Here is a 72089-nt window from a genome sequence, read left to right as displayed (position 1 = left end):
TAACCAGTACCATTGAATCTTAGAACACTCCCACACGGTATGATAAAATGTACCTTCTGACCCTAGACAACGCAAACAGGTGGATGTTTCTGCCCTTCCTATGCGGTGCAGTCGCGCTCTGTCGTAATATGCTCTATGCAGGTATTTATATTGAATCAGCCTGAGACGCGACCTGATGGCTACTTTTCGAGGGTGCATCAATGCCATCTCCCAGTCCAGATCGTCCATCTCACCCAACTCCGATTCCCATTTTTGTTCGCAATTTCTGCAGTGTATCTGTCTTATTGTTTATTATTGTTCTGTATGTCCAGGAGACCGCTTTTTTCCGCTATTTCCCCCATCGAGAGTCGTCCCTCTAAGGGTGTGTATTCTGGGATGTCGTCCGTGTTTAGGCCCTGTGCCCGCCAGGCATGTGTCAACTGTAGGTACTTGTAGTGTTGGGCCGTGCTCATGTCGTATTCCGTCTGAAGGTGTGCGAATGTGGCGAATTCTTTGCGATATAGTGTGTCTTTAAGTTGTGAGATGCCCAACAGGTCCCATTTCCTGAAGCCTCGAAGATTTTTAATTTCAGGCAGGCGATTGCCCACCCATAATGGTGTCTCCCTAGTGACCCGCCCCCCATTTCACCCTCCATTTAAGTATCTCAACTACCCCCTTAAGTTAGAAGGGAAAAAGGATAATCGTTACAGGATTATCCTCCTGGGGAATTTGCTTCTCCTCTGAACTTTCTTCTGCTGCCCCTGCCTCTTCCATATCATCTTGGGGGAAACCATGTGCCTGTTTGTGGTCCAGCTTGCCAGCCATTGTTCCTCTTGCTGCCCTTTGAAGAGATCTTGCTGAAAAGGATGCTGTAGGTGCCAGTGGCGTAACACAATTTGAGGGCCTCCCTGCATACTACATAGAGGGAGCTCCACGCTTCGGACACAGTAAGAATCTCTCAGGCAAGGGGCCTGTGCTCAGTCTCCAAGGGGGCCCCCTTGAGCTTGTGCCTCGCCACTCCCCCCCCCCCACACACCATAGGGGCTGCGGGGCTATTGTTACGCCACTGGTAGGTGCTGCCCCTGCCTTTTTGGCCTCAGAGAAAACCTTGAAGTAAAAATGTTCTTTATATAAGTTTGAGCTTTGCATACATAACAACTTCCCCATTTCCTTAACTAAAAAGACTCCTGATAAATTGCCTTGGGCAATGACTCTCCCCTCAGATGTGGTGAGATCCCCTAATTCGGATCAGTTTTTATACCAATGGTCCTAAGTCATTCTATCAAAAGGGTGCAATGGACATTTTCCAGCATACATACCTCCTTGTGAGCCCATCTGGACACAATCTCAGCAGACATAGGTCAGCCAGAGGCTTTAGTCTCTGTCTGCTCCAGGGTTTTTGTGGGAGGACCCATCACTTGAAGTAGTGTATCCTGTCAAGCCCTCCAAAAATTATCAATACCTTTTGTAGATCCTTCATGTACTTTGCACAGAAAGTACACATTTTGGTGTCTGTGTTGGCCATCGAGGTCACTTTGCCTTCCAAAGAGGGTCTGGGGCATTCTGCCCTAAATCTCTCCCTGACCTTCTTCTCTGAAGTTTGCTTGCCTGATCTTTTTTGCAACACAGTCTGCTACTTTTTGGTCCCGTGTCCATTATGATGATCTTTAATGGTAAAGATTTTGTAATTCAAACATATGCGTTTGGACTGTGTCTTCGTGTGCCACTCTGGCAGCAGCAGGCCCTGCCCACCAGGGTCTATTACCCTTTGCCTCCTTATCTGATGAGACGTTTTCATCTGTTATGTGGGACCCTGTCATAGGGTTGATGCCTGGGGGGCCTTAGTCTCCAACAGGGGCGTAACACAGGGCCCCGCAGCCCACGCGGTGTGGGGGGGGGGCTTAGCTCCAAGGGGACCCCTCGGCACTGAACTCTGGCTGGGAGAGCTCCTGATTGAGCCCGGAGGGGGCACCCCCTAAGTATTGTGCAGGGAGGCCCCCTCACTTTTCCTTACGCCAGTGGTCTCCAACCTCTCTGGGTAACATTGCCTCCTGGGTACCTACCTTAACGTGAACACACTCATAATTTGTTGAATCTGTCTGCTCACCCTTTGCCACTAGAACTCTTCTCAGGTCACTGAAGCTCCAAATCCCCACAGTTTTTTTGCCCTTGCCCCTGTGGGCTACTCCCTTCTCCATTAGGTTTGGGAAGCTTCACTACCAGCATGAATTGAGGAGCTGGTCAGTCATGGGTCAGAGGGCCTCTGAAATTGCCAAGGAAAGAGTCCTTCTGCACGCCTTGGCAGACCATGCCCTGATGGGAATGACTCTTCTCCCTCACAGTACTGGGGGTACTTGTGGACCTCAATGCCTCCATGAATTAAGGGCGGTAGCACCAACTAAATAACTAACACATGCCCGTTCACTGGTGCCGTGCTGGGGGTTAACCTTACCGCAAAGTGGTGTTTTATAAAGGCGAGGAGGGTTACGAGTCAGGCAGCTGCCTCTGCGTGTCACTCTAAATCAGTAAATTCCCTGCATGCACTGGGCTTCCTCACCTCGATAGGGCTGAGCGCAAAAATATATGCGTTGGAGAAGGCTGCCAATTGGCAGAGCCCAGCGCCTCTTAGTGGCAGCCTACGGTCGGGTAAGTCACCCAAACCACTTGGGTCTCGTAGAGTAGGACCCACCACGCTAACGTGGGAAGAGCTAGAGTACACAAGAAGCCAGCAGCACCCAGCCGGTCCACCAGCACATCAGCTGAGGGTATTGGGTGTGCATCCGTCTTGGTCACCTCATTGAGAGCCCGGTGGTCCACATAAAAGTGCACATCTCTGGATCCTTGTGTGGACACCAACGCCACTGGACAGGCTCAATGACTATGGGAATGCTCCATCACTGCCAGGTCCATCATGTTAGCAGCTTCTGCTTTGATGCACTCTTGGACCCAGTGTGACATACTACAGACCTTCCTATTCACTGTCAAGCTATCCTCTGCATCTATGTCATGGGCACCGGCAGGTGTCAACCCTTGTGTCAGCAAGAAGGGGTGGGAACACCGGCCCAGTACTCCTCTACATTCTTCCTGCTGTCTAAGAGTCATCTTGGTGGCAAGTTGCACCCCTTCTACAGAACCATCCTTTTCACCATTTTTCAATATGTCTGGGAGTGGTTCACTTTCCTCCTCAATCTCCTCTGTCGTTTCCAGAATGTAACAGTACAGTCTTTCCAGAAGTATAGCTTCAGTGTGTTTGGTTTTCTTTGATTCTCCTGTGGGTTCTGTTTCCACCAAGGAGTTCACCTCATACCTTCTGCATTACCTTGTATGGCCAACACCAGGTATCCCTCAAACCTCTGAGACTAATGGACTTTAACACCAACACCTCCTTACCCTACAAGTACTCTGTAAGCCTTGCTTTTTGATCACACCACTCTTTCATCACCATTCTCATGCAGGAGGTTTTTCTTCACCTTACTCATGTGCACACCAAAACGTCTTGAGGTTATTCACATAGTTTACCACATCCTACTTGGGTGACTTGGAAGGCCATTTCATACCTTCTCTAGCTAAGGTAAGCACGTCATGCACTGGGTCCCAAGCAGAAGTTGGAAGGGTTCTGAAGCCAACTAATGTCTAAGGAAGTTCCATGTAGGCAAATGAGGGGCATGGCAATTCCACTTCCTCCTGAGGTTCTCTGATAGAGTTCTCACTTTGCTGTTAAGGGTTTTGTTAAACCCTTCTACCAGCCTATTGGTCTGTGAATGATGTGTTCTAGAGAAGGGGTTCATCATGTCAGCCTCTCATGTAAGAGGAGATAAAGTTTGCTCCCTGGTTAGAAATCAAAGTTTTGGGAAATCCAACCATTGAATAAATCCATAGAAGTGTCCTCGAAATAATCAAGATATACTTGCTGCCTCGTGCTGTGGAGGTATGGGGAGCATGGGAGTCAAACGGTCTAACAATGTCACCGCCCACCCACTTTAGTGTACTATATCTTACTGGCAGTGGCATTAATGGTGCATTGGTATTACCTCCTGATTTAACAATCAATGATTAAAGCAGAACAGGGCTTACAGTACCTCTCCATGTCTGAGTACATCCTTAGCCTATAAAACAAAGAGTCCAACCTATCTTGGGTCTTTCTAATGCCCTACTGACCTATTAAAAGCACTTCATGGCCAGTGGTAAGGGATTTCTGTGCACTTGGAAAATCATTGGCCTCTTGCAATCTCCTGGCTCAGAGTTCAAAGGCTCTTGGTACCATAATCAATTCTCCCAGGCAATATGTCTTCCAACCATCCCCTGCCACCTAACACACCCTGCAGATCTGGCAGTGACTCAAACACCTGGTCTGCTTTTGGTGCCTCGTCCTCCTCTCTGTCGGGCCTTTTTAGAGTCTCCCTTGAGCCTCGCACTATCTTTTTTCTGAGTCTTATGTCCATTCTGTGCTCTGATCAGCCTAGCTGATGTGTTCCAAGCCATGTACGTTTCTGGGCCTGGTACTAAACCACTGACGATCAAATCACTGCCCATTAGACGTTCAACGCGTTTTTTCTCTCTTACCTCTACATTGACTACTAACTTACCGTTTACTTCAGCCTCAACACAGAATCAGTGGTGGCAGAGTTTTTGTAGAAGCGTCACAATAATCGCTACAATAAGAGTAAGCAAGTAGCCTAGCTCACAGTCTAGGTTGACTGTTAAGGAAACCTTTTTAGGTTGCTTTGAAAGCCCTCACTCACCAACCTGGTTGGTGACATTATTCATCACTGGGCCCCACCAGGAGTGGCCGAATGCCACCGTAGTGTGCAGCAACGGCAAGTTACTGCGGAGCTGTTTTTTTTGTGTGAAGTGAAAGATAGAGTGAGTTTTAAAATGTCACAATTGAGTCAAAAAATGAATTTATTTGTTTTGCCAATTGGGGTCCGGCATAAGACGTCTATGCAGGTGCCAAGCGGGTGCCTAGCTTATAGGGCGGTGTGCCATTTTGCTACCACCCCCCTCCTGAGATCCATGGTGCTTTAAATTTAAGCGCCTTCTAATAAACTTGGTTCCACTCCAACACGATGGAATCTTGAGAAAGTGTTTTTCTTTTTAACACTAGCAACCCCAGGCTAGGGTGGGCCTTAGCGCGCCCATACCACCGGCGTTCAACACACATTTTTTAATTCACTGTTCCTGACGAATTCCTGATATACCATTTCACATAGGCTGAAACATGTTGACCTTACACTAGGATAATAGTGGACTTGTAATTTTGGTCCTTTTTCCTACACTTCTGTTTTTATTCCTTGTCCAATTGGCAAAACAAATAAATTATTTTTTTGACTCAATTGTGACATTTTAAAACTCTCTCTATTCTTCACTTCACACAAAAAAAACAGCTCCGCAGTAACCTGGCGTTGCAGCACACTAGGGTGGCATTCGGCCACTCCTGGTGGGGCCCAATGATGAAGCATGTCACCAACCAGGTTGGTGAGTGAGGGCTTTCAAATCAACCTAAAAATGTTTCCTTAACAGTCAACCTAGACTGTGAGCTAGGCTACTTGCTTACTCTTATTGTAGTCATTATTGTTGTGACGCTCCTTTGTTTTTCTATTGGATTTCGCCAGAGGGGAATTGGAGCGTTTTGTTTCTCTTCCTCGCTTGTTGTTACAAGTAGGCAGAGTTTTTGTGTCATAGTTGCAGAGCAGCATGCCTTCTTTACCTGTTCTGTTTATCTGAGATAGAGGCTTACCAGCCTCTTCCTTCAAAATGCCACCTACTTCCATCTTATGATAGTACACGCGTGTGTAGCCTAGGCATGTGGTAGTATGCGTTAACTCTGTACCTGTGTGAATGGGAGTTCCAAGGGTTCCTTCCTGGATTGCCACTGAAAGAATTCTGCACAAGATAGAGTTTGGAGACAGCACACTAGACTAGCTTTGTTTAATGCTGGCTTTCCTGAAGCTTGTTCACAGCATCAGACATGAAAGTGTGGGGAGGATGGAGACAGGGCCCCCTTTAGAAGTCCAGAGGTGACCTTTGCTGCCACGCCTGTTGTTCATTCATGTAGCACTCCTTCTCGATTAGGAAGTTGTGGGGAGTCTGGAGGCAGTGGCCTCCTCTGAAGTTTAGGGTTAGGTTTGGACAGGGCTTGTCTCTTTTGTTCTCTCACAGGTGATGCTCCGGAAAAGCTCAAGGGTGTCAGGTGTGGAGGCGTCTCTCCTGTTTGTGCTCTTATTGTGGCGTTCTCCCAGTGGAGACTCCCACAATACCCCCCACTGCTTGCTATCACCAGGCGACAAAGAGTGTTCCTGCTCTGAAAGAAAAGGATACAATAAGAGAAGGCTCCACCTTGGACTTACATGCGCAATGTCATAGAACACGTGATGTTATCAAAAGTGCTGACATGTATCGATTCTTGAAAACGTATGTAACAGAAAAGATAAAATGCAATATAGATATTTAAATAAATAAATAAATAAGAGAAGGCTCCACCTTGCATCAGTTCCAGGACAGAGCGGGTGGAATATACAAACCATATCTGAGAAAGGAGTTAATGGGAAAGGCTGCACCGGTGTCCTTGGCAGCTAGCTTCCCAGAGGTGAGGGGACATCACCTGAAGAAGTCTGCAAGAATCTGCTGCTGGAACAACCGAAACTGCATCGCAAGAGTGAGAAGAACTGGTCTGTGTGTCCAATGCAGGGTGAGAGCTCCAAGGCATGCTAGGGCATGAGCTCTGAAGTCAGACAATGCCTTCTTAGGTTTGGGGGAAGACACCATGCAAGAGAGCTAGGGAACATATAACATGGAGGAGATGGGGAACGAAGCACTGAAGACTACAGTCATGAAGGACAGCAGCTTCCAGCGCAGGGTCTCAAACACGCCGCACACTCACTAGAGTACCAGAAGTTGACTTACAGTTCAGAAAAGGCAGAGCCCTGTTAAGTGACTGTAGGAGGCTGTGAGGCAATCAATCAATCAATCAATCAATCACGGCATTTGTAAAGCACGCTACTCACCCGGGAGGGTCTCAAGGCGCAGGGGGAGAGGGGTATGCTACTGCTCGAACAGCCAGGTCTTGAGCTGCTTCCTGAAGGAGAGATGGTCTTGGGTTCGCCGAAGGTGGGTGGGGAGGGAGTTCCAAGTCTTGGTGCCAGGTAGGAGAAGGATCTTCCTCCGGCGGCAACACTAGTAGTTTTAACTCTCTTGATTGATGTTACAGTTTGTTCCCGGTATTCTGTTCTCATACGGTTTCCTCGGTCTCGCTTCTTCCACTTACTTGTACTGACCCCTGTATTTGTTTTTGGACTGATCTAGGTAATTTGTAGGGGTAGGTGGAATTTGCGTAGTTGTGCTACGCAAAGCTCCTCGAAATGGTAAAAAATCTCTGCGAGCATGCAAAAGTTAATCGAACACGCGGAATTGCTTATTCCGCTCGTTCACCAAGCTTTTTTCCTGTTCGCAAATGCTGTTTGCGTGCTCAGGGAGAAATATCTTTCGGACATGCATTTTGAAAGCGCGAAATGCAAAAAATTCCGTGAAGCTGCGAATCGCGGAATTTTTGGCAATTTCGCATTCTACGCGGAACGCGAAATTATCCAAATTCTGCAAATTCCACGAGCGGATCGGAATTTACCGCCCAGGCCTAGTAATTTGGCATGGTACTGTTTTTTTACTTCACTCCAGTTATTTGCAGCGATTTGACTTAGTCGACTAGGAACCTCCTTTGCCCTGGCTTTGGATTTCCCCTTTTAAACTGACAACCAAGGTCCAGCTTTCCAGTGGAGTGGATTTCTACTCGTCTACTGTTCTCGGGCAAGTTTCTGGGTTTGCTTGGGGGCTAGTTACAGCGCCGCGTCAGCTAACACGGTTAATCTGCCTCAAGTATTTTACATTACCTATTATAAGAACTTTTTTTGTTATCCGATACTCACTGTCTTCTGTTTTCTTTCTTGGCAGTGAGTCGTACTGTGCCAATGTGACGCTGTGCCATCCTGTACCTCAGAGAGTCCAGCCCAGGTCTTCCACCCACCATCCTGCTGAAAACAAGTGGCTCCTTACCTGACACCCCTTCTAAGAATCAAGTGTTCCCCAAGTCCTGGAGTGTGATACCTGAAGGTGGACCACCTAGAAGGGGAGGAGGCAGGTTAACCTTGCTTTGCTTCGGCCTGAGTTGCAAGGGTCATGACAAGCCCCCTTTTACACTCAAGTGTGTGCATTGCACTTTATGTTTGGGGGCAGGGAGGTCTGCCTAGGGTCTGAGAAGTACGTTGACTGCTCCCCTGTTCGCATGCGACATGTAGCACACAAAACAGTGGTTTCTTCAGAGTGCATTTAAACCGAAGTCAATACATTATGTAGGATATGGAATGTAAACCTTTAGGAAATAAAGAACCATGGGGTATATTATGAAGGGGGGCGATAGGCAATTTTCGCCGCTGTAGCGGACGTTTTCAGCCGCTAAGCGGCGATAATACTATCGCCCTATTAGCAAGCTGTCGCTAACAGCAGTTAGCGACTGCTTGTAGGCGATAGCGAGCAGTTTTGGGCCCGCTTTGCATGTCAGCAATATTTATCGCTAATGACATACAAAGTGGGCGTACCCAACCTGTTAACGACTGAAAGCAGTCGCTAACATCGCTATCGCCTATTAGCAACACAGGCGTAGCGATGAAAATATTTGGGCTGCGCAAATATCTCCAAAAACTAACACCTGCTGAGACCAGTTCTTAGCAATTATATCCAACAGGAGGTGGATATAATGGCTAAGACCCTGTTAGCGCTAATGCGTAAATATAGCTATATTCTCAGCGATATTCACGGATTTTGCCGCTATCGTCTGGAATTTTATCGCTTTTGAGATAAACGTTGCTAGTAGCACGTTATCTCAGTGATAAAATCCAGTGATGCGCAGCGATAAAAAAATTGCTGCTAACCCTACTTAGCGATAAATATCGCTATTTGTTGATAATATGCCCCCATATACCAACAAGCCATGTAAGTGACAACACAACCATGTACAGAAGTTTGCTGTCACTTATAGAAAAGAAAACACTACTCATATTTTTTAATACAGTTGTGTCCAGTCAAGTAAACAAGTTGCAACAATGAAATGCTAAAGTGAAAGCATTGTGCTGGTGATTGCTACATACCAGAAGTAGAAATAATTTGTAAACACAGAGGTTTGGGCTGTAACTATAAGAGACCTAACCTTGTGGTTTATCTGCAAAACATCTGCTTCTTTGAGTGAATGATAACAATAGGAAAACAGTCCAAAATAATTGAAAGCCTGTGACATATTTTGACCTTGATGAAACCACATATAAAGGTTTTATGGCTATGATATGCCCTGTAATTACAGATTTATACTCTTATACAGGAATTTTTTAACTACAGGGATGTGATAATGTTTGTACATACTGTCCTATTACTAAGATGTTTTAATTACAATGAGTTTTGTTAATCATGCAATAAAGAGATCCTTCATTCATTCACAGAAAAGGTGGCCAGGATACGGGGACCTAGGGGCACATGCATCAACCTATTTAGGAAGTGCAAACGGTGCGAATCGGTAAATTCGGCCGTTTGCACTTCCTAAATACGTTTTTGGGATGCATCAAACACTTTTTCAATAATCGAATTTTTTTGCATTTCTTAAAAATGCGAATGCATTTAAGGAATCGCATTTGTGCGATTCCTTAAATGCAATGCATCAATTAAAAAAAAAATGCGAATTTTGAAATTGGAAGTGCAAATTAACACGAGGTTGGCCCTCGTGTTCATTTGCGAAAATCTTTCAAAATGCAAAAAAATTCATTTTTTACACTGTCATGTTACAGACACACATGTCCTTAGGACATGTGTGTTTGAAACATGCACTTTCAAATACATTTCAGGGGTGCAGGGGGGGTCCTTTGGACCCCCCCTGCACCCTTGGAATGCATCAACAAATTGCGAATTCGTAAATGCCTTCCCATTGACTCCTATGGGCCTTTCGGCCCATAGGAATCAATGGGAATTGCGAAAAAGCAGTTAGGAATTCGGTATTTATTTGCGATTCGGTAAAAATTGCGATTTTTACCGAATCACAAATAAATACCCAAAAAAATCATGCATAGCATTTTGCAATTCTTAATTTGCGATTCGGTAATTTTCGCAAATTAAGAAATGCAAAATGTAAGAATGATGCATGTGCCCCAAAGCCCTTGTCCTGCAGCACCCTGTGTAGGAACACAAAGTGTGAATGACTATGAGATAAGATGTAAGGTAATCTATAGTGCCCCAATGAAAGGGAATACAGAACTGACTTCCCCAGTAGAAATGGGCTTGATTATCTCAGTATGGAACTCAGCTGAAATAGCATAAAGAGAAAACTTAGGGGCATATTTACGAGCCCCTTGCGCTGCCGGAGTGTCACATTTGTGGCGCTCCGGCGGCTCAAGTCACAGACTCACATCCATGAGGCTAAGCAAAGCCACTATGCATGGATTTGGAGGGCCTCACGCTTAAGGTGTAAGGCATGGGTACTCACAAACTTTCTCTCGGGGGCCAAATTTACCGTGTGGTTTATGTCTGAGGGCAGCACCGGTGGGGGCGGGGTCAGGGGGGGCGGGGCTAGAGCAACAAAAAAAAAACTGTGACCATGAGGTTGATCACAGGTCCCTGCAGCGGACGCCTTCGTCCACTGAGCCACCAGACCCGGCATACACACATCTCTCTCTCTCTCTCGTTCTGTCTCCCTCTCTCTGTCTCCCTCCCTCTCTCTCCCTCTGTTTCTCTCTCTCCATCTGTCTTACTCACTCTGACTGTCTCACTCCCTCTCTCCCTCTGTCTCACTCATTCCTTCTCTCCCTCTGTCTCACTCCCTCTCTCCCTCTGTCTCACTCATTCCTTCTCTCCCTCTGTCTCACTCCCTCTCACCCTCTGTCTCACTCACTCTGAATGTCTCACTCTGTCTCCCTCTCCATCTCTGTCTCCCTCTCCCTCACTCTGTTTCCCTCTCCCTCAGTTTCCCTCTCCCTCACCCTGTTTCCCTCTCCCTCAGTTTCCCTCTCCCTCACTCTGTTTCCCTCTCCCTCCCTCACTCTCCCTCCCTCACTCTCCCTTGCCCTCCCTCTCCCTCTCTCGCCCTCGCCCTCACTCTCCCTCGCCCTCACTCTCCCTCACCCTCTCTCTCCCTCGTCCTTGCTATCCCTCTCCCTCACTCTCCCTCGCCCTCACTCTCCCTCACTCTCAATCTCTCTCCCTCGCCCTCACTCTCCCTTGCCCTCACTTTCCCTCGCCCTCACTCTCCCTCGCCCTCACTCTCCCTCGCCCTCACTCTCCCTCACTCTCACTCTCCCTCGCCCTCACTCTCCCTCGCCCTCCTGCCCTCACTGTCCTGCCCTCACTCTCCTGCCCTCACTCTCCCTCGCCCTCACTCCCACTCTCCCTCACTCTCCCTCGCCCTCACTCTCCCTCACTCTCCTGCCCTCACTCTCCTGCCCTCACTCTCCCTCGCCCTCACTCTCTCTCGCCCTCACTCTCCTGCCCTCACTCTCCCTCGCCCTCACTCTCCCTCCCCCTCACCCTCACCCTCACTCTCCTACCCTCACTCTCCCTCACTCTCCCTCACTCTCCCTCACTCTCCTGCCCTCACTCTCCCTCGCCCTCACTCTCCCTCGCTCTCACTCTCCCTCGCCCTCACTCTCCTGCCCTCACTCTCCCGCCCTCACTCTCCCTCGCCCTCACTCTCCCTCGCCCTCACTCTCCATCGCCCTAACTCTCCATCGCCCTCACTCTCCCTCGCCCTCAGTCTCCTGCCCTCACTCTCCTGCCCTCACTCTCCTGCCCCCACTCTCCCTCGCCCTCACTCTCCCTCGCGCTCACTCTCCTGCCCTCACTCGCCCTCACTCTCCTGCCCTCACTCTCCCTCGCCCTCACTCTCCCTCACCCTCACTCTCCTGCCCTCACTCTCCTGCCCTCACTGTCCTGCCCTCACTCTCGTGCCCTCACTCTCCCTCACCCTCACTTTCCCTCGCCCTCACTCCCCCTCGCCCTCACTCTCCTGCCCTCACTCTCCTGCCCTCACTCTCCTGCCCCCACTCTCCCTCGCCCTCACTCTCCCTCGCCCTCACTCTCCTGCCCTCACTCGCCCTCACTCTCCTGCCCTCACTCTCCTGCCCTCACTCTCCCTCGCCCTCACTCTCCCTCACCCTCACTCTCCTGCCCTCACTCTCCTGCCCTCACTGTCCTGCCCTCACTCTCGTGCCCTCACTCTCCCTCGCCCTCACTCTCCCTCGCCCTCACTCTCCCTCCCTCACTCTCCTGCCCTAACTCTCCTGCCCTCACTCTCCTGCCCTCACTCTCCCTCGCCCTCACTCTCCTTCCCTCACTCTCCTGCCCTCACTCTCCCTCGCCCTCACTCTCCCTCGCCCTCACTCTCCTGCCCTCACTCTCCCTCGCCCTCACTCTCCCTCACCCTCGCCCTCACTCTCCTGCCCTCATTCTCCTGCCCTCACTCTCCCTCACTCTCCTTCCCTCACTCTCCCTCACCCTCACTCTCCCTACCTCTCCTTCCCTCACTCTCCCTCGCCCTCACTCTCCCTCACCCTCACTCTCCCTCACTCTCCTGCCCTCACTCTCCTGCCCTCACTCTCGCTCGCCCTCACACTCCCTCGCCCTCACTCTCTCTCGCCCTCACTCTCCCTCGCCCTCACTCTCCTGCCCTCACTCTCCCGCCCTCACTCTCCCTCGCCCTCACTCTCCCTCGCCCTAACTCTCCATCGCCCTCACTCTCCCTCGCCCTCACCCTCACTCCCCCTCACCCTCACTCTCCTGCCCTCACTCTCCTGCCCTCACTCTCCTGCCCTCACTCTCCTGCCCTCACTCTCCTGCCCTCACTCTCCCTCGCCCTCACTCTCCCTCGCCCTCACTCTCCTGCCCTCATGCTCCCTCGCCCTCACTCTCCTGCCCTCACTCTCCTGCCCTCACTCTCCCTCGCCCTCACTCTCCCTCACCCTCACTCTCCTGCCCTCACTCTCCTGCCCTCACTGTCCTGCCCTCACTCTCCTGCCCTCACTCTCCCTCGCCCTCACTCTCCCTCGCCCTCACTCTCCCTCTCTCACTCTCCTGCCCTCACTCTCCTGCCCTCACTCTCCCTCGCCCTCACTCTCCTGCCCTCACTCTCCTGCCCTCACTCTCCCTCGCCCTCACTCTCCTGCCCTCACTCTCCTGCCCTCACTCTCTTGCCCTCACTCTCCTGCCCTCCCTCACTCTCCCTCGCCCTCACTTTCCTGCCCTCACTCTCCTGCCCCCTCACTCTCCCTCGCCCTCACTCTCCCTCGCCCTCACTCTCCTGCCCTCACTCTCCCTCGCCCTCACTCTCCCTCACCCTTACTCTCCTGCCCTCACTCTCCTGCCCTCACTCTCCCTCGCCCTCACTCTCCCTCACTCTTCTTCCCTCACTCTCACTCACCCTCACTTACCCTCCCTCTCTCTCCCTCTCTCTCCATCTCCCTCCCTCTCCCTCTTCCTCCCTGTCTCTCCCTCCCTTTCCCTCCCTCCCTGTCTCCCTCCTCCACCTTGCCTATGTGTGCCCGGGCTGAGACAGCTTCAGGGCACACACACACATACAGCCTCACCGGAGCACTTCACAGGTCTTCAAAAGACCATATGTTAATGAGGCTTTGTCACCTCTTCGCCCCCTGCAGCCGCACTCTGACTACGACGGGAATCGCCCGGCCCCCACAGAGCAACAGTCTGATTCGCGCTGCCGCAGGGGTGTTTGCTGACACTCTGTAAAAAAAAAACATTTAAACACGGGTACATGTCTGCAAGGTCCGCGGGCCGTCAGGGAAGGCTTGCCGGGCCGCTGACGGCCCGCGGGCCGTACTATGAGTACCCGTGGTTTAGACATATGACTTAGGTCGACTAGGTCTCTATTGAATATGTTAGACTTATTTATGAATGCCAGCTAGCTCAGAGGTCACTAGAAACTTTCTCGAGTAAACAGGAAGGTGTTAACTTTCCTGAATAGACAAGAAGGGATTAGTTTCTGACAACCGCATAAACATGACAACTTTGCTCCCCCCAGAATAAGGAGTATATCTCCAGCGTCGTGGAAATAATAGATAACTATTTTACTCAGTCAATCGTGCATGCTTAGTTTCACCAGAAGCGCAGAGAAATAGAGAGACGGGCGTTTTCAATAAAAGTGGTTATTTATTGAACAGTCTTCTTTCTCATGCAAGAGAAGTGAGTTGCCACAATTGCAATACTTGTCATAAAGTAAAGTGCCTACAGTAAAAGGAGTATTATGAAATAATACTGTAAAAGCATGGTACGGTTTCTAAGCCCTACCGTGTTTAAAATAGATAAAATATATACATAGATAAAACCATGCCTAAACGTACTCAACTGGTGCTTCTAAGATACGCCTACCCCGGTGTACCTAACCTAAGCCTAGTACGTGGGAAGGAGTAAGTGAGCTGCAGTTTAAGTTAAGATAGTTTTTGCCAAGAATCTTAATCAAGAATTCTCTAAGGGTCTAATCAGCTCCGTACTTAGTTTATAGAATGAAGGAGGTCTTGTATCTCGTTCTCAGGACTCGATCTCCCAGCAACCCGCAAGGGTGACTGGAAACACTGGAGCTGGATTTCTCGGCAGGAGAAAAGACAGCGTCTCTCTCAGTGCGTCAATGGGAGGGTCGGCTTCCTTCAGCACTCGCATCAGCTGGGCGTCGGGCAAGTAGATAGCTGATCTGCTCCAAGCCACAGCGTGTTTGTTAGGGCAGCTGTTGGTATATTCATACCTGGAAGGTGCCGAGTTTGACGTAAGGGTGGACATAAGACGTCACTAAGAACTCGCAGTTCTTTTTAGGACTCCAGGAGTTCTAGGACGAATCAATACAGAAGCAGGGGGAATTCCCGGGCTGCTGGAGGCTTGGTTTGTTTAAGAACGCGTTGTGCTTTCTAGGAGTCTATGGGAGTAGCCTTGCCATATTTGGACTGTATTGACTATGACTAAATATGGATATGATTCTTATGCCTTTATAAGGATATGATTTGTTATAACCACATGAGGGCATAAATCGGGAATATTTAAATAGGGTCCTAGATACGTTCACAACACCCACTCCACGTATAATGTCCATCATTACTAAATACTGAGCAATATTAAACATATAACTATGCATGTGTTTTCCAGCCCACCCCAAAATACATAAAATGCATTTGAAATGGTGTGTACACGAAAAATGAGTAATATACTGTACGTTTTCAAGCAGTGGTATCATTCAGATAATATAGCTTTAGTACATTGTAATCTTCAGTGAATGAATCACGAAAATGTACATTTATGAAATGGCTCTTAATACAGAAGAGAAGGCCGAGACCATTTCATTACATATTTATACAAGACTGTACATGTGCTAGAGGCTAAGTCAAAATATTGTCTCTAGAGTTTCAAAATAGAAATCTTGTTCTCTAAGAATAGTTCTACTTTAAGCAGAGTATCATGTGCAAAAAAAAAAGTAAATATTTTGGGAACGGGGAAAAATAGTTTCGTTTTCAGGAAAAAATAGTTCCACATTTTGTAAAAGTTTTTTGTTTTTCAAAATTGAAGGCCGAATTCAGAGTTCAGGGAACGCTGCGTGCTCATGTTTTGTTTTAAAAGTTATTCTCGTTGTTAGGGGAGAACATCAACTCAGATAGGCTGGCAAATAATTCGTCTACAACAGTAGGTGAATGTTGGACCAAGTCCGAAAATGTAGAAATAGTGCATATATGAGAAGCTTTGCCATCATCGGTGTCTAGATCAGCAAGGGTCACAGAAGGTTGTACCTGTGTGCCGCTTTCATCTCGTACCTCACCGTCACCTAATCTTAATGGTGAGGTCTCAACGAATGCCGTCATCAGAATAGATAGCCGCTGGGGACAACACGTTGCATGAGCCGTTACAGAACCAAGCAAAGTATCGATATACATAGGTACTGCTGATGATAGTGTGGGACAGACGTCCAACACTCATTCTTCTCCGCATAGCAGGCATCGTAGAAGAGGTAAGATGCAATCTTGCCAGATTGGTCTGAATGAAAGAAACCATGTGGTATTCAGATCTCTTAGCCGAGCTAAGCCGAGTACTTTAGTTATCCTTTCTCGGTATCTCATCGCTAGGATCGTTTCTTCCATGGTTGCCTGAGTTTTGTTTGTGGCTGGATTTGCCATATCGGAACAGAAGGAGCAAAAATAAAATTCCTTCTACGAGTCTCAAGATGAGAGGCAGGCCGCCAAACACAGAGTGCACGAAATTCGTGAAGATGCTCAGGACTGCTTCAAAGGGTGCTAATAGTCCCGAAAAAATTGTCTTAAATACATGTGCGATGCCACTGGTATCAGACATGTTTAAAATTTGACCTAACATTTCTACGAAATGCACGGGGCAATTTGTCAATAATAATGCATGTATCTCTGCCGCTTTCCTTACAACTTGCAGATCATACGTTTCTTTAGACGAGGTTAAAGGCAAAGTTGTTTGTAAAAGAATAGACTTCATTCTGCTTAAAGTATCAATTTGAATAGAAGAGATATTCAGAGAAGGCCATATTGCTGCCTCCTTGTCTGGTTTGCTGTTTGGAAACAATACTTGCATACAGCAAATGACCCTGGAAGTAACGCTCACGAGATAGGCCGTTCCTGGCACCATGCCACAACAGCTGTGGTCACTTATTATAACGTAACTGCCGTTGGAAAGTTGTCTGAAAAAAGGCTCTATCTGTGTAGCCGGGGTGCCTTGCAGGTGGCATGAAAGGTTACTTGATGAACATTCGCAGGCTCCATGCAAGTTAATTCCTTGACACAGAAGTGTACCGCTTAGTGAATTTTTACAGTTGTTGCCACTAAGAAATACCTCTTTTTTTCCCCCCACTGTAACATCTATGTGTATAAGGTAGATTCCAGGTCGACTTGATGTAACCTTTACCCAACCTATCATACAGGCCTGCTGGTATATGCTTTTGGCAATATTGAAACTGAAAAGTCGTTATCGGAATTGTAATTGTACCATGTATTATCCATTCAATGACAGGTCGTTCTGACATTGTCAACGGTAATTTTTCTAGTTTTTCAATGCTCAGCACCGTATAGTCTACTCCTTTTTGTGCCAAAGAGATGTGTTTATCTGTAAGGTTAAAGATAGAAAATAATGACGTTGTGTTGATTAGACGCCATGACACGTAGCCTGAACGCGGATTTTGTAACGTCCAGCCTAACTGTACAATAGAACGTAATTGGCACTGGCCATGTTGTAACATTAGCATATCCTGTTCTATTATATCAATAGCAGATGATACAATGCTGTCCAGTGAATAAATTCTGGAGGACAGAGTCGTTAACCCATTGTCCACTACAGACAGTGATTTTTCCAAATGAATACGAGCAATTTCTTGTATTTTTTCAGCAGTTTTAATTTGCCTTACTTTCCAAGCTTCGTTGTAAGCAGCGTATATACCGGCGTATATGAAACGTTTTTGACGCTGTTTGCGAAGTCCCAATATGAAATCTCGCAAGTCAGCACTTTCTTTAAGTAAAGTAAAGTGTTGCTTAATTTCAGGCAGTGTGGATTTCTGTAGCCATTCGAGGCATAGTTTTCCTACACTGTATGTTGTAACTATTCCTGGATGTTGTCTCTGGGAATATCTTGGGTCTGGCCTGTTCTGTTTGAACCCCTGTCTTTGATACAGGAATCTATCTTGACAGTTATTAGTGTCTGTGGGCCAGATCAACCATTTTCTCCAATCAGGATTTGTTCTGTTTTGGTGTAAAATATGGGATACGTCTATCTCCACATCTGTAGGGCTATTACTATCAGGTATGGGGTTTGGAATAGACGGTTTATTTAAGTCCTTAATCTTGGCCAGGCCAAGACAGGTTGTTTGTTGAATGGTGTCATTCAGGAATATTATCTGTTCTGGGATCATGCAGGCTCTAAATAATGATTCTAGACCTTGTACCTGCCAATCTTTTGTACCCCAAATGGTTTTTGTTTCAATGTTGTTTTTCCAAAATTCAAAACCAAATTTAGACATTTTTTCATAAAATTTTTCAGAATAAATCAGTTTGGTATTTGTCAACATGTTTTTCATTCCTGGCTTATTTAAAATCTTAAAATAAAACGTTTCTGGATCAGTGTTATTAAACCCTGAGAAGTATGGGAATTTCTCATAAAATGTTTTCGAGCTGCCTTTTGGCGGTGTTGGACAATGTTCCCATTGATTATAAGTAAAAACATTTCTAGGATTAGCAGATTTATGCAAATAGTGATGCCCATAAAGATTAAAACAATACATTTCTTCATAATTTGATGATCCTTCTAAATAATCATGTTCTGTACATTTTGCTGACATTTCTAAATCTGACATCATATTATTAATATTTTCAAAGTCCCAATCATCAGAGAAAGTACTAGGTGATAAAAAGTCACTTAAAGAAACCTTGAACTGGTGTAGATATTTCAAGAGTTCAACCGGGCCATAGATGTCGTAATCAGTAGCGTCCCATGCTACACCACCAGGTATAGGAATGGCTGTGATGTTTACTGATGATAGTTCTCTTTTTTCGATGTGAGAAGATCTGTGAGGCTTTAGGACCAAGTTGATGTTCTGACTTGCTGTGTCCATTGTACTATATTTTCCATCAATGAATTTTCCCAAGCTTAAAACCAAATTGAGCCAGAGTAGGAGGAAAAGTACACCTAACACAATCCATAATTCAATCCATGGTGAAATCAGATATGTTTCTTTTAGTTGATGAAAGAGTTCAGTAATTTTTTCTTTGAAAGTTTTAGTTGCTGGCGTTTCTTCATGTTCACTTGGATCATCAGAAAAGTCATCGAAATTGATGAAGTAGCCGGATGCAGTTCTGTCAATTGTTGGAATAGCGTCCGGATTTTCATTAATCTCTGCAGTTGTAAAGTCAGAGGCTACATCATTGTAGATTGGTGTTTCTTGACGAACTGTTGCAATTTGGGTTTCAAGAGGCACAAGTTCCATGGCTTTGTTGCATAGTCCTTTTTTATTCATTGCAGGTTTATCAAATGTGATTAGTCTCTCAGTTTGAACCTCTTGAATTGTAGCAAGGTTTGGTCTTCTGCTACTTCTTGGGAGTCCACTGGGCCTACTACTTATTATTGGCCACATGATTGTGGTTTTACCAGGTCGATTGATACAACTCTGTTCTCCTTTTTAGCAGCAAGGGGCGGTAGTACTACTGATCTTGTTCCGCTGACAGCTAAGACAGGTACTGCTTTTCTGTAAGAAGGCCCAAATTCCTTCTTCACCGCGATCTTTTCTCTGACCAGATCCCCAATCTTTGGAATCCAGACAGGTCTTGCTGGGACAGGTGGTTTTTCTTCAGTGGCCGTTGGCTTTAGCTTTGTGTTACTTAGACTTCTTCTTGTTTCATTTAAGTCCTGTAAAACAGCCAAACGATCTTTGATATCAAAGGTTTTTTGTTCCACCACTGAAGTCTGACAATCGAGGTCACTGATGATCATTCTAGTACCAAACAAAAGTTCATACGGAGTGATTCCCCCCCGAGAATTTCTTGGCAGATTATTAAGACTACGTTTGACACTTGTTAGATGTTTGACCCATCCGTCACCCAAACCTAATACCCTCGCTGTTATAGATTGCTTTATGTCACGTTTTTTTCTCTCCACTACCGCATTTCCCTCAGGATGGAATGGACTAGAGTACCGCAATGCAATGCCCAAGCTAGCCATGGCCTCCTTGTAAGCTCGAGAGCTAAACGCATGACCCTGGTCAGAATGTAGCATGCCAATTGCGTATGTGCCGATAAAGACTCGCAAATCTTTTATAACAGTTCTGGCATCAGCCGAGCGCTGGGGCCACATCTAAATGAATCTCGTCTTAATGATTATGGGATTGCATTTTTCCGTCTGGATGTCTGCATATAGATAGCCTAAGGCTGTCTAATAGAGGTGTCTGGGCTGGTGTCTGGTCCGGTTCTCAACTGCGATCTCTGTTGCAGTCCTAACAATACATCGCAAAGTTATAAATTTGCACGCTCATCCCCGGCCACCAGTATTGTGATTTCAATTCTATTAGAGATTTCAAGATCTCTTGGTGCCTCAGACCCATTCCCATGTGTGCTTCTTGAATCAAGTAAGCCCTCCGGTTCGTGTTTGGAATTACTCTGTCCCCCACTCCAGGGATTCGAGCAAACGGAACGGAGTTCGCATCAATTATGTATGTATTTCCGAGTGGATAATTTAGAGGTAACGCCGCATAGCTGCCTTCCATTGAGGCTTTTACTGCTAGTAGCGTTTCACCGTCTATATGTTTTTTAGTACGCTTTTTTGTAGCTACGGAAGCCGGTTTGACAGCTGCCGCTGTAGCTCTGTTAGCCAATGAATTTCCTGCAACGTGAACGCCATCACGTTGTTGACAATGCGTATGTATCACGTGAGTCTTTCATAGTTCTTTTTGTAAAAGAAGTACTTGTTCCCAAAGTTTTTTATGCTTTATTGTGGCACCTGTCTCATCTTTGTAACCATTCTTAATGCAGGTCTGCATGTAATTATTGTAAAACTGGACGCAGTAATGGGAATCGCACACTATTAGTGTGGGAAATTCGCGATTGGCATTTTCAAGCACCATCTTTAAAGATCTTAATTCAGCTCGCTGAGCTGTACAGTTTCTGAGTGATTCAGTTTTAGTGACCATCGGTCTAAATTTACCTAAGCGCCAGCGACCTTTAACAATCGTGCATGCTGCATTGTAAACTTGTTTTTCCACAACGTAGTGTTGTGCAAATCTGTCCGTGTATATTACACAGGTGTACTGTTTGAGAGGCAGAATTGCGATTGACAGAGGACATTCATGTTCGTATTCTAGATCTTCTAATTTTTTCATTTTTGGATCAAATGCGTGTCTCACGTCTGTTGCAGCAAGAGAATTTTCCCATTTTATCCATTTTGGATCTAAAGCTTTAGCATTCGGAATGCTTGGTCTTGTTACTGCGTCAAGGGCTGATATTGCTGTTAAAACAGATATGCTCTTCCCTTGGGCTAGGGCTCTTTCTTTTGCTACAGCAGTTTGAACCGCAGTTAGAATTTTTCAGTAGAACTGAATTTCATTTCAGCTTGTGTGTACAAGTGTGATTTATAAGCTATTGGTACCGTTTCTTCCTCATTAGAGGTCAGGTACGTGAATCCGCATCTTCCTGGGATGACTCGGATTACAAGGTTGCGTTCATTTGCGCGTGTTTGCAGTTTTGTTTTAGTTAACATATCTGTTTGTATTGATCTTAATATTTTTGTGTGTTTCTGAGTCCAATTGATTGGTTTGAAATCAGGTTTTATTCATTCATAGAGAGGTTTAACCCTCTCTGCATAATTTAGAATGTAAGTTCTTCCGTAATTCAGGAAACCTAGAATTGATTGTAAGTTTTTCAGCGTCTTTGGAGCTTGGAGTACTGCACACTTCTCTAAGAAGTTGTCTGCCAGGCTTTTGCCTTCACTTGATAATTCATATCCTAAAAATAGGACAGTTAGGTGGGCAATTCGTGACTTTTTAAAGTTGAATTTATACCCTTCAGCTGCGTACCCAAGTATAATGGTGTTCACTCTTTTCAAGTGTGTCTCCAGGTCATCGTCTGTAAGATAGATGTCATCGACATAAGATAATGCCTCATTATCATACATTTGTAGTAATTCTGTTACCCTGGCTGAAAATAATCCTGGGCTGTTCTTGGATACCTGTGGGAGACGACAAAATTGCTTTTGGGCCCCCATACAGGAGAAAGCGGTCAAATACCTGCTTTCTGGTGCTATGTTTTGACAAAAGAAACCATTGAAATATCTAATGTCGTTTTATATTTTTTGCGCACGATGTTATTCATTAGTGCTGCACTGTGTGAGTTTTGTACTGCAAATGGTTTGCAGCAGGAGTTTAGGTGTCTGTAGTCCAAAACTAGACGATATGACTTGTCTGGCTTGGAGACAGGAAACAAAGGATTGTTCATTTGTGAGGTGCATGTTTCAATCACCCCCTGATATTCAAGTTGATCTAAGATCTCCCTGACTTGTTTTTTAGCTTCTTGCTTAACAGGATACTGCCTCTGTGCAGTAGGTGGATTTTTTAACTGAATTTTATGGTGAGGAGAATCCTCATCCCATCCTACATGATTTTTATATAATGCAGGGGCTTGGGCCACTGCCCATTTTCTAGGATATGTGTATTTTTTATGAATTGGAATGTGATTTGAGAAGGCAGGCATAATCATTTCTTCGCCATGTGGGCACTCCCTGACAAACTCTGGTGGCCAGTCTTTCTCTGCTGGCAGGATATCATGGCCTTTGGATAGGTTCTCCCAAAAGAGACCTTTTATTTTCCTAGTTTTGTCCCCTTCTATACGTAATGTTATTTCATATAATTTATGGGGCACACTAACTCTGGTGTCTGCAGTTTCCACCTGAATGTATTCATTCGTGTCCACTGTCTCCAGAAGATTCATCAGGATCTTGTGAGCTATGGTCACTTCTGCTGCGCTGTCTAGCATTCTCTGGGCCCATTCTCCGTTCTTGAGTTGTGTCCTCAGAATCCTCGGCATGTCTTATTTTAATACTGGCTACCTTCTTTTTTGGAAATTGTAATTTTTTACTTTGATGAGCAGGTTCCTTGTCTTTGGACTTAACGTGCTCTTCTTTGTGTTCTGACCGTCCTCTTCTTTCCGATTTCTGTGCGGAAGTCTGAAAAGATCGAGAGGGACGTGTATCAATATCTTGATATCTGTCAGGTTTTCTTAATTTATCCCTATCTCTAAGGTTGTATCTTTTCTCAGAGGGCTCCGGTTGTGGAGACCTTCCCCCCCGTTCTGGAGAACTATTTCTCCGTTGGGGAGACCTTCCTCTGGACTGGAACTGTTTTTCTCTGGGAGTGGTTTGTTTATTACCCTCCCACTTATTTTTTGGAGTATTGAGATTATTCTTGATAAATGTTTTTTCAGGATTTTCAGCTAGTTGTGGTTTTAGTGGTTTCCCACCCAAACTATCTCTACCTAATTCTTCATAGGATTTTTCAATTATTCTGGCAAGTTCAAAAGGTTGTTCTGCTATATCTGTTTCTTTCAATTTTTGGCGGATCGTTGTACCGTCAATTGTCAATTGAACTAATTCTCTACATGCTTTTGTTAATTCCTGTAGCTGAACAAAAAGTTCTTCGCTTGACATTTTTTCAATGTCAGGATGTGGTGTATAGCTGGCTAGAACCGGCCATGTGGCTCCTGGTCTACCTAGTGGACCGAGCCTGGTGTAGTGATTTTGATGTTTTAGGGCACCATTAAACCAGAGCTGGTGCTCTTGGTATGTTAGTGGAATTTCAACGTCCTCGAAAGGAACGTATTCCGTTGGAGAAAATGTATCCAGGAATAGAATACCTCTGTCTGCCGATATTCATGTGCCTCTACCACAAATATGACTGTACCACCTCTTGATGATACTCCATTTTCTATAAGTTTTATAGTTATGGTTTTCCTTACATTGACTGGGATGATTATAGCATCTGGGTCATCTTTACGGAGACTTGTGTCTTCCGCTAAAAGTTGAGCTGCTATTTTAGCTCTCTTTCTAGGAGTCTAGGGAGTAGCCTTGCCGTATTTGGACTGCATTGGCTATGACTAAATATGGATATGATTCTTATGCCTTTATAAGGATATGATTTGTTATAACCACATAAGGGCATAAATCGGGAATATTTAAATAGGGTCCTAGATACGTTCACAACACTTTACTTCAACAGTGATGAGGGCACTGGGTGGCTCAGCGATGGAGGTGTGGGGGCTGGAGATGTTGAAGTGTATGATGGAGTGATCAGTCCAGGTGGCTCTACTTGGCCCTGTTGCTGGAGGTGAAGATGGGATCCAGCATGTGTCCTTCGATGTGGGTGGGTCGATTATGAGTTGGGTGAATCTGATGTTAATCATGCTGTTGAGGAGGCTTACGGTGCTGGTGTCAGTGAGGTCATTAGGGTGGAAATTCAGATCTCTGAGGAAGACATAATCTTTGGAGTCAATGGTACGGGAAGCAATGAAGTCAGGGAGGACAGTGCAGAATCAGGGGCGTGGTCCAGGTAGTTGATAAGCAAGGGTGCCTCTGATGCTGGTTTTTCCACCTGTTTGGAGTTTAAAGTTAAGGTGTTCCATGGTCTGGATGGTGTCTTCTGTCTCAGTGGTGCAGTGGATTTTATGCCTTTGTGTATATTGGTGATCTGCCTTCGAGTTTGATGGTGCAGTCTCGGTGTGCGATCTTGTAGCCGTTGAGTGTTGCTGTGGCGATGTTGGGAGCAGACGTGGGGGTAAGCCAGGTTTTGATGAGGAATATGACGTTGGAGGTGAGAGTGTTGCTGGGGTCCAAGATCTCGGTAGTGTGTTTGCAAAGCAAGTGTGTGTTCAGGGGGAAGCAGGCATGGTGATGTGAAGTAGGGTCATTGTGATGGTTGGTTCGCATGGTGGAGGATGGTGTGTTGGTGGGCGATCTGATGGTGCACGAGAAGGAGCAGTGGGTGCAGGAGAACGGACCTACCGTGGATCATGGGGAGGTGGGGCAGCATCAGTTGTTGTGGTGTTTGTGGTCCAGGGCTAGGAGTTTGGTGGCGGTGTAGCTGCCGGGTGCAGGAGTACCAGAGTTTCTTGCACTGGAAGTGGTCCAGGCATGGCCAGGCACAGGCAGGCTTGCCTTTAGGGTGCCTTTGGTGTGCCAGCAGCGCAGCTGCACTGCGGCCTCCATTAAGTAGGTCGTGGGCGGAGGGAGAGGCACTGGGTGGTGGTGGGCGTGGCTAACGGAAGGCAGAAATGGGCGGCGGCAAAACAAGCAGGAGAAAAAGGAGTGGAAAATGAGTCGCAATACGGAAGAAAAAGGCGCAAAAAGGCAAAGCAGAAAAGGAGGGAAATGAGGCGCAGACAATATGGATGAGAAAGGCACACAAAGGCAAAGTCAAAGAAGGACGAACAGCCACAGGCATTGAGGAAGGCACATAAGGCAATGGAAAATAGCCGAAAGGCAGAGTCACAGGAACAACGAGGTACAAAGGGGATGGGAATCTGGCTATATGGGGGCCGACAGAGAGAGTGAGAGCTTTGCCTGTGACCTGCTCAATGGGTTCGCGTAGTGGCCTCCACTAAGTGATCCTGGGAGGGGGGAGGGGCGCTGGGTGGGGGTGGGCGGGGCTAGTGGGTGGCATCAAAACAAGAGGGAGAAAAAAGAGGCAAAAATGAGTCAAGGCAATGTGGAAGAAAAAGGCGCAAAAAGGCAAGGCAAAAAAAGAAGGAAAACGAGCCGCAGGCAATAAGGACAAGAAAGGCACCCGAAGTCAAAGAAGGGAGAACGGGCACAAGCAGTGAAGAAGGTACAAAAGGCAAAGGAAAATGGCCCAAAAGGCAGAGTCTGGACAAAGGATCAAGGCGGGCGAGAATCTGAATATTCTTGCGTCAACAGCAAGATTTAAATCTGGGCCTGGCACCCTGCTCGCTTAATTGATGACCAATCAGTTTTTAGAGTCGAAACGTCATCGGCGTTCTTGACAATTGGAATGGAATATGACTGTTAATGAAAATGCATCATGATACGTCATACTGTTGAGATTTGAACTCATTATGTGAAACATTGTTCTGTTCCTTTCTTCTGTTCCTTTTTTGTATACACCATGGGTACTCACAAACTTTCTCTCGGGGGCCAAATTTACCGTGTGGTTTATGTCTGAGGGCAGCACCGGTGGGGGCGGGGTCAGGGGGGGCGGGGCTAGAGCAACAAAAAAAAAACTGTGACCATGAGGTTGATCACAGGTCCCTGCAGCGGACGCCTTCGTCCACTGAGCCACCAGACCCGGCATACACACATCTCTCTCTCTCTCTCGTTCTGTCTCCCTCTCTCTGTCTCCCTCCCTCTCTCTCCCTCTGTTTCTCTCTCTCCATCTGTCTTACTCACTCTGACTGTCTCACTCCCTCTCTCCCTCTGTCTCACTCCTTCTCTCCCTCTGTCTCACTCATTTCTTCTCTCCCTCTGTCTCACTCACTCCAACTGTCTCACTCCCTCTCACCCTCTGTCTCACTCACTCTGAATGTCTCACTCTGTCTCCCTCTCCATCTCTGTCTCCCTCTCCCTCTCCCTCACCCTGTTTCCCTCTCCCTCAGTTTCCCTCTCCCTCACCCTGTTTCCCTCTCCCTCAGTTTCTCTCTCCCTCACTCTGTTTCCCTCTCCCTCAGTTTCTCTCTCCCTCACTCTCTCTCCCTCGCCCTCACTCTCCCTCGCCCTCACTTTCCCTCGCCCTCACTCTCCCTCGCCCTCACTCTCCCTCGCCCTCACTCTCCCTCGCCCTCACTCTCCCTCACTCTCCTGCCCTCACTCTCCTGCCCTCACTCTCCCTCGCCCTCACTCTCCCTCGCCCTCACTCTCTTGCTAAAAACAATGCTGTATTCTGCAGCACACCACGAAGAAAGAGGAAAGCGCCTCCTAGGATTGTTTCTGTGCAGGAATCCAGGGTGCAAAGGTGCCCGCATTGCCCTGGGCTGCTGAAACGGCGCCAGCGCTGTGGGAATGGACAGGAATGCACCGTATTGGATAAATACGCTGCGTTCTTGCCCTTTCACTTTGCCCTACGCCAAAACCACATAAACTAGGCCCTTAGTGGCGAGACTACAGCCTACAGCCAATTGTAGTGCGGTTTAGATAATAGTGCCATACATTGGTTTATCCCCAAAAAACGGGAGGAAGGAGAAACCAGTGGTGAAAAGCATCTACTCTTGAAAAAGAAAAAAACCTACAAGGGGTAAATATTTATTATAGGCAAACAAATAATACATAATTCTTTATTATTTGTTTTCATTGTTGCTAATTACAGGTGACCACAGCCTTGTGACTCTGCTCCCCATTGCTGGTAAATGCTTCTACCTCACAATGTGTGCCCTGATTGGGACAGAGAAAGGCAACAGACTAGATTTGTAGGCTGCCCGGCACTACAGCACATATAGGAGACTGAGGCTTGGGTCACTGAATTCACACGTAGATGCTCACCATGCATACCGTGAGCCGCACCTGCCCGGATTTCCACCTATAGTGCACATTTCCTTAAGTTCTAGGTAACTACACATTAGCAGTATTTCTGTATTCAGATGTTCCATATCTTTGTTTAGTATTTAGCAATGGTATATTAACTAACCCTGGGCAAACCACTAAGCTACGCTCGCGTACTTTGCAAAGTTTACGCTACTTCGCACTACGCAAATTGCACGTAGCACAGTGCAATCATGCATAGTGTAGTGTAATGCAGCAGTCATTTTTTGCTTGCTCGCGGTCCTCAACGTCAAGTTGGGGACTGCGACAAGCAAAATGACAAGGCGAGACTTTTTCCTCGTTCGCGATCAACAACATCAAGTTGCCGATTGCGAGCGTGGAAAATAAACCTCCCGGCGAGATTCTCAACGCGGGGAGGTCAGGTTTCTCACTGCGAGTGATCGCGTATGCTCGCGAGCGCTCGCAATGAGAACTACCAATCCGCGTTGAGAAAGCTGCTGCTCGAGTAAAAGTCTACTCGAGCGACAGAAAACTACAGCTCGCACTGTGAAAGATGCCGTTTTCAATGATTGCACAGTGCCGGATGCTTGTCTGCACTGTGAAATCATTGAAAACGGCATCTTGCACAGTGCAAACAGGGTACTACGCAGCTCGCGTAGTGCTACGTGTAGCTTGCGTAGTGGGAAATGCACTTCGCGTAGCTACGCGTAGCGCTACTTCACAAACCTTGTCTAGGGTTAGTATTAATGTACTTTTTCTGAGCAGGTAAGAGCACTGGCTCAGCAATTTAGTCAATATTGGGTGTATTGTTGTGTTCTGAGCCTCTAACCCTGCCCCACCTCCCTGACTGCTCCCCTTGCTACCCTGAGAGTTAAGTGCTAAAAAGGATGACTCTCAGCAGCCATAGTAGGTCAGGCCATCAGTGGTAGATGTACTCAGTCACCTCGGTTGAGGCCCTGCAACCTCTTATGTTCCAGGACATACAAACTGGGTCTGGCTGACAGATTCTGAATAGACAAGACTTTAGGTACTTCAAGAGGAACAGCAGGTTCATTTTGAGTTCCTCAGACAAATGGTTCCAGATTCTTGGTGCTTGGCCAGAGCGAGACCAATTCAGAGTTTAGTTTCTGGGATTTCAAGTATGAGGCAGGGTTCAATTTCAGTGTAAAAGCCTTGCTGTTGTTTGGTTGGGGAAGGAGGGAGTCTTCTGTGGGGGGATAAGATCCTTACAGTTTTAGACAGGAGCATCTTGAGTGGTGACCTTCAGGGGGATGGCAAGCTTGGAGGGTGGAGCTCACTCTGTGTTATGTTGTGTTATGTTATGCTATGTTACAGATTCTTGTAGAGCGCATGGATGCCCAGACATGGGCTTACCAGTACTAAGAGGGATTGTGAGAGGAATAGTACGAACAAGAAAGTAATGAAACTGCATCCTGGTGATGCCAGTTAATTTGAAATCCGGGAGTGAAGCAGAGGTTATGTTGGTGACAGTTTGAACAAGAGTCGAGTGTTATCCTCAACAAAGTGGATGTGGCTTGTTGGTGAGTAACGGGATGTGCCAATGTTCAACAGGACATTAGCCTGTTACTGCTGCATAGTAAATCATATTCTCTTTTTTAATTTAGTTACGCTTGCTTGAAGTCTTAACAGTCCAGTGATATGTACTGTGGTCTAAATGTTGATGGGATAGATAGCCTGTAGAGATTCAAATGTGTTATTGGCCCAGACAGGTTTTAAAATATGTTGCTAACCTAAGGCCAGAACCAGATGGAGAACATGAAGTTTACTCCCAATATTCAGTGTTGTTATCCTCTGGGCTCTCCCTTCATTTTGTCGCACTCTTGCCCATTCCAAAGAAAGAGATTTTGTATGAACCTGAAAAAATATCAACTTCTAGCAATGCTTTGTCCACCATCAGTGCTTGTTACTAAAACACTGTTTGTGGAATGGTCAAGTGGATGGATTACAATGCATTGATCCCCCGCACACAAATCAGGTTTGTAGGAAAGTGCCTCTTTTGACATCGTTAGCCCCCACTTTCTGCCTGATGTATGATGTGATTTTGAATTGAAAGTTCACTGGGCCTCTGCCAACGAGGTTACCAGTGCCAGGTCTCCTTCCTAAAACTCTACCACGATTGACACACATCAACAACCCCTGTAAGTCCCTAGTAGATGGTACCCCTGGTACCTTGAGCATTGGCACCGAAGAGGGTCCTCTAGGGCTGCAGCACAAATTGTGCCACCGTAGGGACCCCTCACCAAGAACACGTAAACTGCCATTGCAGGCTGCGTGTCTTGGTGCAGAGAAAACCGAAGAGCGGACATGGCACACACCCTGTGTGACATGCCCATAGACACTGCAGGAGGTACAGGTAAAGTTTATCAAAAGGAGATAGGACACTTGTAGCCACTTTTTCCAAGAGATTTGAAAAAGCCCTCATAAACGCTGCGTATCTCGAGAAGCGGTATATTTTATTCTCCGCCCCACGCAAGCGTTTTGGCAACAGTCATTGGGCTTATTCAGTCAGTGTCTTGCCAGCCTCACCCGAGGCGATCTCTGGTTTTTTGTGGCAGTATCCAGAGAAAAGCGAGTTACCCCACTGAAGCTGAGTGATAAGATAAAAAAGTGTGCAGGTGAATATAGGCTTTATTCAGTTCACTTGACCACTTATTAAAATTTATTAGGTATGCTCTGGGGATAGTTAGGAACCCTTAGCATAAGTCAATTAGACACAAAATAACGTCGACATGTTTCTGCTCTGTCGGCCCGAGGGTCTAAGAGCTTTCGTCAGGACAAATATACAAAAAACACACAAAGTGAGTAAAAAAATTGAGTAGAGAAATTGAATTGATGTCAAATTTTTGACATAAAGGGACTCTATTAATTAATAGTCTTACCCTTGAAGGTTTTCATATACCTAAGGATTTAAGAGGAAAGAGAAATGGGGGTAACTAATGACCATTTGGCATTTTCATTCTAGAATTTTGGTTTAATCAAACATGCATTGTGTCGATATGCATATTGTATAATTTTTACAACCAATAGTGCAATTATAAGAAACACACAACTGAAGTGACATTAAGGTGAATTTTGGGGGAAGAAACAGCGATATCACAGTAGTGCACAGTTAACTTATGGTATGATAATTCATACCTGTGAATTATGGCTTGGTTTTTAGGCGCTTCAATAGCAAGAGGCAGGAAATGTAAAATCACTCTTGTACTAGTATAGGCATTGTTCCTCGTGGAGAGGTCTTACCTTAAAAAGGAATCAACCGCATTTCAGCAGGAGGATTCAGGCTGAAAGGACATCAAGAAACGGGGTTGTGAGGGAGCTGTGTGTTAGTAACTGACACACGGCGGTGGAAGTGGAAACACTCACCCGCTTTCGAAGCGTACTCCGCGTCTTGTGCTGGCTCTGCCTCCTGGACGCCGGGAGCACGCGTTCGATGGCGTTTTACCAGATTTAATCATGGAAAGAGAGAGCGGACATTTGTTGTGTTGCAAAACGGGGTACTTTTAGAGACAAAAAAATGCAGTTAGCTTCCTATGATTTTGCAATAAATGATTTTTGCGTGATGAGCATGGTTTATCTTAAATTACCAGAACTTAAAAGCGGTATTGTTAAACAATCGGCAAAATGCCGAACGAGGTGGTTATCATACCATTAGCATCTCACTTCGATGTTGATGTGTCTCATTTATGTGTGGAGCTTGCAATTGAGTTAGAGCTCAATTTACAAAGTTTACTGTGATGCTCGTAAGTTCAGCGTGCAAAATGATGCCATAAAATATCATCATTCAAACCAATTTTATTGGTTTTAAGACGGTCTACCCAACGTTGTTCTTTCTCATATAATATTTTATCTGCGTTGGGTGTAGTTTCTGATATCTTTTCTATTACTGTCCACCTCAGGTCTTCAATGCTATGATTTTGCTCGATGAAGTGAGAGCTAAGCTTGGTTGTATTCTTTTTAAGGCGAATATTGCTTTTGTGTTCCCCTACGCGTAGTTTCACCTTCCTACAAGTCATCCCTATGTATTTTTTATCGCAAGGGCAGGTGACCATATAGATCACATTGGATGAATTGCAGTTGCTGTGTTGTCTCTGTGTCCATTGTAGTGTAGGGGACAATTGTAGGGTTTTTGTGCTAGTGGTCGATTTGCAGGCTAGACAGGACCCGCATGGATAGTGTCCTGTAACTGGAACCATGTGGGCATTTATTGTAGGTTTTGCCATGATTGTTTTCTTCGGGCGCGTGTGTACCAACATATCCCGTAAGTTCTTTGTGCGTTTGTTTGCCATCCGTGGCTTTGGCCATTTGAATTTTCCAATATTGACAATATGCCAGTTTTTGTGGATGAGTTTGTTCACCTGGTATGAAGCTGGGCAAAAAGTGGTTACGCATGTCATCAGATCCACAGTTTCACTTTTTTCAACAGTTGTCAGGAGGTTATCTCTAGGTTGGTTCGATGCTCTTTTTCTGCATTTTGCTATGGTCGATGTCTTGTACTCCCTTTGAAGCAGTCTCTTGCTAAGTTCTTTTGATTGTGCCAGATAGTCCTTTTTTTGGCTGCAGTTCCTTTTCAACCGTAAAAATTGGCTGTACGGTAGATTGTCCCTTAACGGTTGAGGATGGTAGCTCTTGTAGGACAATAAACTGTTCTTAGCTGTTGGTTTCCTGAATGACTTGGTTTCTATTTGCAGATCTTTTGAGTATATAGTCAGGTCTAGGAAGTCAATGCTTTCTTTATCTGCCATATATGTGAAGCGGAGCCATGGATCACGAGTATTCAGCCAATTCACAAATATTTTTAGATCTTGGGTGTTATGCCATATTAGGAGGACGTCATCAATGTAACGTTTCCAGTAGAGTATACTGGAAACGTAGGGATTGGTTTGTGTCAATACATGGTTGGTTTCGAAATTGCTCACGTAGAGTCCCGCCACCGAAGGGGCAAAGGCACTCCCCATTGAGGTTCCGTGGCTCTGCAAGAATAGTTGATCCTCAAATTCAAAATAATTTTCGGTGAGTGCCATCCGGCAACACTCTAGGACAAAGTGTCTAGGTGTCCTGAAGTTCCAATTCTCAGTGAATAGAACGTCTTCCAACATGTCTAGTGTTTCTTTTTGGGGTAGGCTTGTGTATAAGGACTCGACGTCCAGTCCTACTAAGAGCATCGTAGTGGGATCAAAAGATCGATCTTTGAGTTGATTTAGCAGATCTCTGGTGTCCTGTAGGTATGTGGGGTTTTTTTTAACCAATGGTTGGAGAAATTGATCTGCAAATTTGGAGAGAGGTTCTAAAGCTGATCCGATACCCGAAACTATCGGGCGGCCCGGGGGTGGGACTCTGTTTTTGTGGGTTTTGGGTAGCGAGTAGAAGTATGGAATTTTTGGATTCTCAGTGGTTAAAAAATCTGCTTCTTTTTTGCTTACCCATCCATTTGTTTCGGCTTCATAAACCATCATAGCTATAGTTGTTTTTAGTCTGGGTGTTGGATCAGTATTGATTTTTGTATAGAATTTTTCATCCGCAAGTAGTGTCAGGCATTGGGTCCGGTACTCTTCTTTTCCGAGGATGACCACTCCTCCACCCTTATCTGCGGGTTTGATGACTATGTCCGTATTTGTTTGAAGATCTTCTAAAGCTTTTCTTTCCAAACGGGTCAGGTTTTGATACGGTCTCTTGACACTCTTTTCCATCTCATCAATTCCTGTTAGGATGGCCTGTTCGAAGGTTAGTATTTCTACTGGTACCATGTTGGTAGGTGGTGTAAAATTAGACTTCTTGCGGAGGTTAGTGTCTCCGAGATCGGTGATTGGGGCAGACTCAGAAAAGTAAGCTTTTAATTTGAGTGAGCGACAGAATTCAGATAGTTCACATTTTAATCTGAAGAGGTCAAGATTAGGAGTAGGGACATAACCAAGTCCCTTGTTTAGGACGTTTTCTTGTTCCTTCGATAGAATCACTGAGCTTAAATTAACTATTAGTGACTCGTTTTGCTGGTTCCTGGTTTGCATGATGTCATGCTCCTCGTTTGAACATTCGGCTGTTGGTCTTGCCATGAAATTGTTCTTCTTCTTCCTCTTTGATTTTGGCCCCTCAATAAAAAAGGATCCTGATTCTGGTTGTTATTCCCCTGCGGTGGTATGCCCATGTAATTCTGCATTTGCTGGGATCCGTGGTTGTACGGATTCATCCATCCGGTATATGGTGGCATGTAGGGCTGAAAGAATGGCATAGGAGGGCCCATGAAGTTTTGTCTTGGCCATCTATTACCTCTTCTTTGTGGTCTAGATCGAAAGTTACCTCGGCCTTGTCTGCGGCCTGAGTCATCGGACCCTGTATCAGACCCTCCGGATGAGTCCCAAGCATCGGAATCATTATCTGTTTTTGAGTCATTCGTCTTATAATCGGTTTTGGTATAAGGGTGCATTCTTTCATGACTAAACTTTTTTATATCCTTGCTTAGTTTCTGCAGTTTACTTTGCATCAGGAAGTCTTCACTGTCTGATATTTCTTTGTTTAGATCTTCTAGTCTTTTTTTATAGATAGCTGGTTGTATGCCTTTCTTTAGTTCCGCTTCAATGGCTTCTATCTCTATTAATAGGGCATCCGATAGTCTCTTGGCAGTTTTTACTATTAGCACAAGGTAGTCGAGGGTGCACTTCCAAGAGATTGCCGACCAATCGCGTCTAAAGGCTAGATCATGAAGAAAAATTCTTGGTGCATTGGTGATCCAGAGACCACGGGGCGCTATTTTTGCGCGTAGGTACTCAGTCATGATGATTCCGTGAATTGCGACCCTTATTTGTTCCTGTTTTTTTGCTGTAAGACTGTCCCAATCATCGGTCTGTGCCAGTACTTGAACTAGATCTGTGTTCTGAATTAAGGTATGTGCTGCTAGAATCTCGCTGATATCATTCCCCGTGAAACTCAAACCATTCATGTCTTCCATGTTGGATTTCTTGACAAAGTGTCTGTTAGACAAAGTTCCTACAGCTGCACGCTGCTTAATGTACTTAGTTATCAATAGGAAGGAAGAGGAATGGCTGTCCTATCGGTTCCCCGGAATAAGGTACAGTTTATCAAAAGGAGATAGGACACTTGTAGCCACTTTTTCCAAGAGCTTTGAAAAAGCCCTCATAAACGCTGCGTATCTCGAGAAGCGGTATATTTTATTCTCCGCCCCACGCAAGCGTTCTGGCAACAGTCATTGGGCTTATTAAGTCAGTGTCTTGCCAGCCTCACCCGAGGCGATCTCTGGTTTTTTGTGGCAGTATCCAGAGAAAAGCGAGTTACCCCACTGAAGCTGAGTGATAAGATAAAAAAGTGTGCAGGTGAATATAGGCTTTATTCAGTTCACTTGACCACTTATTAAAATTTATTAGGTATGCTCTGGGGATAGTTAGGAACCCTTAGCATAAGTCAATTAGACACAAAATAACGTCGACATGTTTCTGCTCTGTCGGCCCGAGGGTCTAAGAGCTTTCGTCAGGACAAATATACAAAAAACACACAAAGTGAGTAAAAAAATTGAGTAGAGAAATTGAATTGATGTCAAATTTTTGACATAAAGGGACTCTATTAATTAATAGTCTTACCCTTGAAGGTTTTCATATACCTAAGGATTTAAGAGGAAAGAGAAATGGGGGTAACTAATGACCATTTGGCATTTTCATTCTAGAATTTTGGTTTAATCAAACATGCATTGTGTCGATATGCATATTGTATAATTTTTACAACCAATAGTGCAATTATAAGAAACACACAACTGAAGTGACATTAAGGTGAATTTTGGGGGAAGAAACAGCGATATCACAGTAGTGCACAGTTAACTTATGGTATGATAATTCATACCTGTGAATTATGGCTTGGTTTTTAGGCGCTTCAATAGCAAGAGGCAGGAAATGTAAAATCACTCTTGTACTAGTATAGGCATTGTTCCTCGTGGAGAGGTCTTACCTTAAAAAGGAATCAACCGCATTTCAGCAGGAGGATTCAGGCTGAAAGGACATCAAGAAACGGGGTTGTGAGGGAGCTGTGTGTTAGTAACTGACACACGGCGGTGGAAGTGGAAACACTCACCCGCTTTCGAAGCGTACTCCGCGTCTTGTGCTGGCTCTGCCTCCTGGACGCCGGGAGCACGCGTTCGATGGCGTTTTACCAGATTTAATCATGGAAAGAGAGAGCGGACATTTGTTGTGTTGCAAAACGGGGTACTTTTAGAGACAAAAAAATGCAGTTAGCTTCCTATGATTTTGCAATAAATGATTTTTGCGTGATGAGCATGGTTTATCTTAAATTACCAGAACTTAAAAACGCAAAAATCATTTATTGCAAAATCATAGGAAGCTAACTGCATTTTTTTGTCTCTAAAAGTACCCCGTTTTGCAACACAACAAATGTCCGCTCTCTCTTTCCATGATTAAATCTGGTAAAACGCCATCGAACGCGTGCTCCCGGCGTCCAGGAGGCAGAGCCAGCACAAGACGCGGAGTACGCTTCGAAAGCGGGTGAGTGTTTCCACTTCCACCGCCGTGTGTCAGTTACTAACACACAGCTCCCTCACAACCCCGTTTCTTGATGTCCTTTCAGCCTGAATCCTCCTGCTGAAATGCGGTTGATTCCTTTTTAAGGTAAGACCTCTCCACGAGGAACAATGCCTATACTAGTACAAGAGTGATTTTACATTTCCTGCCTCTTGCTATTGAAGCACCTAAAAACCAAGCCATAATTCACAGGTATGAATTATCATACCATAAGTTAACTGTGCACTACTGTGATATCGCTGTTTCTTCCCCCAAAATTCACCTTAATGTCACTTCAGTTGTGTGTTTCTTATAATTGCACTATTGGTTGTAAAAATTATACAATATGCATATCGACACAATGCATGTTTGATTAAACCAAAATTCTAGAATGAAAATGCCAAATGGTCATTAGTTACCCCCATTTCTCTTTCCTCTTAAATCCTTAGGTATATGAAAACCTTCAAGGGTAAGACTATTAATTAATAGAGTCCCTTTATGTCAAAAATTTGACATCAATTCAATTTCTCTACTCAATTTTTTTACTCACTTTGTGTGTTTTTTGTATATTTGTCCTGACGAAAGCTCTTAGACCCTCGGGCCGACAGAGCAGAAACATGTCGACGTTATTTTGTGTCTAATTGACTTATGCTAAGGGTTCCTAACTATCCCCAGAGCATACCTAATAAATTTTAATAAGTGGTCAAGTGAACTGAATAAAGCCTATATTCACCTGCACACTTTTTTATCTTATCACTCAGCTTCAGTGGGGTAACTCGCTTTTCTCTGGATACTGCCACAAAAAACCAGAGATCGCCTCGGGTGAGGCTGGCAAGACACTGACTGAATAAGCCCAATGACTGTTGCCAGAACGCTTGCGTGGGGCGGAGAATAAAATATACCGCTTCTCGAGATACGCAGCGTTTATGAGGGCTTTTTCAAATCTCTTGGAAAAAGTGGCTACAAGTGTCCTATCTCCTTTTGATAAACTGTACCTTATTCCGGGGAACCGATAGGACAGCCATTCCTCTTCCTTCCTATTGATAACTAAGTACATTAAGCAGCGTGCAGCTGTAGGAACTTTGTCTAACAGACACTTTGTCAAGAAATCCAACATGGAAGACATGAATGGTTTGAGTTTCACGGGGAATGATATCAGCGAGATTCTAGCAGCACATACCTTAATTCAGAACACAGATCTAGTTCAAGTACTGGCACAGACCGATGATTGGGACAGTCTTACAGCAAAAAAACAGGAACAAATAAGGGTCGCAATTCACGGAATCATCATGACTGAGTACCTACGCGCAAAAATAGCGCCCCGTGGTCTCTGGATCACCAATGCACCAAGAATTTTTCTTCATGATCTAGCCTTTAGACGCGATTGGTCGGCAATCTCTTGGAAGTGCACCCTCGACTACCTTGTGCTAATAGTAAAAACTGCCAAGAGACTATCGGATGCCCTATTAATAGAGATAGAAGCCATTGAAGCGGAACTAAAGAAAGGCATACAACCAGCTATCTATAAAAAAAGACTAGAAGATCTAAACAAAGAAATATCAGACAGTGAAGACTTCCTGATGCAAAGTAAACTGCAGAAACTAAGCAAGGATATAAAAAAGTTTAGTCATGAAAGAATGCACCCTTATACCAAAACCGATTATAAGACGAATGACTCAAAAACAGATAATGATTCCGATGCTTGGGACTCATCCGGAGGGTCTGATACAGGGTCCGATGACTCAGGCCGCAGACAAGGCCGAGGTAACTTTTGATCTAGACCACAAAGAAGAGGTAATAGATGGCCAAGACAAAACTTCATGGGCCCTCCTATGCCATTCTTTCAGCCCTACATGCCACCATATACCGGATGGATGAATCCGTACAACCACGGATCCCAGCAAATGCAGAATTACATGGGCATACCACCGCAGGGGAATAACAACCAGAATCAGGATCCTTTTTTATTGAGGGGCCAAAATCAAAGAGGAAGAAGAAGAACAATTTCATGGCAAGACCAACAGCCGAATGTTCAAACGAGGAGCATGACATCATCCAAACCAGGAACCAGCAAAACGAGTCACTAATAGTTAATTTAAGCTCAGTGATTCTATCGAAGGAACAAGAAAACGTCCTAAACAAGGGACTTGGTTATGTCCCTACTCCTAATCTTGACCTCTTCAGATTAAAATGTGAACTATCTGAATTCTGTCGCTCACTCAAATTAAAAGCTTACTTTTCTGAGTCTGCCCCAATCACCGATCTCGGAGACACTAACCTCCGCAAGAAGTCTAATTTTACACCACCTACCAACATGGTACCAGTAGAAATACTAACCTTCGAACAGGCCATCCTAACAGGAATTGATGAGATGGAAAAGAGTGTCAAGAGACCGTATCAAAACCTGACCCGTTTGGAAAGAAAAGCTTTAGAAGATCTTCAAACAAATACGGACATAGTCATCAAACCCGCAGATAAGGGTGGAGGAGTGGTCATCCTCGGAAAAGAAGAGTACCGGACCCAATGCCTGACACTACTTGCGGATGAAAAATTCTATACAAAAATCAATACTGATCCAACACCCAGACTAAAAACAACTATAGCTATGATGGTTTATGAAGCCGAAACAAATGGATGGGTAAGCAAAAAAGAAGCAGATTTTTTAACCACTGAGAATCCAAAAATTCCATACTTCTACTCGCTACCCAAAACCCACAAAAACAGAGTCCCACCCCCGGGCCGCCCGATAGTTTCGGGTATCGGATCAGCTTTAGAACCTCTCTCCAAATTTGCAGATCAATTTCTCCAACCATTGGTTAAAAAAACCCCCACATACCTACAGGACACCAGAGATCTGCTAAATCAACTCAAAGATCGATCTTTTGATCCCACTACGATGCTCTTAGTAGGACTGGACGTCGAGTCCTTATACACAAGCCTACCCCAAAAAGAAACACTAGACATGTTGGAAGACGTTCTATTCACTGAGAATTGGAACTTCAGGACACCTAGACACTTTGTCCTAGAGTGTTGCCGGATGGCACTCACCGAAAATTATTTTGAATTTGAGGATCAACTATTCTTGCAGAGCCACGGAACCTCAATGGGGAGTGCCTTTGCCCCTTCAGTGGCGGGACTCTACGTGAGCAATTTCGAAACCAACCATGTATTGACACAAACCAATCCCTACGTTTCCAGTATACTCTACTGGAAACGTTACATTGATGACGTCCTCCTAATATGGCATAACACCCAAGATCTAAAAATATTTGTGAATTGGCTGAATACTCGTGATCCATGGCTCCGCTTCACATATATGGCAGATAAAGAAAGCATTGACTTCCTAGACCTGACTATATACTCAAAAGATCTGCAAATAGAAACCAAGTCATTCAGGAAACCAACAGCTAAGAACAGTTTATTGTCCTACAAGAGCTACCATCCTCAACCGTTAAGGGACAATCTACCGTACAGCCAATTTTTACGGTTGAAAAGGAACTGCAGCCAAAAAAAGGACTATCTGGCACAATCAAAAGAACTTAGCAAGAGACTGCTTCAAAGGGAGTACAAGACATCGACCATAGCAAAATGCAGAAAAAGAGCATCGAACCAACCTAGAGATAACCTCCTGACAACTGTTGAAAAAAGTGAAACTGTGGATCTGATGACATGCGTAACCACTTTTTGCCCAGCTTCATACCAGGTGAACAAACTCATCCACAAAAACTGGCATATTGTCAATATTGGAAAATTCAAATGGCCAAAGCCACGGATGGCAAACAAACGCACAAAGAACTTACGGGATATGTTGGTACACACGCGCCCGAAGAAAACAATCATGGCAAAACCTACAATAAATGCCCACATGGTTCCAGTTACAGGACACTATCCATGCGGGTCCTGTCTAGCCTGCAAATCGACCACTAGCACAAAAACCCTACAATTGTCCCCTACACTACAATGGACACAGAGACAACACAGCAACTGCAATTCATCCCATGTGATCTATATGGTCACCTGCCCTTGCGATAAAAAATACATAGGGATGACTTGTAGGAAGGTGAAACTACGCGTAGGGGAACACAAAAGCAATATTCGCCTTAAAAAGAATACAACCAAGCTTAGCTCTCACTTCATCGAGCAAAATCATAGCATTGAAGACCTGAGGTGGACAGTAATAGAAAAGATATCAGAAACTACACCCAACGCAGATAAAATATTATATGAGAAAGAACAACGTTGGGTAGACCGTCTTAAAACCAATAAAATTGGTTTGAATGATGATATTTTATGGCATCATTTTGCACGCTGAACTTACGAGCATCACAGTAAACTTTGTAAATTGAGCTCTAACTCAATTGCGAGCTCCACACATAAATGAGACACATCAACATCGAAGTGAGATGCTAATGGTATGATAACCACCTCGTTCGGCATTTTGCCGATTGTTTAACAATACCGCTTTTAAGTTCTGGTAATTTAAGATAAACCATGCTCATCACGCAAAAATCATTTATTGCAAAATCATAGGAAGCTAACTGCATTTTTTTGTCTCTAAAAGTACCCCGTTTTGCAACACAACAAATGTCCGCTCTCTCTTTCCATGATTAAATCTGGTAAAACGCCATCGAACGCGTGCTCCCGGCGTCCAGGAGGCAGAGCCAGCACAAGACGCGGAGTACGCTTCGAAAGCGGGTGAGTGTTTCCACTTCCACCGCCGTGTGTCAGTTACTAACACACAGCTCCCTCACAACCCCGTTTCTTGATGTCCTTTCAGCCTGAATCCTCCTGCTGAAATGCGGTTGATTCCTTTTTAAGGTAAGACCTCTCCACGAGGAACAATGCCTATACTAGTACAAGAGTGATTTTACATTTCCTGCCTCTTGCTATTGAAGCACCTAAAAACCAAGCCATAATTCACAGGTATGAATTATCATACCATAAGTTAACTGTGCACTACTGTGATATCGCTGTTTCTTCCCCCAAAATTCACCTTAATGTCACTTCAGTTGTGTGTTTCTTATAATTGCACTATTGGTTGTAAAAATTATACAATATGCATATCGACACAATGCATGTTTGATTAAACCAAAATTCTAGAATGAAAATGCCAAATGGTCATTAGTTACCCCCATTTCTCTTTCCTCTTAAATCCTTAGGTATATGAAAACCTTCAAGGGTAAGACTATTAATTAATAGAGTCCCTTTATGTCAAAAATTTGACATCAATTCAATTTCTCTACTCAATTTTTTTACTCACTTTGTGTGTTTTTTGTATATTTGTCCTGACGAAAGCTCTTAGACCCTCGGGCCGACAGAGCAGAAACATGTCGACGTTATTTTGTGTCTAATTGACTTATGCTAAGGGTTCCTAACTATCCCCAGAGCATACCTAATAAATTTTAATAAGTGGTCAAGTGAACTGAATAAAGCCTATATTCACCTGCACACTTTTTTATCTTATCACTCAGCTTCAGTGGGGTAACTCGCTTTTCTCTGGATACTGCCACAAAAAACCAGAGATCGCCTCGGGTGAGGCTGGCAAGACACTGACTGAATAAGCCCAATGACTGTTGCCAGAACGCTTGCGTGGGGCGGAGAATAAAATATACCGCTTCTCGAGATACGCAGCGTTTATGAGGGCTTTTTCAAAGCTCTTGGAAAAAGTGGCTACAAGTGTCCTATCTCCTTTTGATAAACTGTACCTTATTCCGGGGAACCGATAGGACAGCCATTCCTCTTCCTTCCTATTGATAACTAAGTACATTAAGCAGCGTGCAGCTGTAGGAACTTTGTCTAACAGACACTTTGTCAAGAAATCCAACATGGAAGACATGAATGGTTTGAGTTTCACGGGGAATGATATCAGCGAGATTCTAGCAGCACATACCTTAATTCAGAACACAGATCTAGTTCAAGTACTGGCACAGACCAATGATTGGGACAGTCTTACAGCAAAAAAACAGGAACAAATAAGGGTCGCAATTCACGGAATCATCATGACTGAGTACCTACGCGCAAAAATAGCGCCCCGTGGTCTCTGGATCACCAATGCGCCAAGAATTTTTCTTCATGATCTAGCCTTTAGACGCGATTGGTCGGCAATCTCTTGGAAGTGCACCCTCGACTACCTTGTGCTAATAGTAAAAACTGCCAAGAGACTATCGGATGCCCTATTAATAGAGATAGAAGCCATTGAAGCGGAACTAAAGAAAGGCATACAACCAGCTATCTATAAAAAAAGACTAGAAGATCTAAACAAAGAAATATCAGACAGTGAAGACTTCCTGATGCAAAGTAAACTGCAGAAACTAAGCAAGGATATAAAAAAGTTTAGTCATGAAAGAATGCACCCTTATACCAAAACCGATTATAAGACGAATGACTCAAAAACAGATAATGATTCCGATGCTTGGGACTCATCCGGAGGGTCTGATACAGGGTCCGATGACTCAGGCCGCAGACAAGGCCGAGGTAACTTTTGATCTAGACCACAAAGAAGAGGTAATAGATGGCCAAGACAAAACTTCATGGGCCCTCCTATGCCATTCTTTCAGCCCTACATGCCACCATATACCGGATGGATGAATCCGTACAACCACGGATCCCAGCAAATGCAGAATTACATGGGCATACCACCGCAGGGGAATAACAACCAGAATCAGGATCCTTTTTTATTGAGGGGCCAAAATCAAAGAGGAAGAAGAAGAACAATTTCATGGCAAGACCAACAGCCGAATGTTCAAACGAGGAGCATGACATCATCCAAACCAGGAACCAGCAAAACGAGTCACTAATAGTTAATTTAAGCTCAGTGATTCTATCGAAGGAACAAGAAAACGTCCTAAACAAGGGACTTGGTTATGTCCCTACTCCTAATCTTGACCTCTTCAGATTAAAATGTGAACTATCTGAATTCTGTCGCTCACTCAAATTAAAAGCTTACTTTTCTGAGTCTGCCCCAATCACCGATCTCGGAGACACTAACCTCCGCAAGAAGTCTAATTTTACACCACCTACCAACATGGTACCAGTAGAAATACTAACCTTCGAACAGGCCATCCTAACAGGAATTGATGAGATGGAAAAGAGTGTCAAGAGACCGTATCAAAACCTGACCCGTTTGGAAAGAAAAGCTTTAGAAGATCTTCAAACAAATACGGACATAGTCATCAAACCCGCAGATAAGGGTGGAGGAGTGGTCATCCTCGGAAAAGAAGAGTACCGGACCCAATGCCTGACACTACTTGCGGATGAAAAATTCTATACAAAAATCAATACTGATCCAACACCCAGACTAAAAACAACTATAGCTATGATGGTTTATGAAGCCGAAACAAATGGATGGGTAAGCAAAAAAGAAGCAGATTTTTTAACCACTGAGAATCCAAAAATTCCATACTTCTACTCGCTACCCAAAACCCACAAAAACAGAGTCCCACCCCCGGGCCGCCCGATAGTTTCGGGTATCGGATCAGCTTTAGAACCTCTCTCCAAATTTGCAGATCAATTTCTCCAACCATTGGTTAAAAAAACCCCCACATACCTACAGGACACCAGAGATCTGCTAAATCAACTCAAAGATCGATCTTTTGATCCCACTACGATGCTCTTAGTAGGACTGGACGTCGAGTCCTTATACACAAGCCTACCCCAAAAAGAAACACTAGACATGTTGGAAGACGTTCTATTCACTGAGAATTGGAACTTCAGGACACCTAGACACTTTGTCCTAGAGTGTTGCCGGATGGCACTCACCGAAAATTATTTTGAATTTGAGGATCAACTATTCTTGCAGAGCCACGGAACCTCAATGGGGAGTGCCTTTGCCCCTTCGGTGGCGGGACTCTACGTGAGCAATTTCGAAACCAACCATGTATTGACACAAACCAATCCCTACGTTTCCAGTATACTCTACTGGAAACGTTACATTGATGACGTCCTCCTAATATGGCATAACACCCAAGATCTAAAAATATTTGTGAATTGGCTGAATACTCGTGATCCATGGCTCCGCTTCACATATATGGCAGATAAAGAAAGCATTGACTTCCTAGACCTGACTATATACTCAAAAGATCTGCAAATAGAAACCAAGTCATTCAGGAAACCAACAGCTAAGAACAGTTTATTGTCCTACAAGAGCTACCATCCTCAACCGTTAAGGGACAATCTACCGTACAGCCAATTTTTACGGTTGAAAAGGAACTGCAGCCAAAAAAAGGACTATCTGGCACAATCAAAAGAACTTAGCAAGAGACTGCTTCAAAGGGAGTACAAGACATCGACCATAGCAAAATGCAGAAAAAGAGCATCGAACCAACCTAGAGATAACCTCCTGACAACTGTTGAAAAAAGTGAAACTGTGGATCTGATGACATGCGTAACCATTTTTTGCCCAGCTTCATACCAGGTGAACAAACTCATCCACAAAAACTGGCATATTGTCAATATTGGAAAATTCAAATGGCCAAAGCCACGGATGGCAAACAAACGCACAAAGAACTTACGGGATATGTTGGTACACACGCGCCCGAAGAAAACAATCATGGCAAAACCTACAATAAATGCCCACATGGTTCCAGTTACAGGACACTATCCATGCGGGTCCTGTCTAGCCTGCAAATCGACCACTAGCACAAAAACCCTACAATTGTCCCCTACACTACAATGGACACAGAGACAACACAGCAACTGCAATTCATCCCATGTGATCTATATGGTCACCTGCCCTTGCGATAAAAAATACATAGGGATGACTTGTAGGAAGGTGAAACTACGCGTAGGGGAACACAAAAGCAATATTCGCCTTAAAAAGAATACAACCAAGCTTAGCTCTCACTTCATCGAGCAAAATCATAGCATTGAAGACCTGAGGTGGACAGTAATAGAAAAGATATCAGAAACTACACCCAACGCAGATAAAATATTATATGAGAAAGAACAACGTTGGGTAGACCGTCTTAAAACCAATAAAATTGGTTTGAATGATGATATTTTATGGCATCATTTTGCACGCTGAACTTACGAGCATCACAGTAAACTTTGTAAATTGAGCTCTAACTCAATTGCGAGCTCCACACATAAATGAGACACATCAACATCGAAGTGAGATGCTAATGGTATGATAACCACCTCGTTCGGCATTTTGCCGATTGTTTAACAATACCGCTTTTAAGTTCTGGTAATTTAAGATAAACCATGCTCATCACGCAAAAATCATTTATTGCAAAATCATAGGAAGCTAACTGCATTTTTTTGTCTCTAAAAGTACCCCGTTTTGCAACACAACAAATGTCCGCTCTCTCTTTCCATGATTAAATCTGGTAAAACGCCATCGAACGCGTGCTCCCGGCGTCCAGGAGGCAGAGCCAGCACAAGACGCGGAGTACGCTTCGAAAGCGGGTGAGTGTTTCCACTTCCACCGCCGTGTGTCAGTTACTAACACACAGCTCCCTCACAACCCCGTTTCTTGATGTCCTTTCAGCCTGAATCCTCCTGCTGAAATGCGGTTGATTCCTTTTTAAGGTAAGACCTCTCCACGAGGAACAATGCCTATACTAGTACAAGAGTGATTTTACATTTCCTGCCTCTTGCTATTGAAGCACCTAAAAACCAAGCCATAATTCACAGGTATGAATTATCATACCATAAGTTAACTGTGCACTACTGTGATATCGCTGTTTCTTCCCCCAAAATTCACCTTAATGTCACTTCAGTTGTGTGTTTCTTATAATTGCACTATTGGTTGTAAAAATTATACAATATGCATATCGACACAATGCATGTTTGATTAAACCAAAATTCTAGAATGAAAATGCCAAATGGTCATTAGTTACCCCCATTTCTCTTTCCTCTTAAATCCTTAGGTATATGAAAACCTTCAAGGGTAAGACTATTAATTAATAGAGTCCCTTTATGTCAAAAATTTGACATCAATTCAATTTCTCTACTCAATTTTTTTACTCACTTTGTGTGTTTTTTGTATATTTGTCCTGACGAAAGCTCTTAGACCCTCGGGCCGACAGAGCAGAAACATGTCGACGTTATTTTGTGTCTAATTGACTTATGCTAAGGGTTCCTAACTATCCCCAGAGCATACCTAATAAATTTTAATAAGTGGTCAAGTGAACTGAATAAAGCCTATATTCACCTGCACACTTTTTTATCTTATCACTCAGCTTCAGTGGGGTAACTCGCTTTTCTCTGGATACTGCCACAAAAAACCAGAGATCGCCTCGGGTGAGGCTGGCAAGACACTGACTGAATAAGCCCAATGACTGTTGCCAGAACGCTTGCGTGGGGCGGAGAATAAAATATACCGCTTCTCGAGATACGCAGCGTTTATGAGGGCTTTTTCAAATCTCTTGGAAAAAGTGGCTACAAGTGTCCTATCTCCTTTTGATAAACTGTACCTTATTCCGGGGAACCGATAGGACAGCCATTCCTCTTCCTTCCTATTGATAACTAAGGAGGTACAGGTAAGTCACCCCTAATGCAGGTCTTATAGCCCTAAGGCAGGGTGCACTATATATCCCATGTGTGGACACACCTGCATGAGCAGATACGACCCTGCAATATCAAGTTTATTCTTGGATATTGTAAGTGCACAGGGAAGCCACCGAGAATACATAGGCTGGATAGTTGCATTACGAGTTTCCTAGCTCCATGATTGCTTCACTGTACCCTAAGCTGTTTGGAACCAAACACCTCATCTTCATAAATCCTCGCTGATGTCAGATTTATTAATGAATGCACGTAGCAGACCCTTTAGAGGGTCTTCTGAAAACCTACCAAGCACTGGTGTGGTCTCTGACTAGCCTTAGCCAGCCTGCCACCACCAGGCATGTATCTGACCTCATGGGGTGAGAGCCAGCACCCTCTGAGGCCGGGAACAAAGCCTGCTCTGAGCGGTGGTGCCTCACATCTCCTCCAGACCAGGATGGCCTTCCAGGGCGGGAAGCTTCAAAGGCGATGCTACCTTTCCAATGCAACCCAGGCAGCTCCAGATAGTGGAGGATGCCACCCCCTTTCCTGCTCCACATTTGGTGGGGGGATAGGCGGGAAAATTCGTTAAATTCGGGTTGGGTCCCTATTCAGCCAGGACCACTCATGAAGTGGTGCAGGCGATGTGGATCACACTTTTCGTTTCCCTCCATTTTGGTTGGTGAGGGAAATAGCCAATTGGAGTCAGGGTTGTGCTCTTTCCCACAGGATGTGGTCACTTGGAAAGGTAGTAGACACATTGGCTACTTACTACCTGTCTCCTTCCATAACGCCCCTAAATTCTGTTTTAGGTGGTTTCCCTGGACTAAGACTGGGCAAATATTTCTGCTCTGCCAGCATAGTGTTTATGCGCACTCTTTGCACTGCTGATCAGTGGTAAAGTGCAAGTGCTCCTGTGGTAAAGTATGTAATGGATTAGTGGTTCCATGATTGGCTGTTTGGTTTTCTTGTCAGCCCCTACTAAAGTGCACTGAGAGTGCCAGGGCCTGGGAATCAAGGCCCATATGCATCAAGGTACCCATTTGCGATTCTGAAATAGCGATTTTTAAGAAATCGCTATTTCAGAATCGCAAATTTGTATGTATGTACAAATAAGCATTTTTTTTGTGAATTCTCAGTATTCCTCAATTGCGATTCGCAAATTGCGAATCGCAATTAAGGTATCCTTTCCCGTTCATTTCTAGGAGGCCCATAGGAATGAATTGGAAGGTATTCTCAATTTTGCGATTCGCAATTTGAAAATCGCAAATTGAGAATAATTTCAAGGGTGCCGGGGTGTTCTCAGCTCAAAGAACACATGCTTAAAAGAGTTAATCAATCAATCAATCAAGGGTTTGCAATGCGCAACCACTCACCCATGAGGGTCTCAAGGCGCTGGGGTGGGGGCAGCTCCGGATCAGTCGAAGAGCCAGGTCTTGAGGTCCTTCCTGAAGGTTCGCAGGGTTGGGGAGCATCTGATGTACACAGGGAGCTCGTTCCAGGTCTTGGCTGTTCTTGTTCTGCAGATGCGGGGATTTCTGCCAGGGCGAGGTCAGCTGAGGTTCCTTTTGGGTATGTGGTAGGAAACTCTCTTGTTGAGGTATTTGGGTCCGAAGTTGTTGAGGGATTTGTAGGCGTGGGTGAGGAGTTTGAAGGTGACCCTCTTCTCGACGGGGAGCCAGTGGAGCTCTCGTAGGTGTTGGGTCATGTGTTCATGGCGCGGAGTCCCGAGGATGAGTCTGGCAGCGGCATTCTGGATCATCTGGAGTCTGTGAAGTAGAGCTCTGTTTGATTCCGGCGTATAAGGCGTTGCCGTAGTCCAATCTGTTGGGGATGAGCTTGTGGGTGGCGGTCTTTCTGCAGTCGAGGGGGATCCATTTGAGGGTCTTGTGGAGGATGCGCAGGCAAGCTAGTGGAAGTAACGGCGTTGATCTGGTGAATCTTGGAGAGGAAGGAGTCGAGGATGAAGCAGAGGTTTCGTGCGTGGTCCGTAGGGATGGGTGGATTCCCGAGAGCGGAGGGCCACCATGCGGACGTGCAGGGTCAGAGGATCGGGACCTCAGTCTTCTCTGAGTTGAGCTTCAGACAGCTGTCTTTCATCCAGGCTGCCACATTCTCTATTCTTCAGGTTTCTTTGTGAGTGAGAGGACGCGCTGGGTGTCATCAGCGTAGGATACAATGCTGAGCCCATGCTGTCTTACGATGGCGGCGAGGGGGGCTATGTAGATGTTGAAGAGCGTGGGGCTGAGCTAAGAACCCTGGGGTACTCCACAGTTGATGTCGGTGAGTTTGGAGATGAAAGGAGGGAGTCTGATCCTCTGGGTTCTGCCGGCGAGAAATGATTTGATCCAGTTGAGGGTGGCTCCTTGTATCCCAGCGTCCTGAAGTCTGACTGTGAGTGTGCGGTGGGAAATGGTGTCGGAGGCTGCGGAGAGGTGTAGAAGGATGAGGGCCGCGGTGTGACCCTGGTCGAGTAGCATGCAGATGTTGTCAGTGGCGGTGAGAAGGGTGTAAGGCGGAGGGGTGGTGGCCTGCATCTGTTCGCTGAAGTTGTCGTAGAGGGCTTTGATCTTCAGATGAAAGTATGAGCTGAGTTTTTCGCAGAGTTCCTGGGACGGTGTGATGTCAGCGGCCTCGTTTGGGGGTTTAGTGAACTGCTGAATGACGTTGAACAGTTCCTTGGTGTTGGATGCGTTGGTCTGGACTTTGTCTCTAATGAAGGTGCTTTTGGTGTATCTTATGCGCTGGTGGTATTACTTCAGGGAGCTCCTGTGGTTGGTCAGTGCTTCTGTATTTTTGAGATTTCGCCAGGTTTTCTCTAGCCATCTGCAGGAGCGTCTGGCTTCGTGTAGTTCAGTGGTGAACCCGGCGGCCTTCAGACGGCGTTGTTTGGCGGTTGGTGGAGGGGTACGAGTTTGTCGGCGCAGCGGGAGATCCAGAGGTGAAGTTCTGTGGCTGCGGAGTTGGTGTCGGTCGTGGCACTGGGGGGGGGGTCTTGGAGGAGGGTTGTGATGAGGAGTTCCTCTGTGACCTTGCTCTAGTTCCTTCGTGGTGGTCGCGGAGCAGGCTTGGGGGCGGCGGTGGTGTTGAAGGTGAAGTGGACGCAGTGGTGGTCCGTCCAGGGGGGCTGGGTGGTGTGGCTGAAACTGATGTTTGTTCCTCCCGTGAAGATTTATTTATTTATTTATTTATTTATTGGTACTTGTAAAGCGCAGCATATACCCTCAGGTGTCTTGGCGCTGAATAATCTTGCCGGCTTGGTGAAACTGCCTTGCTCTAATGATAATTCTAAACCTGGAGTCACTTAGCTGTTTATTTATTAAACAGCCAAGTCTTCAATTTCTTGCGAAATTGAAGTAGCGTGGGACAAGCCCTAATATCTTGGGGTAGGGTATTCCAAAGCTTGGAAGCCGCCACTACAAATCGTCGGTCTCCCCACATCACAGTTTTGGTTCTAGGTACCGTCAGTTGGTTGCTGTTAGTAGAGCGCAGTTGGCGTGTGGGTTGGTATGGTCGTAGATGGTCTTTAAGAAACTGTGGGCCCTGTTTGTTTAGGACTTTATATACAATACACTGGGATTTGAATCTGGCTCTGTTCTGAATCGTCAACCAGTGTAGTTTAGGAATGGCATTAGATAAAGGAGCAAATTTTGGAATTCCCAGAATGAGACGTGCTGCTGCATTCTGAATAGTCTGCAGTTTTTTTAGGACTCTTGCTTGGGCATTGATAAATAGCCCATTGCAATAGTCTAAAGATGTCAGGACTAGTGAGCTGACCAGAGTTTTGATGGCGGTAGTTGGAAGATAGGGACTTATCTTTCGGATCATGCGCAGTTTATGGTGTGCAATTGATGCCACTTTGCTGGCATGGTCCATAAAATTAAGATGATTGTCAAAAATTATCCCTAAATTCCTTACTTTGGTCACTGGATTAGGGGGAACGCCAAAAGTTTGTGGCCACCACGAGTTAGGCCATTCTGGTGAGAGTTGCCCGAAAATCATAACTTCGGTTTTTTCCGAGTTTAGTTTTAGGCAGTTTGCTGTCATCCAATCCCCCAGTTCTGTCAGTCCTCTCTGGAATGTTTTGGCTACCTCCTCACCATCTCCCCTTATAGCCAACACCAATTGTGTGTCATCCGCGTAGGAGGTAAGGCTCATCCCGTGTGACTTGATGATATTGGCCAGGTCCGACACATATATATTAAAGAGTGTCGGACTCAGGGATGAGCCTTGAGGAACCCCACACGGTTGCGACAATTTGGCAGATTGATAAGGGCCCAAAGAGACAGCCTGCGTTCTCTCCGAGAGAAAGGAGGCAAGGAGATCTCTTGCCATGGAGGAGATGCCCATTTTTCCGACACGGCCGACCAGAGTACCATGGTCGACCGTGTCGAAAGCTGCTGAGAGATCCAACAATACCAGCACCGCTGTGCCGCCTTGGTCTCTTATTGTTCGGATGTCTTCAGTTGCCTTAATAAGGGCAGTTTCAGTCCCATGGTATTTCCTAAATCCATACTGAGTATCGTCTAGCTTCTTGTGGGTTTCTATATACTCAGTTAATTGTTGGTTCATGGCCTTTTCCACCACTTTGGCCATGAACGGAAGACTCGCAATGGGTCGGTAATTTTTTAATTCTGCCTTATCTGCTCCTGGTTTTTTCAGCAGAGGTTTGAGCAGTGTTGTTTTTAGACTAGTGGGGTATATCCCGGAGAGTAAAATGGAGTTACAAACTTGAGTCACAACTGGTATAATCGACTCCATCACCGGTAAGAGTGCCGATATTGGGCATGGGTCTAGCTTGGATCCAGCTTTGATTGTCGCTACAATTTGTAGTACTTGGTCTTCTGTCAGTGGTTGAAACTCAGTAAAAGATGATGTCCCTGTGGGTGATAAGTTTTCCTGACTAGTAATGGTTTCGTTCGAGTGCGTGATTTTTGCCAGAAATGGTTGGTAAATATCGTCCACCTTCTTAAAAAAGAAGTCGGCTATGGCGTCACACATGACTTGGGTTTGGGGTGGGGACAAGTCTGGGGTATTACCCGAGAGCACTTTAGTTATCTCGTACAGTTTTTTGCTCGAATTCTTCGCCTGTTCAATTTGAAGCATAAAGTACTCTTTTTTTGCCTTAGTAATCATGGCTTTATAAATTGTCAGAGCCTCCTTATATTTAATTTTACTTGTAGGATCGTAAGATTTTCTCCACTGTCTTTCCCAATATCTATTCTGTAATTTTTGTGTTTTTAATTCATCCGAGTACCATGGTGCGGTGGGGCTAGTCCTATTTGTAGATATTTTCTTTGTAGGGGCTAATGAATTCATGGCCTGCCCCAACCAGTCATTAAGTTGTTGTGTAGCCAGGTTGGGATTAGCAGAGATTGATGGGCGGGATTCGTCCAATAAGGTAGTTAGATCCTGCTGATTGACATTATGCCAGGCTTTAAAGGTAATAGGCTGTCGAGGGGGGATGTCAGTTATGGATTTTTTGTCCATAGCTAATGTGCAAAAAACTGCATAGTGGTCTGTCCACGGTAATGGGCGAATGTCATTTACTTGAAGCCCTTGGGCATTTGTGAAGACGGCATCCAAAATATGTCCCGCTTGGTGAGTGGGGGAGTTAACCAGTTGATGTAACCCCAGGACTTCCATATCTGCGATGAGAGCTTGGGTATCTTTGTTATTGTTGTCGTCTAGGTGGAAATTTAGGTCGCCTAAAACTGTGATAGATTTTTCTAAGGCTAGAGATTCCAACTGAGTACTAATGCTTGTTAAAAAGTCCGTTCTAGCTCCTGGGGGCCTGTAAATAAGGAGCCCTTTAAAGTTGTATTGTTGGGTAAGTTTAATCGAAAACATCATGGCCTCACACGAAGGGTCTTGTATTTGAGTCGCTGATACCTCCATGTTTTCTCTAGCTATAATGGCGATCCCTCCGCCTCTCTGTCTAGGTTTATCGTTCTGTTGTAATCTATCTTGTCTATGTGCTTTATAGCCTATAGGAGTAGCAGATACCATGTCCGGCCCAGATGATTCATCTGTCCATGTCTCAGTGATGAAAAGTATATCAAGCTTTGAATCTGTGATTAAATCTGCAATTTCTTGGCTGTGTTTGCATAGGGACCGTGCATTAATAAGGGCTAAGGATGCTTTGGATGACGTTGCTACTAGTCTTGAAGGATTCTTTACCCCTTGCGGCAGGGTTATAAAAGGACAGTGAGAGCAGCAAAGTTGGGTTTCTGTTTGCGTTTTGCATAAGTTGAATGTGACACAGTCATGGTTCCTTGGAGTGCTAAGGTTAAGGAGAGTCTCCTTAGTGTAGACCAATCTTGCACCTATCAGGTTCGGACCAGGGGTCGTGGCCCTCGGCCCGGTCCCGGCGCGGACGGGCGCAGACGGGCTTGCCTCTGGCGCGCCTCCGGCGCGCCGCCGGCGCGCCCGCTGCGCCCGCCCGCTGCGCGGACGGGTGATACTGTTATTATTATACATACTTCGGGCGGGGCGGGAGGAGGGTGGGAGGGGCGTCGAGCTCTCCGGCGAGCCTGCCCAATGAAAGATGGCTGCCAAAGTTGTCTTGCAATGTTCCCAGCGCCTGAATGGATCGACGCTTAGGAAAAGGGTGTGCCCAGCGACTTGATCTCGCTGTGGGATGTGAGGGAGGTTAAAAACGCTCCAATTAAGATATTTACAGAGTTTTAAAAACGAATAGCGAAATCACTCGTTTTACAGTACAAAAAGGTGCAAGAGAGCACAAGAGCCTCCGGCTTCCGCCTCAGAGGGAGTCAGCAAGTTATACCTCGCGGAGCCGAGCTATGCTCTATTAAATACCCTGGGAGGGCGGGAGGGGCGTCGAGCTCTCCGGCGAGCCTGCCCAATGAAAGATGGCTGCCAAAGTTGTCTTGCAATGTTCCCAGCGCCTGAATGGATCGACGCTTAGGAAAAGGGTGTGCCCAGCGACTTGATCTCGCTGTGGGATGTGAGGGAGGTTAAAAACGCTCCAATTAAGATATTTACAGAGTTTTAAAAACGAATAGCGAAATCACTCGTTTTACAGTACAAAAAGGTGCAAGAGAGCACAAGAGCCTCCGGCTTCCGCCTCAGAGGGAGTCAGCAAGTTATAAGATTGGGTCGAGAGTATGTCCAGCTCTGTGTGTGGGCATGTTTACCAGCTGCTTCAGTCCGAGGTTGGCGAGGTTGTCGAGCAGAGTGATGGATTCGGGGTCGTTGAGGTTGTCGAGGTGGAAGTTCAGGTCCCCGAGTAGGATGTAGTGGTGATTGCGTGGGGTGCTGTGAGGTCGGCAATGTTAGTTACAGACTGGGTGCGAGGTCCCGGTGGTCTGTAGATGAGGGTGCTGCGTAGCATGGTCTTGTGGCTGGTCTGGATCTGGAAGTTGACGTGTTCAGTGTTGGAGTGGGGGTCGCTTGTGCTGGATGTGGAGAGCCGGAGAGGGGTCTTGTGTATGATGGTGAGTCCCCCTCCAGGGCGGTCCTTTCTCTGGATCTTGTAGCCATCAGGGATGGCCGTGGCGATGTCGGGCCGGAGGTGGCGTTGGTCCAGGTTTCCATGAAGAAGCGGACGTCGGGCGAGAGGGTGTCGATAAGGTCCCAGATCTCTACTGGGTGTCGGTGCAGGGTGCACATGTTGAGGAGGATGCACCTCAGGGCATTGTTGGTGCGGACATCAGGCGGGCCTCCGGTGGTCGTGAGTTGTTGTCGATAGTGAAGGATCTACTGCAGGGTCTGCATGAGAACTGACCATGGGTGGTGTTCGGCGAGGACCTTGCGCAGTCGGTGTGTCTTCCGGAATTGAGTGCGTGGAGGTAGGTAGAGTCGTAGCGGTGTGGCCTGGGAGAGCCAGGATTCCTGGCGCTGGTCGCGGTTGGTTTGCGGGTGGGCGCAGTCGAGCTTGTCTTGTCTTAGGCGTGCCATTGACGTTAATCAACTTCAGTTAATAGACTCACTTGTGCTACATTTATCCCAACCATTTCTAATAAAGCTCATAACTTCTTGTAACATTTTGACACCCAACAAAGCAGGTTTCCCCCCAATAGCGGCTGCTACCAGATGGGAGTGGTGGGGCAGGGGGAGAATGATAAAGATTTTTTTAAACGCAAAACACACTTAGCTGAAATCATGCCGGCCACTGCCTCAATCAGGTTCTCTTCATCTTCCTCGAGTCCGGCAGCAGCCAGCACCCGGGCTCCCATGCTCCCCAAATCCAACCACAACACTGCAATACAGCGTTGTGATTGGTCTGAGTGCTGTGGTTCGGCTCTCAGGCAGGCAGTGGGAGCTTGAGCAAGGCTGTAAAGGGTGGAGAACATGTAAAGTGTGCATGCCTCTTTGGCCAGCCCGAGAGGCCGGCCAAAGCATCATGATACTTACAGAGTGCCCACCACTCCTCCCCCTGCAATGCTCTTGCGTCACGGAGCCCAGCTCCGCTCGCACATAACCACCTGAGCAACTGCCGTATGAAAAATAACATGACAATGACGCTGTGCTATTATCATTTTAGTTTACCCTTTTCAACTGCTCGGGAGCAGTGGGGCGATGCTCCTCTGCCTTAGCGGAGGAGCGGCCGCTGTTCCACGCACACCCTGAGATGCAGTCTTCCATTAAGGTGAAAGCAAAACCAACCATGCTGAAACAGTCATTATGCATGTCCGCTATGATTGCCGTTTGCTTCAGGGCCAAATGTGACAGACAATCAGAAAAAAATATTTTTAATGCCAAGAATATAGGCCAAATGAGACTGAAACGCTTGAACCCTTACTGGCAGCCTTTGTGGTGAATAAATTGATCAATTGACTGGGTTGTAAAATGATCATCGCCTCACCAGGAAACCAGGGCCCCACCCTTGATTACAGAATAGGTCATCTCATCCCTTAGAAGAACATATGTCGTAAGGACAACAACTTCATGTTCCTCTGCATGCATCTGGGGTAAATTTCTCCTAAACTAAACCGACTAGCATCCGTGACAACCTCACAAAAGTTTTCTGTATCAAATGGTTTGAGGTGAATAGAATTGACAATCTCTTACTTGATAATGTCACATTCTCTATTGACATCCTCAACCCATCAAAATATCGCATTTTTCTTAAGTAACGTAAATTGTGCATTCTTTCGCACCCTTGGGAATACAATGAGCACAGAACTCCAACATACCAGTAAAAGATCATAATTGGTCCTTGCTCTCCGGAACTGGAAACACTGCAGGGGTTCGCCTCTAACCGAACTCTCATTTGATTCTATATCCTGAGCAGACAATTTATAACCACGATAGTCCACGCAATCCACTGTAAACTTGCACTTACACGCCCTCAGAGCGACCCTCTTTTCCTTCAAAATTAATAGCACAATAGCTACAACTTTTCATGGGCTCCATATCATGTCCAGAAATAAAAATATCCCCCGTGAAGCCTCTAACATTGGGACTGTCCTTAAATAATGTCTCCACAAAACAATAAAAAGAACAATGATGCCGAGACCAAACCAAACAGCATGAGCATAAATCTGTAGGCACCTTCAGGAGTGGCGTTAAGTGCCGCGAATCATGATGTGAAACAATTTGATACACAGATCTAAGGTGTAGAACACCCTGGCAACTTTTAGTGAAGAAAGCATTTCAGTAATATTGGGCAAGGGATGTCTGTCCACCCAAATTCTGTCTTTGAAATTCATCAAATCAATGTACATCCTTAAAGATACTTTAATCTTCTTTGCCAAAACCACTGGAGGTAACCACTCAGAACTCCCAATTGGTTTAATAAACCCCTGGTCAGAAACATTTAACATCTCCTTTCTTAACTCATCCCTCAAGGTAATAGGTGCATGATGTGCCTTGTATACTACAGGAGAAGCACCAAACTTCAAGAAATTTGATAAGTTAAATCCTTAATTTTCCCCAACTTTTCTACAAAACTATTATACACTCTTTCTTCAACATTACTTCATCAGGGGCCACATGCATCAAAAGAAATACTGGTCGCAAACGGGCAGATTCTCAGAATCTGCCCCTTTGCGACTAGTATTTTTGCATTTGGGATGCATAATCCCAAATGCAAAAGTCGCATTTTAAGTAATCTCTAAATTGCGATATCTTAAATTGCGATTGCATTTAAGGAATCCGCAAATTGAGATTCCTTAAACGCAATGCATTAAAGTAAAACATTTATTGATTTCGCAAATTACTATCAATTTGTACTTGATGGTAATTTGCAAAAACTTTGAAAAATGCACTCAAAGTTCCATTTTACACACACATGCCCTTAGGGCATGTGTTTGTGCAACATGTACTCTTATACAGATTTCAGGGGTGTAATAGGGTATCCTTTTGGAACCCTTGCACCCTTGAAATTGCAAGCGCAATTTGCGAGTATCTATTGGGTTCTCGCAAACTGTGAATGCAATTCTCAATCATTCCCGTGGGCCATTAGGCCCATAGGAATGAATGGAAAGACATTCCTTAATTGCGACTCGCAATATGCAAGTCGCAATTAAGGAATGTTTAGAAATCGCTATTTTCTTAGAGATTTCTACATGCATAGGCTTTTGCGATTCCTTAATATTCGCAATTAAGGAATCTCATAAGGCTACCTTGATGCATGTGCCCCTAGGACTATAAGGAAACAAAAAAATTCCAAGACTCCTTTGTTTCAACTACCCCAAAAGACATGACCCATCCATGGTCACATAAATCGTGACACTTGTCTCATTACATCCAAAACACAATGTGGATCAAACTCACCCAAAACTTCAATGGGTTTACCCTTATAGGCCCTGGACTAAAACATGATTGATATGCTGTCAAATTGTTCCCCCTGCTTAGGCCCAATGAGGGTAAAAAAGATTCACAATCGGCCATGATAGTGACTGCTTCCAACAAAAAGAGAGGCAGGGAGAGTCGTGCGACACTCTTGATCCCATTATTTGAAACAGAACTGAATTGCCAAACACTTCACATGATAAACATCTCTTGCGGAGCTTGACATAATCTCTAAAACTCGTCTCGAAGCACCCTCTTCGCGTTCACTTGCCATCACCTAGCAACCTCCTACCAGCCAGTCCCGCTCACGTGACCCCAGCGTCACTAGCCACCGTGTATCCTGATAGGCTGATACAATCCGTGACGAGGCATCGCTGCAGGCCACGCCCACCCGGAAGCATTTGCCGCCTCGCTGTTTTACTAACATAAACAGCTACCGGACGCCGCCCGGATATCTTCAGGGTCCAGTCCGAGGGCGATGCAGGTAGACTGAGGGTGCCGAGCGTCAAGGGCGTGAGTAAATCCTCCAGATCCATGTGACCATAACCACAAAGCTAAGTACCGACCTTGCTACGAGTGTTCACTCGCATTTAAAGTTATGTCATGTCTTTTCTTTGATTTCGACACTGAACAGGGTGTGCCGAATACGCTCCCACCCCCCTCCTGAGATCCATGGTGATTTATTTTTACACCAGAAAAGTGAGACATTTTAATTCATTTGACTTACCTGTTGCGATCGAACTGTGACCATTAACTTGATCGCTAACCTTGAAGTCTTCCTTCTTGTTTTTAATCACAGTCATACTTAGCTCAGATCACGCATAGTGCACAGCACTCCCCAATGTTAACAGCTATGTACCCAGGGACAAAAGGTGGTGATAAAAATAACGCTATTCTACCACAACTGTCTCGTTGCCACTGAATGGAGCACCATAGACCTACAGCAACATTCAGTATCAATACTAAATGTTTGTTATGTCTTATATGTATGTCTATGTCCCCCCCCCTTTTTTCCTTTCCAGGTGCAGAAACCACTAAATCGAAGCCTCCTAAACCAGGAGTCATTAGGAAGCCATTTATTCTTCCTAATTTTTTTGCACCTTTCACCATTTAGTTTAATTTACACTTTCACGCCCCTAGGTAAGGGTGGGCCTTAGCGCTTCCATACCACCAGGGTATAGAACACTTTTAGTCCTGAAGAATTGCCGGGTAAAATCACACCGTTTCGATGGCAAGAAACATGTCGACTGATGCATAGGAATCCTCCACTCAACTTAATGTGGACTGCTTCCATACACATAATTTTAATTATTGTCTTTAGTGGTCATAGAATAAAAATTTTCCTTGTGATACACTACTGACTTTTTATACCCTCATCACTCACTAGCTTAATCTTGCACAACACGCCCTTAACTCACTACCCCGCTCCGCAGTAGATCTGGAGTTGTAGCACACCAAAGAGACACTTGGTCTCTTTGGTGGAGCCCGATGATGAAGCATGTCATCACTAGGTGGTGAGTGAGGGCTTTTTTTAAACGTCCCAGTGAGGTCGTCTCATAAGCTTGAGTTTATTGCTCCCTACTGTGGCAAAACCTATTTCTCAAGACACTCTTTTTTTGTTTATACATGATAGTGACTGGTCACCCAAAACATCAATTTGACAATAAGGTCTATTGATAGGAGAAGACTCAACCTGCTACACATCATTAATGGCATGCTTCTGCTCCACAGAATCAACATCAACACATAAACCCAGAGAGTCCTGTTCTCAGTTAGATTGTACAACAATGTCAGAACCCATTTCAACTGTGTTGGCATTTTTAGATTGTGTTCTTGTAGATCGCGATTTATATATCTTGGCAAAATGCCCTCTTTTTCTTACATTTGGCACAAGACTTGTCAATGGCCTGACAACTTGGAGCATTACTCACATGACTTTTACTGCAACACTTACAATATTTCATTTATTTTGTTTTGATATCTTTTTTCTATTTTTTCTTAATTTTATCATCACTCAGAAGGGCATGAGCCTGTGTATCCAACATAATTTGCTCCTTGAATTTTGTAGTAGGCTCAGTACTACTAGAAATATATATAGCCTTAGAGAAAGTCACATTTTCTGTAGTTAATTTGTCTTGAACACTTTTACTATTAGTTTTTCCACAACCTGTTTTCTTATCATTTCTTCCTTAAAAGTCTTATACTGCTGAAATCCTCAAGTCACTCACACCATGTTCATTAGATTCATCAGGTAAGTGATGCCTCATGTAAAATGCACATCTTTCCATAACAATGTTTACCTTTTCTTAAAACGAGCATCTCGCATTTTCATAGCCGCATCAGACGTATCTACTGCATCCCCTTAACGCAGTACGTAAGGAATGGCACAATGTGGCAAATGTTTTCTTTTGAGTGAATACACCCCCTCTTTAGCCTCTTAACAACCTTCAGACCCCTTCTTCCATAGCTCCCAACCAATCTGTGGACCGCCAGCTGTTGTTAAAAATGCTAGAGGTGATATTACACTTTGCTGCATATTGATAAAGTCAGAATTGATGAAATAAGCAACAATGAAATCAGCACATTAATAATTATGCTGATATACAATGGTGCACAATAATGAGGTGTGCGGTTCACAGTAATCATTGTACAATGTAGTAAAAGTCATGTGCAAATTATTGTAAACAGGGAAGAGAGATCCACAATGTCTGAAATAGCGATTGCGGAACTAAGTGCGACGTATATCAATTCTGATGCGCCGGTTCCAACTCTTCTGTCTTAAATTCAAGCCCTTTGCGCCGCCAGTGAGTCACTTTTTTTGCTGCACTGGTGGCACACAGTGCAGACCCATTTCCACGAGGCCACGCACTTTGCGTGGCTTTTCATGGCTTCGTAGATACTGAGTAAGGCGAAGCAGCACAAGTCGCTTCGTTGCCTTACTCTGCATCAAAGAGGCGTTCCAGGGGCAGTACAGTTGGTGTTCCCACGCAACACCCGCAACACCCATGGATCATGACGCAGTCCCAGATTTACAAGGACTTTTAAACCTATGGATGCGTCAAAATCTCACACCTCCCCAGCGAAGACATAACAAGGAGATATAACTTATTTCTCCTTGTTTGTTCCTCTTTGTTAGTGTGCTGCATTCTGCAGCACACATATTCAATGGGGGCATTTTCCTCCTACTGTTTTTGTGAAGTTAGGTGCCCCTTCCTGCACAAACAAAAATAATTCCTACAACACAGACACCCTTGCAGCAATTTCAACGGTGCCTGCTTTGGCTCAAAGCAGCCAATTGTGCGGCAGTGCAGTGGAGGAGGAAAGGAATGGGCCATATCTCATTGATACGGTGCATTTCAGCCCTTTTCTTTTGACACAGCAGTGCGCTGCGTCAAAAACTAGTAAGCGAGGCCCTTCGTGGTCAGCAATATTGTGGGGTGTGAATCACCATAGACAGAGGAGAAGTGATCCTAATGTTTTCAACAAGGTGCTAGCTAAGGGACTAATATTGATGTGCAGATATCCGTAAGCAGAAAAAAGAGAACGGCAGTGTTTACAACTGATGCCAGCAAGAACCTGCAGTCCCGTATGCGCAGTGAGAATCACTGTAGAAGCCTGCGTGATGGAAGCAAAAGCTGAAGGCGTCGTTCACAACAGATAAGAAAAAAAGAAAAAAAGAAAATGCTATGTTACTTCTCTTCGGGCCTCATTTATGAAAAGTGACGCCTCGCTGTGTGAAAACAGCGATGCGTCAGTTTTTATTGCGCCCTCTCTGCGACATGCTGGATGCGTTATATTTACAATATGACGCATCAGGTCGCAAGGAGCTACAGATAATTCTGTATTTCTAACGCATCTAAAGGCACAAAAATGATGCATTGCTGGAGTGTGTCACAAAAGTGACGCAAATCCAACAATGGGTCATTACACAGGAGCAAGTTCCATTTCAATGTGGCTGCGTCAATCTTACACCTCCTGTGAGGCAGACGTAAGATACTGATGCATTTGCATCCTAGAAGTGCAGCAGTGAAATCTTCACTGCGTCACTTATTTGAGGCTTACTTGCATCAGAACAACCACCCTGCATTCATTATACCTGGCGCAGGTATAATGTGGCGCATTGGTTTATAAAGTGACGCATCTACCTAGATGCGTCACTTTGTAAATATGACGCAACATGGTGCATTTTTTACACCACCGGCGGCGCAAAAGTGAAGCAAAGGCTCATAAATAAGTCCCTTTGTTTTTAGCACAAGACCATACATGCCAACAGACCTGATTCAGGCAGAAAACTCCTGAATTTTGAAGCAAAAAATGGCTTCCGCCTACAATGACCTCTGCAACAATACAAGACAATGGGGTCAGTCACACAGATTTTTTTTTTTAATCTCCCACTTTCCTGTTCTAAAATGTTACATGTATGCGCGACTCAGCACGCGCTGTCGCGGTTCAGGCTGGACGCTCTCTTGGGGCAGGGTCAAGTCTAATTTGATTTGCATATGGCCGGCCCTCTTATGCAGTGACGTAAACGAGCTGGAAATGATGCAAGGGCCACAAACCGCTGCAATTTCCAGACACTGGGAGCATGGCATCAAAGTTTCCACACAGCTTTTGATTTTTTAGTGCCCACTGACATTTTTGCGCACTCTGCGAGTTAAAGGGAGCCAGGCCTGCTTCTAGGCGCCCTGCCAGACAGCCGAGAGCAGCAGCAGGCACGTCTGGGCGTACTAAAGAAAACAGACATGGAAACCCCCAAAACTGAAACCGACGCCTCTGATGAGACTGGATGCATTTCACGTATTAGTGGGACAACTGGTGTCTGTGTTCAAAAACCGGGAGTCTCCCGCGTGGATCGGGTCTGTTGCCAGGCATGCATTTCAGGCGGGAGACAAACAGGTTTTTAAGCCAAAAAACGATTTATTTTAGCAGTAACCATCGGAAATGTCCTCTGCTTCACTCACAGTCCCTTGGGGAAAATACAGTCCACAATTTTGTTGCAAAATCTCCCATTCCTATTGCAAAATGTTGGCTCGCTTGTTCCCCTCCTTTTGCCAGTGTTATGACTATACTACACGTCAATTTCCTTTATTATTGCGTAATCTCATGTTTTTATACTGGGCTCCTGTAAGCAATGTAATTATGTAAGTTGTAAACCACTGGTGTAAAGCGCTCTGATACTTCCGGGTCCAGCCAGCGCCATTTAAAACTTCTCAAATAAATAAATAAATAAATAAATACATAAATAAATAAATCTCTCCCTTGCCAGTTGTATATGTTTGCATGCATTCATTTTTAATAAAACCATGTTTCATGAGCTCTTGACAGAGTTACTTGAACGTGGCCACTAGGTGGCAGCAAGCCCCAACAATGCAGAACAGGACTCGGCTGCTAGTTTTAGCTCTGGAAATTCAACTTCTTGTGGCATATTTACAAGCCCCTAACGCCACCCGAGAGTCACTTTATTGACGCTCTGGTGGATTAGCGCCATTTCCCATATTTACAAGCTGGCCCCTAAGCCACTTAAGAAGGCTTACCGTCACCTTGTAACTATGTCCCCTTCCGCCACAGATCAAAGGGGCGTGCAATGGTTGTTGCTGTGGGCATTCCACGGCAACGCCCAGGGGCAGTTTTATGAGCCCCGTGCGCCCCTTTTACGCCTCCGTTGTGTCACTTTTGTGCAAAAGATGCGCCATGGTGCGGGGTACTTACAATGTGACGCAGCTGGGAGATGAGTCACGTTGAAAAGCCCTGCACCAGAAGGAGGCGTTCCGGTGAAGGGAGGGGGCGTTCCGGCGCAGGAACGCCTCCTAAAAGTGGCTGAGTGAAATCTATAAGATTTCACTCAGTCACTTTTGGGCCCATGATGCGTCAAAACCCAGCGCCTGCTTAAAGCAGGCGTAAGGATTGACGCAGCATTGTAAGAATAGGGCCCCCCAGAGCATTGCTGGAGCTGCGTCGTGCTTGCGACACAACTCCAGCAATGCGCCGCTTTTATGGCACAGATGTGTCACGCATCTGTGCTGTTTTTGCCCCATGGTGCGCCGCATTGTAAATACTGCGCATCCAAGGTCGCGTACGCATGGCGCACAATAAGTGGCGCGTCCCTGCTGATATGCAGGGATGCGCCACTTATTGTAAATCTGCCCCCAGTGCTTTTAGACGCTGCTCCAGATTTACAAGGCTGACACAGTGCCATAAACAGCACCAGTCTTACGCCATGGATTACCAGGAGTTAGAATGGCGATATGAGGAGAAAATATTCGTTTCGTCTTGTTTAAAGAGCAAATCACCATGAATGATTGTTTACGTGCAGGACGGTGTTTCCTGTACATGAACAATCACTCCTGCAGCACAGGCACCCTTGTAACATGGCAGCAGGGTGCCTGCGCTGGCTCTAGGCAGCTTTATTTGCTCCAGCGCTAGGGGAAACACAAGGGTGCACCGTATTCCTGTGAATAACTCGCATCCCTGTGTTTTAAAAGAGTCAGAGCGCGGCACTGCTGAATTTGGCGCAGCTCCGCTCTCTGACATTGTTTTGTAAATATGCCCACTTGTTTCTGTCCTTAGCTACATCCTCTCCTTGGATGTATGTGCCATTGTCCCACACGTCTCATCCTACGGCCCCCTATAGATTTCTGCACTCATACATTAGGACGCAGTAGGTCTGGGAGCCCCATCTGTGGGTTGTGGAACCATGATGCAGGGGTACAACACACGGAGAACAGCCATAAGAACACGGGGATCACCCCGCACTGCCATTACAATGCGGGGATTACAACGAAAGTCATTACAACGACTTTCGTTGGAGGGCGCTGTTGGAAAGGGAATAGTTTAAATTTCTATCCAACACCTTCCCTACTGTCAACGTGGGCTAGAGTTGGAATAGAAAATTAAACTATTCCACTATCCAGCGCCCTCCAGCGAAAGTCGTTGTAACGACTTTCGTTGTAATCCCCGCGTTGTAATGGCATGCGGGGTAAAAGCTCGTGCTGTATTAACATACAACCCAACACACTGGCCATGTGGCAGGCGGTGCCACATCGGATTTGAAGTTTACCGGGGCAGAATACCGTGAAAATCGACCGGATTGAAGGGCGTTACGTTATTGCAACCAGTAATTTTGTCTGCGATACCCTCAGGTTTGCGGAACAGAATTTCAATTTCAGCAGCAGACATGTTACGTTTTTAAATGTGAGAGACATGTATGCTGTACCTGTCCTACTGGATAAATATTTGTTAATGCATGCCATTTTTAACAACGCGCTGTGTTCTATACATGGTCTTTGTCGTGCTGCGCTGTTCTCCCAGCTGTAATGCCTCGATCAGCGTCCTGGAGAAATGGCCCATGTTCGTTCCCTGGAGAGGATGTTACATGGCCAGGACCGGGGCTTTAAGTGGGCCGGGTCCCTCCGGGTCTCCGACCCAGGAGCATTTTAGAACAGACTTTGAAACGGGTCCCTCTCGTGACCTATATTCCAGCCCTTAACTTTACTGGGAAAATCCTGATCATTTCTGAACAACTAATGTAAAAAAAGCTCAGGTAATTCCATACATGCCAATAGACCCAATTTTTCAAGCCAAAAATGGCTTTATTTGAGCTGTCTCCTGCCTGAAATTGCATTTCCTACAATGAAAGTCAATGGGGAATTTTCATTCTTCCAATTTTGTATTGTGAATCTCCCACGTCCCTGTCCTAAAATTTTGGCATGTATGTAATTCGTGTCATTGACTTAGTTCCTGTTTGTATTTCACATGTTTTAGTGAACCTTGCAGTGCATTGCACTGTTAGTTGTTCCCAAGATGCTGTGTTTTTGTATTTTGTATTTGTGGTCTTTGAGCATATGACTGGTATAGTGCCTGCTTTGAACAGAGTCGCCTCCGGGTGTTTATAACTGGCCACGACTGAGAGTTCTTGCATTGCCTGTTAGTGGGTCAAAAAGGTGTCCAGAATACATGCTCATCCAATCCTTGGCCTCTCCTCGGAGCGCACACAGACCACCATTGACAAAGCCAATAGTCTTGGCTGTGTTTAGGGTCACATCAGTTCCTATGTTATTTGTCTGGATGCAATAACTGAAAGCTCAGAGAGACACCACAATACTGGCCGGGTGGCGCCCTAGGGGAATCACAGGAATCTAGTTTACATGTTCAAGCCACACCCATAACTACGCAGACCACACCCCTTTTAGAGACCCTTCGCTTTTATCATTCCCCTGAAAGTTCTGGGCAGGACACGAGTTTTACACTCAGGCATGGCCCACTCAGCCTTCCATCCTCTCGAAGGTCGTAAGTTGTGTAATATAAATTGAGAAATGGTCACATCTGCTATTTACAGAGCATGTAATAGACGGGTTATTGGGACCAGTTGCACTCAACAGTAAAGCGGGCGAAGAAAGACAACAAGGAGACTCAAGACCTGGCTCTTCGATGGAGACACAGCGCCCAGATACCCCTGGGGGGACAGTGTTGCGCTTTACAAATGCTGGTTGATTGAATGATTGATTGAAGAAGCGGCGGCTGGGTGAGCGGGTGCATGACCACCCAGGGTGAGTGTGACCCACCACAGGTGGGAGAGTTCGGAGGTGTTCTGCCTTCGGAGTGAGGAGATAAACCCGACAACCGTGCCTCAGTTCGACTGAAGATGCTGCTAAGAAAGTCAACACAAGATTCAAATACCACTGAGAACCAATTTATTTTTTGTGTGCATATTTGTATAGCGCAAACTCGGACCGAAGGTATTGGAGCGCTTTACGTGAGCACCGTATTTACATGACACATTCACGCACGGGGAGATAAAGGGGCATATTACCAACGATTAGCGATATTTATCGCTAACTAGGCTTAGCAACAAATTTTTTATCGGTAAGCATCGCCGGAAATTATCGCTGAGATAACTTGCTATTAGCAACGTTTATCTCCAAAGCAATACATTTTCCGGCGATAGCGTGAATATCGCTGAGAATACAGCGATATTCACGCATTAGCGACAAAATGCTCTTAGCCATGTTATCCACCTCCCATTGGATAACATGGCTAAGAACTGGTCAGAGCAGGCGTTGGTTTTTGAGATAGCGGGAATATTTCCATCGCTACGCCTGCCTTGCTAATAGGCGATAGCGGCGTTAGTGACTGCATTCAGTAGCTAACAGGTTGGATACGCCCACTTTGCATGTCATTAGCAATAAATATCGCTGACATGCAAAGCGGGACCCAAACCGCTCGCTATCGGCTAAAGATGTCGCTAACAACTGTTAGCGACAGCTTGCTAATAGAGCGATAGAATTATCACCGCTTAGCGGCCGCTAAAGTGGCGATAATTGCCTATCGCCCTACTTGGTAATATGCCCCCTAAGTGATTTGCCCAGGATCACAGGATGGGGACGTGACCCTGAGGCTCGAACCCTGGTCTCCAGCACCAAAGTCGGCAGTCTAGCCAATGGACCACATCCTTTCCCAATGAACACAGAGGGAGGGAACAAGCATCAATCCGGGCTACTTTCCTCTTCAACCTTCTTCCGGACAGTCGGTGTCTAGCGCCTTGATGCCTTAAGTTAGGGTGATTGTTGCGCTTTACAAATTATAAATCAAATCAAATCAAGGAAAGTAAGCGGTTCGGAAAACGCGCCCCCATTGGCGATCTAACAGGGATGTCTGGTCAGGAAGCCTCCTGATAGCAGTCAGGGCAGCAGGTAATGTTAGCATGGCCAGTGCTCAAGGTGAGGTGGTGGTTGCTGGTGGGGCCACCGCCACTCATTTTTGGGAATGACACGTATCTATGTTCATCCGATATTTACTGAGCACAAGAGCAGAAAGAAGGAAGGAAGGAAAGACGAAAAAAACTCGAAGGGAGAAAGCAGCGCCTTGAGACCCTCACGGGTGAGTAGTGCGCTCTACAAATGCTATGATTGATTGATCTAAGAGTCAGATAAAGGAACCGGGAGATCACTCTTACCCTGCGCAGGAGCTGTGAGATCACACCCACCGAAGAGCTGATGGATCTAAAGGACCAAAGAGCTGATGGATCTAAAGGACCCAAGTGCTGAGGGATCTAAAGGATCCAAGAGCTGATGGATCTAAAGGATGATCTAAAGGACCCGAGAGCTGATGGATCTAAAGGACCAAAGAGATGATGGATCTAAAGGACCTAAGAGCTGATGGATCTAAAGGACCTAAGAGCCGATGGATCTAAAGGATCAAAGAGCCGATGGATCTAAAGGACCCAAGAGCCACTGGATCCAAAGGACCCAAGAGTGGAGGGATCTAAAGGACCCAAGAGCCAATGGATCTAAAGAACCCAAGAGCTGAGGGATCTAAAGGACTGAAGAGCCAATGGATCTAAAGGACCAAAGAGCTGATGGATCTAAAGGACCTAAGAGCTGATGGATCTAAAGTACCAAAGAGCCGATGGATCTAAAGGACCTAAGAGCTGATGGATCTAAAGGACCAAAGAGCCGATGGATCTAAAGGATCAAAGAGCCGATGGATCTAAAGGACCAAAGAGCTGATGGATCTAAAGGACCCAAGAGATGATGGATCTAAAGGACACAAGAGATGATGGATCTAAAGGACTGAAGAGCTGAGGGATCTAAAGGACCAAAGAGCCGATGGATCTAAAGGACCTAAGAGCTGATGGATCTAAAGGACCCAGGAGATGATGGATCTAAAGGACCCAAGAGCCGATGGATCTAAAGGACCCAAGAGCTGAGGGATCTAAAGGACCCAAGAGCTGAGGGATCTAAAGGACCCAAGAGCTGATGGATCTAAAGGACCCAAGAGATGATGGATCTAAAGGACCCAAGAGCAGGTGGATCTAAAGGATCCAAGAGCAGGTGCATCTAAAGGACCCAAGAGCAGGTGGATCTAAAGGACCCAAGAGCTGATGGATCTAATGGACAAAAGATCTGATGGATCTAAAGGACCAAAGAGATGATGGATCTAAAGGACCAAAGAGCTGATAGATCTAAAGGACCAAAGAGATGCTGGATCTAAAGGACCAAAGAGATGATGGATCTAAAGGACCCAAGAGCTGAGGGATCTAAAGGACCAAAGAGCTGAGGGATCTAAAGGACCAAAGAGCTGAGGGATCTAAAAGACCAAAGAGCTGAGGGATCTAAAAGACCAAAGAGCTGAGGGATCTAAAAGACCAAAGAGCTGATGGATCTAAAGGACCCAAGAGCTGATGGATCTAAAGGACCCAAGAGATGATGGATCTAAAGGACTGAAGAGCCAATGGATCTAAAGGACCAAAGAGCCGATGGATCTAATGGACCAAAGAGCTGATGGATCTAAAGGACTGAAGAGCCAATGGATCTAAAGGACCAAAGAGCCGATGGATCTAATGGACCAAAGAGCTGATGGATCTAAAGGACCCAAGAGCTGAGGGATCTAAAGGACCCAAGAGCTGATGGATCCAAAGGACCCAAGAGCTGATGGATCTAAAGGACCAAAGAGCTGAGGGATCTAAAGGACCCAAGAACTGAGGGATCTAAAGGACCCAAGAGCTGATGGATCCAAAGGACCCAAGAGCTGAGGGATCTAAAGGACCCAAGAGCGGATGGATCTAAAGGACCCAAGAGCTGATGGATCCAAAGGACCCAAGAGCGGAGGGATCTAAAGGACCAAAGAGCTGAGTGATCTAAAAGACCAAAGAGCTGATAGATCTAAAGGACCAAAGAGCTGAGGGATCCAAAGGACCAAAGAGCTGATGGATCTAAAGGACCCAAGAGCTGATGGATCTAAAGGACCAAAGAGCTGAGGGATCTAAAGGGCCCAAGAGATGATGGATCTAAAGGACTGAAGAGCCAATGGATCTAAAGGACCCAAGAGCCGATGGATCTAATGGACCAAAGAGCTGATGGATCTAAAGGACTGAAGAGACGATGGATCTAATGGACCAAAGAGCTGATGGATCTAAAGGACCCAAGATCTGAGGGATCTAAAGGACCCAAGAGCTGATGGATCCAAAGGACCCAAGAGCTGATGGATCTAAAGGACCCAAGAGCTGAGGGATCTAAAGGACCCAACAGCTGATGGATATAAAGGACCCAAGAGCTGATGGATCCAAAGGACCCAAGAGCTGAGGGATCTAAAGGACCAAAGAGCTGAGGGATCCAAAGGACCCAAGAGCTGATGGATCTAAAGGACTGAAGAGCCAATGGATCTAAAGGACCAAAGAGCCGATGGATCTAATGGACCAAAGAGCTGATGGATCTAAAGGACCCAAGAGCTGAGGGATCTAAAGGACCCAAGAGCTGATGGATCCAAAGGACCCAAGAGCTGATGGATCTAAAGGACCCAAGAGCTGATGGATCTAAAGGACCCAAGAGCTGATGGATCCAAAGGACCCAAGAGCGGAGGGATCTAAAGGACCAAAGAGCTGAGTGATCTAAAAGACCAAAGAGCTGATAGATCTAAAGGACCAAAGAGCTGAGGGATCCAAAGGACCAAAGAGCTGATGGATCTAAAGGACCCAAGAGCTGATGGATCTAAAGGACCAAAGAGCTGAGGGATCTAAAGGGCCCAAGAGCTGATGGATCTAAAGGACCCAAGAGATGATGGATCTAAAGGACTGAAGAGCCAATGGATCTAAAGGACCCAAGAGCCGATGGATCTAATGGACCAAAGAGCTGATGGATCTAAAGGACTGAAGAGCCAATGGATCTAAAGGACCAAAGAGACGATGGATCTAATGGACCAAAGAGCTGATGGATCTAAAGGACCCAAGAGCTGATGGATCCAAAGGACCCAAGAGCTGAGGGATCTAAAGGACCCAAGAGCTGATGGATATAAAGGACCCAAGAGCTGATGGATCCAAAGGACCCAAGAGCTGAGGGATCTAAAAGACCAAAGAGCTGATAGATCTAAAGGACCAAAGAGCTGAGGGATCTAAAGGACCAAAGAGCTGATGGATCTAAAGGACCCAAGAGCTGATGGATCTAAAGGACCAAAGAGCTGAGGGATCTAAAGGGCCCAAGAGATGATGGATCTAAAGGACTGAAGAGGCAATGGATCTAAAGGACCAAAGAGCCAATGGATCTAATGGACCAAAGAGCTGATGGATCTAAAGGACCCAAGAGCTGAGGGATCCAAAGGACCAAAGAGCTGAGGGATCTAAAGGACCCAAGAGCTGATGGATCCAAAGGACCCAAGAGCTGATGGATCTAAAGGACCAAAGAGCTGAGGGATTTAAAGGACCCAAGAGCTGATGGATCTAAAGTACCAAAGAGCCGATGGATCTAAAGGACCTAAGAGCTGATGGATCTAAAGGACCAAAGAGCTGATGGATCCAAAGGACCCAAGAGCTGATGGATCCAAAGGACCCAAGAGCTGAGGGATCCAAAGGACCCAAGAGCTGATGGATCCAAAGGACCCAAGAGCTGATGGATCCAAAGGACCCAATAGCTGATGGATCCAAAGGACCCAAGAGCTGATGGATCCAAAGGACCCAAGAGCTGAGGGATCCAAAGGACCCAAGAGCTGATATATCCAAAGGACCCAAGAGCTGAGGGATCTAAAGGACCCAAGAGCTGAGGGATCTGAAGGACCTAAGAGTTGATGGATCCAAAGGACCCAAGAGCTGATGGATCCAAAGGACCCAAGAGCCGAGGGATCTAAAGGACCCAAGAGCGGAGGGATCTAAAGGACCCAATAGCTGATGGATCCAAAGGACCCAAGAGCTGATGGATCCAAAGGACCCAAGAGCTGATGGATCCAAAGGACCCAAGAGCTGATGGATCCAAAGGACCCAAGAGCTGATGGATCCAAAGGACCCAAGAGCTGATGGATCCAAAGGACCCAAGAGCTGATGGATCTAAAGGACCCAAGAGCTGAGGGATCTAAAGGACCCAAGAGCTGATGGATCTAAAGGACCCAAGAGCCGATTGATGTCAAGGAACAAAGAGCCGATGAAGCTAAAGGACCGAAGAGCTGATGGATCTAAAGGATGATCTAAAGGACCCAAGAGCTGATGGATCTAAAGGATGATCTAAAGGACCCAAGAGCTGATGGATCTAAAGGACCAAAGAGCTGATAGATCCAAAGGACCCAAGAGCTGAGGGATCTAAAGGACCCAAGAGCTGATGGATCTAAAGGACCCAGGAGCTGAGGGATCTAAAGGACCCAAGAGCTGAGGGATCTAAAGGACCCAAGAGCTGATGGATCTAAAGGACCCAAGAGCCGATGGATCTAAAGGACACAAGACCTGATGGATCTGAATGACCCAGAGCCGATTAATCCTCCTTCAGCCAGATCAGTGTAGAATCCGTTACATTCCTCTGTGGTGCTCCTACCCCTATGATCACCATGAATGTTTCTTTATCAGTATCTGTCCAGACGTCTGTCACTCTGTTCAGAATTGACGCCCTCAAGACCCAGAGAAAAGGCTTCACTGGGGTCCTCTGGTTTCACTCAGCCGCGTTGGCCTTGATATCACTCAACTGTGATGATATACAGCCGACTGTCACTCAGCAGCAATGGCACAGTAAGTGTCACTCAGTGATGGATCCAAAGGACCCAAGAGCCAATGAATCTAAAGGACCCAAGAGCTGATGGATCCAAAGGACCCAAGAGCTGATGGATCTAAAGGACTGAAGAGCCAATGGATCTAAAGGACCAAAGAGCCAATGGATCTAATGGACCAAAGAGCTGATGGATCTAAAGGACCCAAGAGCTGATGGATCCAAAGGACCCAAGAGCTGATGGATCTAAAGGACCAAAGAGCTGAGGGATTTAAAGGACCCAAGAGCTGATGGATCCAAAGGACCCAAGAGCTGATGGATCTAAAGGACCCAATAGCTGAGGGATCTAAAGGACCCAAGAGCTGATGGATCCAAAGGACCCAAGAGCTGATGGATCTAAAGGACCCAATAGCTGATGGATCCAAAGGACCCAAGAGCCAATGAATCTAAAGGACCCAAGAGCTGATGGATCCAAAGGACCCAAGAGCTGAGGGATCCAAAGGACCCAAGAGCTGAGGGATCTAAAGGACCCAGGAGCTGAGGGATCTAAAGGACCCAGGAGCTGAGGGATCTAAAGGACCCAAGAGCTGATAGATCCAAAGGACCCAAGAGCTGAGGGATCTAAAGGACCCAAGAGCTGATGAATCTAAAGGACCCAAGAGCTGATGGATCTAAAGGACCTAAGAGCTGATGGATCTAAAGGACCAAAGAGCTGATGGATCTAAAGGACCTAAGAGCTGATGGATCTAAAGGACCCAAGAGCTGAGGGATCTAAAGAACCTAAGAGCTGATGGATCTAAAGGACCCAAGAGCCGATGGATCT

Source organism: Lissotriton helveticus, chromosome 5_1 (assembly GCF_964261635.1).
Source record: "Lissotriton helveticus chromosome 5_1, aLisHel1.1, whole genome shotgun sequence".
Taxonomy (NCBI): Eukaryota; Metazoa; Chordata; class Amphibia; order Caudata; family Salamandridae; genus Lissotriton; species Lissotriton helveticus.
Note: the sequence above shows the minus strand (reverse complement) of the source record.